Consider the following 70,311-nt stretch of genomic DNA (forward strand, 5'->3'; position numbering starts at 1 on the left):
GTCGGAAGCCTTCCCCGCCCGGTGGGAGAAGAGCAGCCTGGAGAAGTTGGCAGCGGGCCTGGGGAGGGGAGGCGGAGGAAGGGGCCCCGCGTTCCATGAGCAGCGGCGCCGGCGCCCCGGCACGTAGTTCACTCCTGCGAGCATGGGACGCGGTGGGCACGTCACCCGCGCTGCCAGGCTAACCACCAGCCTGGTGCCAGTCCGCCTCCGGTTGACCCAGGTTCAAGGGCAGTGCGGCCGGGCCCAGTTCCCGGCTGCCCGGGACGATCGGGAGCTCTGGGTCCCTCCCGTCAGTGCAGCCCCTGCCCCACCCGAGACCCTGCTGGGCCGCGCGGAGCACCGGGCTCGGCAGGAGAGGAGTTTGCAGCAGGCGAGCGGCCTGAGTCTCGGGGCGCTGCCGCCCAGGAACCCAGCTTCGGCGGGGTGCGGCGGGTTTGTTCCGAGCTGGCCGGAGCGGACACGCCTCCTCGCTGGGCACCTCGCTCGGGAGGGGAAAGGGAGAAGCGGAGGCGAGCCCCGCAGGGCGCGCCTACCCGGCGCACGGCAGAGGCGGAGCGGGAGGGACAAAGGGGCGCCCTCCTGAGCGCTCCGCGCCGGGGTTCAAGACTGTCACGGTACAAAAGCTCCAGCAGGAAAATACCCCGCGGGGTCCCAGCCGCGGAGGGGTGGGGGAGCGACCCGCGCGGCCACGCCCCGGCCTGCCGCCCTCGGACGTGGTGCGTCAGCGTGCCCGGCTCACGGCTCTAATTTCCGCCCCTCCTCCCGCCCTGCAAGGGGACACGCCCATTGGCACGCGCAGGCCCCAGGCCGAGTGGGAGTCTCTCACTGTGAGGATTGGCCGGGCCGCGTACCCGCGAACCAATGGCGCCTGTCTTTGCCCTCGGCCACGCCCCTTCCCCAGAGGCGGGCGCGCGACCGCTCCATCCCGCCGGTGCGCGCTCTGGGATCCCCGCCCCCTCCGCGTGCGCGGCTCCCCGCGGCCGCCGCCGCCGCCCGTAACCTGCGCCGCCAGGATGTGGCTGGGGGCTGACGTCGGGTCCAGATGTGGCCCCGGCCCCGCCCACCCCCGGGGCCGGGCCGCCCACACCGAGCCGCGGCGCGCACGGCTGCTGTCCCGCCTGCCACAATGCGCGGCGAGGCTGCGGCCGCGACTTGGCGCGGTCGTCCCTAACGTCGCCGCTCGGCATCCTTAGGACAGGCCGCCCCTGACGTCGCGCGGGGATCCCACTCGCCCGCGCCCCCCATGCGTTCACTCTTCGGAGCCCAGCCGGGCGGGCGCCTAGCAGACGCGGAGCCGCGCGGGTGACGGCAGAGGCGGCTGCGCGCCCAGCCCAGCCCGCGGAGAGGGCGCGCCTCGCCCCCGCCCCCCGCCCGCTCTCCGGAGGCCGTGGGTGCGGATGCGCCGCTGACGACTCGCAGCGACCAGCAGTGCCGCCCGTCCGCCGGCTGGATCCCGCAGCATGGCAGCCGCCGCCTATGTGGACCACTTCGCCGCCGAGTGCCTCGTGTCCATGTCGAACCGCGCGGTCGTGCACGGGCCGCGGGAGGGGCCGGAGCCCGGACCCGAGGGCGCGGCCGCTGTGGCCGCCACGCTGCCCCGCGTCGAAGAACGCCGCGACGGCAAGGACAGTGCCTCGCTCTTCGTAGTGGCGCGGATCCTAGCGGACCTTAACCAGCAAGCGCCGGCGCCCGCCCCAGCGGAGCGCAGAGAAGGCGCCGCGGCCCGGAAGGCGAGGACCCCCTGCCGCCTGCCGCCCGCGCCGCCACCCGCCCCCGAGCCCGCCTCCCCCGGCGCCAGTGGCGCGGCGGCCGCGCCCCTCAGCCCGGCGTGGAGCGAGCCCGAGCCCGAACCCGAGGCGGGGCTGGAGCCCGAGCGAGAGCCGGGGGCCGCGGGGAGCGGCGAGCCCGGCCTCAGACAAAGGGGCCGGCGGGGCCGAAGTCGCACCGACCTCGAGTCCCCGCAGAGAAAGCACAAGTGCCACTACGCGGGCTGCGAGAAAGTTTACGGGAAATCCTCGCACCTCAAGGCGCACCTGAGAACTCACACAGGTCAGTGGGGCGGCCCGGGAGCCCCGAGCAAGCGACCCGGGGCCAGTGCTAGTCTCCCGGCCACGCCCCCAGAGCCGCCAGCTGGGTGCGAGGGCGATCGGGCCGGGAACGGTCGGGGCCTCGCCCCTTTCCCCGCGGCTCCGGGCTGCGGGCTACCCTGCGCGCCGCGCGAGGCGGGTCTGTGCGCTGGGAGCCGGCGCCCGCCCGGCGACCGCGCCCCCGCCGGGCACGCCCCCTCCTCCGGCGCGCCCGGGCGGGGCCGCGGGGGCGAGTGTCGTCATCGGGCCCGGCGGCGGAGACCCCGCCCAGGCCCGGGGGCGCGCGGGCAGGTGCGGGCGAGCTGGGTGGGGGTCGCGGGTGGCACCCGGGGAGATTGGCGGCCCGGACGCCCGGGAGCCGTGGGGAACGAGTGTCCTCGCCCGGCCCCTCCCCCGCCGGTCGGGCGCGCGCTCAGCAGGGGCGGGCCCGGCCCGGGTGCGCGGCGGGCGAAGTTCACGCGGGGACAGGGCTTTCTCCAGCCACTCGGCACATTCTTCGCTCTCCTCTTCCTGTAATTTTTCCAGCGCTCTAAGGTTTAATTTGTCGAAACCGGAGCCAGCGGCTGCCGACGTGGGGGGGGGGGGGGTGGGCGGTCCCGGGTCCTCGCCCGGGGCTCTTTGTGGGAGCCCCGCCCATCCGGCCGGCGGGGGCGCGCCGGACCCGAGGGGCTCCTTGGGGCCTGAGCGCTTTCTCCTGAAAGGAGCGCCCTGCCTTCTGGCCGCGGATCTGCGCCGCCTTCCTCCCGGCCTCGCTCTCACCTGCCGGGGCCGGATGCGGGCGGGCAGCACCTGCACGGGGGCGGGCGGCGGGAGTCGACATTCTGGGAGCCCCGGACCGCCGCCCGCCCCCCACCCCAGGGCAGCATTTTCCTCTCGCGGGCCCAGGACTTTGTCGTAGATATCTCTGCGGTTGTTTTTTGTCTTTAAACACAAAAGTAGAAACAGTCTTTCAATGGATGGCATGCTTTCTCTCCCAGTTTGGTTAAAGAATTGTGTATTTCCTCCGAGCCCACGCGAACTCTTATGGACACAAGTCTTCCACTTTGGGGACCGGTTCAAAACTCTCATACCGTTAACTTTGTTTCAAAAGTTGAGGCGTCTCATTTGTCAAAGAGTTCACAAGCTGATTAAAGGACTGATTTAAAAGCCGCAGTTTTCAAGAACCTAGAACTGAAAAGCTTTTTATCCCGAAAAATTTGCAAATGAAACGCCCCACGGTCTGCAGGTGTCAGGAACTGCGGATCTCACGAACTGCACCCCCGACGCCGGCCCCGCATTTCTGGTCCCGCGCTGTGGCCGCTCAAACCGCTTGGCAGGTGGTGGGGTCGCGGGTGAAGGCGGGGCCATTTCTAGGCTGAGTCAGAATTCGGGCTGTGTGGACTGGGGGCGGGGGGGTGGGGGTGGGTGGGGACGTTGCTGCAAGAGTGGGTGTGGTCGTGGGGGAGGGGGCACGCTGGATTCTGAGCGAGGTGTACCCCGTCCCCCAATAGCGGGGCCGCGTTTGGTTTGTGGCTGGAGTTGAGCACTCGGTTGAGAGCCAGGCCAGTACCGAGCAGGGGACTGTATTGGAAAAGCTTTTTGAATCCTGTGTTACTGTGGCCTCCCAACCCGGTAAAGAGTCTGCCTGCAGTGCGGGAGACGCGGGTTCGATCCCTGGATCGGGAAGATCCCCTGGAGAAGGAAATGGCACCCCACTCCAGTATTCTTGTCTGGGAAATCCCATAGACGGAGGAGCCTGATCAGCTACAGTCCATGGGGTCGCAAACAATCGGATGCGACTGAGCGACTTCTCTTTCTTTCTTTCCTAACCCGGCAGCACCGGGTCGCAAGATTCTCGAATTGCGGAGGGACCAGCCCCGGGGCGGGGCTCGCCCGGGCCTCCGGCTGGGGCTGCCTTCCGGATTGCCTCAACTCCCCTGCTCCAGGCTGCCTGTGCCCTGAGCGGCACGGGGCAAGATGGCTAGATGTTTCGGGCAGGGGCGCTGGGAACCCGCGCCTTCGCAGTGGGGCGGAAGCCAGTCTCTCCCGGGTGCCTGGAAGCCAAAACAGGATGAATCCATTCTTTGGCCTGCAGTGTACTAGTCTGAGCAGGGAGCTGGCCCCGCCTTCCAAGTGTGTAGAAACTCGAATCTCTGCCTCCAGAGCAGATCTCCAAGTCTGGAGTGCACAGGGTCCCTTGGGGCCCTTGGAAATGTGGGTTCCAAGGTTCCAGAGGCTGACTGCAGTTTAAGGGGTCCCTTCAGGTGCATCTGCTTATGAAGTAAGGATCTACCTGTGGCCCAGGGCACCTTCAGGAAGCCTGAACCCAGGTGTGCAGAGCATAAGTAACTGGTGATCATAGAAGGTATAGGGGCAGCCCGCAGAAGGGAGAGGCTAGGCAAGCGCTGGCTGCAAGGGATGGCCCAGAGGCGATTTGCGAAGACCCCGGAGGCAGACCCTGTTTGTGGGCTCCCAGAGTGTTCTGGTGGGGAGGGTCTCTGCAGGCAGTGACTCAGGTCATGCCAGCCTTTCAAACTGTTAGGGACACCCCCCCGCCCCCCCCCCCCCCCCCCCGCATAGTGATTGTATGGTGGGGGGGCGTGAATACTAATATGATTTTAGCCAAGGAGGCAGTTGGAAGATTGCTTTGCCTAGCTCTGTGACCAGGGACTGATTCCCATGCCTCCCTTGACCACCTGGAAGGTCTGCAGGAAATGGGTGTGCATATGTGAAAATCCTTTGGGAGGTCCTGAGGTCAGCTTTGACTTCGATCTCCCACCACCGCCCCTCCCCCCACCCCCACCAACTGCATGCAAAGAGCCACCTGTCCTGGTTAGCTGTGTAGCAGTGTGGTCCCCTGTTACATCCCCCACTGGTCATCCTTGGGACTGATGACCCTCTGTCACCTTTAGGTAACTGATGTTAGAGCACGTGTATGATAGAATAAAACACACGGTCATGTTTGCAACTGAATCCCCTTACTGTTTGGTTGATCATAACTTCCCAGCCCAGACCTGGGAAGTTTGCTTAACCTCGCTCTGGGGACTCCCTAGACCAGGAGCAGATTTTCTTGGAGACTGAAGGGCTTTGATATGAAAATTCAAGGACTTGGAGGAGGGAAGCACTGGATCCCTCTGAGGACACTCCCAAGCCCCCCTACCTGGCAAAATCCCACATGTAAGGGTTCCTGCCTGCTGTGCTTGGTGGAGCTCTGGCAGAGTGGGCCCAGGCTTTCTTGGCAGACACATCCCGGATCCATTCTTCCCTGTGGGTTCTCACAAACAATTGTTTTCAGATCACCTTTGTACCCTATTCGCCCTCCAGCTCCAGCAGCCAGAGCCTCTCCTTGCACCCTGGGCTGGGCCGTCTCAGCAGGTCTGGGGGCCTGACTGGAAAGGTGGATCCAGCCCCGCCTCCTGTGGTCCCGGAGTTAATTGCTCCTGCGCACCTGCCCTGTGTGGGGTGGAAAATAGAGAAGGTTGCATTGTCTCAGCCATTTCCTGTGATCACTTGGGGCAGGGTTTGTTTAAAATTTATCTTGACCCCTGAACAAGGGATTTGATCCCCAGGGTGGTTATGGGGGCCAGGATTTATTCCTAACTCTCCCCCGACTCGAGCTCTGGCATTAGAACCTGATGTTCCAAGCACACTGCCCGCCTAGACCCCTGGCAGGTGCTCCCCAGGCAGCTGTGTTGGGAAGGCAGCCGTCAGTGTGGAGGGTGGCTGCCAGGATCTCCTTCACCCAGAGCAAGCCGTGCTGGCAGAGGGCCAGCACTTTGTCTGGGCCACAGCCAGGCCAGAGTCTCCCGCCCCTGCTCCCCCACAGTCCTAGCCTGCCAGTCGGCCTGGTTGTGAAACTCTTCAAACAATGCAGAAGTGTGCAGGCTGAATTCACGAGCCCTCCCCTCCCCCAGCTAGCCACTGTTACTCTATGTTATAGATACATCTCTTTCCAGACTCTTTTAATGCATTTTTGTGTGTATACACATGCATGTTTATCCACGGAGTAGGTGATTTAAAAACACACATGTAGGATCCACAGAACACATCCAGTCAAGGCTTTTGTCCTGTGTGTTTGCTTAGGGAGGTAGATTCATTCTTTTTCCTGGCTGCCTCATACTCCAGGGTGCAGCTCTGTGGCGGTACTGTCAGTCACCCAGCCTCTTACCTGTTGCAGGCTCAGCTGTGCTGCTTTTCTCATTTGTTTGCTGTTGGAAACCTTGTAGCAGGGGACTCCGGTGTGTGTCTTGGTGTCCACCTGGCATTTGTGGGGGATCGAGACCTAGTGGTATTAGTGATGGCATAGGTGGCGCATGTGTGGTGGAGCTACTCTGTTGACCTAAAGGACAGGTTGTGTCTTGAAAGGAAACAGACCAAAAGATATTGGTCTCCCCAGGGCTAAGGGTCCTGCTATATTGCTGACTGCCCTTTCTTTTTTTTCTAAAAACAAACTCCTTCCAGTTCTCCTTTTGTACGTGTGAAAGCATCACATCGAGAACATTTTTTGAAGCAACCTCAACAAAGTCATGTTAGCCATGCCTCACAGCCAGCCATCCTGCCATCCTGACATGGCTTACCCACTGGTGTTCAGCCCCCGCTGCAGTGAGGTATGCCCCGTGGGCCGCCTGGCACACAGCCTGCACTGGTGGGGGAGTGTCATGTGAGCTATTTGCTCCCCATTCCCCTGCCTGAAAGCAGACTGGAACCATACCCCCCGCCCCCCTGCCAACACACACACACCCACTTCCATGTGAGCGGCTGGTAGGACCAGGTTTCACTTAATCAGAGGCCCTGTCTGTGTGTGGCCTCTGGAACCAACAGGGTTGGGGGAGTTCCAACCCTGAGCAGGTGCTGTTGCCAGGTTCACTCATTGAAGGGGGCTCATGGGGACCCCTGGCTCTCAGGGCCTGTCTGCCCCAACATGACTTCGAATGCCGGTGGTTGTCTAACTCCTGGATGTAGTGCATCAGAAGGGCAAGGGTAGATGCACTGCTGGTGGCTAAAAGCCTGGGAGAGAGGAAACCAAAGGCTTATTCACATGTAGTAGTAATGTGTTTAAATGCATAACTTGAGAAACCCCACAAACCCCACAGCACTAGAGCAGACAGACCCGGGGTGTCTGCAGAAGCCATGCCATCCTCCCCACCATCCCCAGGGCCTGCGCCCCGTAACACCTGATCTTCCCAACAGAGGTCTGGAGCTTTCAGGTCATAGTTAAGGTGCGTCTGATTTGGGCTGAAAGAAGGCAACGAAAAGAGGTTTTAAAATAAAAAACCTGTAGAATGACACACTCAGCTCTGAGGTCGTGTCCAGCATATCCACACTGCTCGCCAGGGGCCAGGCCTTCCATTTGCAATAGGACCCTATGGAACAGGCACTGCCATTGCTACTCCTTTTTAAAGGACAGCCAGGCTCAGACTGGTTAAGAAATATGCTGGAGGGAATTCCCTGGTATTCCAGTGGCTAGGACTCTGTGCTTCTGATACAGGGGGGCTGGGTTCGATCCCTGGTCAGGGAACTAGATCCCACGTGTCACAACTAAGACTCTATGCAGCCAAATAAATACAAATAAATTAAAAAAAAGAAATATGCCGGAGGTTGCAGAGCAGGTGAGGGTAGAGCTGGGACCTATGCCAGGCAGCCCCGCTCTAGAGTGTGGGTGTGTCTGCATGTGTGACAGCTGCACCCATGTGAACCCGGGGATGGCGGGTGAGCAGGGCCTCAGGATGTCAGAAGCCCATGTGCCCCTTGCATACTGCTTCCCCCGAAAGTCCTTATTACTTCTGAAACATTAAGAGGTGGTACAGTGTACTTGCATATATTCTCCTAGTTGGTAGTTAATATTCTCTCCCAGTTTAAAAAAAAGTCTTTCTTCCCTCCTTCCCACCTCCTCTCTCTAAATATTATATTTTCTGCCTTCTTTGCCTCGCAAAATACTGTTTACTATGTAACATACAGTCCATATTCAGTTTCCCTGATAACTGGCCCCCCCCCCCCCCAGGTGGCCCACACAAGAGCCAGGATGTGGTTAATCACACATTGCATTTGGTTATCCTCATTGTTCAGCATCCCTCAGTCTGAAAGCACCCCGCCTCCCCGCATCATTGGGTCTTTAGTTCATTGGCATTTTAGGACCCAGGCCAGTTGCCTTGCAGAAAAATCCCTCCATCTGCACTTGTCTCATCGTTTTTCTCATGATCAGATCCCATGTAAACCATCTTTGGTCAAAACTATAGCACAGGTAGTGCTGGTGCCCCAGAGGGGGACATGCAGTGCTATATCGCGAATGAAGGGGTGTTTGCCAGGCTGCCCCACTCTACAGGAATGTCCTGCTCTCAACAATAAGTACCACTCTGAGACCGTGGCTTGCCAGAGGGTCCCGCTGGTCCTGCGTAGAGCCAGGTGCCATGCTGGGGCGCCATCTGCTCACCTGCACTCAGCCCCTGCTGCCCAGTCCACCTGCCTGGCTTCTGTGCATCCCCCAGCCTCCTTGCCTGGACCAGTGCTGGTTTTTCAGGTTTGTTTTTGGAAGTCTTTTTTAAAGTCAGAGGACAACTCAAGAGTCTTAGGAGCTCCCTTCCCCAAACAGACCAGATCCCTTAATGTTAGGTTGAATCAGATGTTCCTGGATAGTCTTCATCATGGTTTAGGAGGTGGTCATGGATGTGTTCTTCACGGTCGGCGCACCCACACCCAGCTGTGTGCCCACAGTGACCCGTCTCCCAGACCGGGGTGGGTGGGTCCTGCAGCCCGTGGTACCCTTAATGCCCTAGTAGATCTCGACATACTTTCCAGAAAAAAACCAAATCTGGATCTAAGTCCATACTCCTAAGCCTGCTTTCCGTTCCTTTCACAGCCCCAAGTTGGAAGTCAATGTCCTGTCAAGATGGGAATAAACTTGTTAGTTAAGTCAGGAGCACCTGCTCCTGTGTGACTGGAAGCCAGTGGAGAGGACAGAGTCCCCTGGAGCCAAGCACTGGGCTCAGAGGCCTCTGTCCCTGCCCTGGGCCAAGACAATGGAGGCTGGACCTCTGAGTTTTAACTCTGAGGGCAGTGATCTAACATGAGGCACTTAGGACAGGAGAACCCCTCACCCAACCCCGAGTTGTGCCATTTACAACATATTCTGTCCCTTGTAGCTGGCCTGAGTATTCCAGCCTGCAGCATGTTTCCATGGAACCTGTTTCTATGGAACCCATGACTTCTGGTCCTGGTCGTCTGTTTTATACGTTGGGGCCCACACCCGCCCCCAGCCCTTTTCCAGCAAGGAGGCTCTGCAGTGGGTGAGTGGGCCCTGGAGGGAAAACTGGTCCTCCAGTGGCCTGGCTGTCCCGTGTCCTCCACCTGCTCCCTGTCCCCACTGAGTCAGGTGGGGCAGGGCATCCTCCCCATTCACTGTGGGCCTTGTGTGTGCAGTGAGGGCAACCTGGCCCAGTGCGGCATCTGCATGACATCATTCTGAACCTGCAGCATGGATTGAGGAGCCATACTCCAGGTTTTTACTAAATGCAGAGGGGGTGGGTGTGGGAGTGATCTGTTGATTGTTCTCCTTTTCTCAAGTTCATCACGCAAAAACACTTGCTAACCAGGAACTTGGCCGCCCTCTGTGGCCATCGGCCAGTCTGTCCCAAGGTGACCTGTTTGGAAAAGTGCTGAGACTTGAGGCCTTGGATTAAACGTCCCTAAAAAAAAAAAAGTCCCTGTGCCATGGCCTGTCCTGCACAGGTGGGTGGCCCATGGTCCCTGAGCACAGGCCTGCCTCCTGGAGCCGGAGAAAGAGCTTTGCAAGAAATAGTTTGGGGCCCAAATTGGCGGTCACTCACCAGGGGGTAGGAGGCTTGGCCTGTGCCAGGTCCTGTCTCGGAAGGAGCTTCTGGCAAGGCCCGTGTCTTGCAGACGCAGCCAGCTGGAAGGAAGCACAGGTGTGGGAGAGGGAGGGGGCTTAGGAGTTCGGGGGGCTTTCTGGCCCCTACCTGGGGCCCCAGCAGGGTGACAGCTAGGCAGCTTGGCAGGGGATCTGGGGCCCAGGACAGGGCTCCTCACACCCTTGGGTTAAGTTGGAGGTCGTCCTCCTCCGATGGGAGCAGGACAGGAACTTCCTTCCCCTGTACATTCCTTCTCTGAGTTCTTCATTTGTTTTAACTCTTTTAGTATGTTAACACTCACTAAAAAATGGAGAAGGAAATGGAAGCCCACTCCAGTTATTCTAGCCTGGGAAATACCATGGACAGACAAGCCTGGTGGGCTACAGTCCATGGGGTTGCAGAGTTGGACACAACTGAGCAACTAACACACTTACACTAAATAAAAAAGGATAAAGGGTTTGGGGGCTAGAGGAAGAAGCTAAAATTAATGGCAGATCAAGAGTGGAGGTTTTTGCAAGAAAGTGTTGGGAAACAGAGAGGAACCATAAAAGGCGCACATAAACCTCAGTACTCAGCCGCCAGGAGGGGCCAGCCGGGGCCTGGGAGGCCCAGGCATGTCCTTGGCGGACAGTGGTGTTTTGCCTAGGCCTTTGGCTGGCTGAGCTGTTCGTCTGAGATGGGGGGAGGGTCTGGGAGCTGGGAGGTTAGTATCTCATAGTAACAAACCTTACAGGTTTTCACTAGGGGGAGAGATAATAAGTGTGGATTAATTACACAGTTGCCACTGATACTAATCTGAGCTGTATGGTGAGTGATAGGCAGTCTGGCCACTTAGGGGCCCTGCCTGCTTCCCTGACTTCTGCCGTTTGTCCTCCTTCCCGCTTTGGGCCACTCTGGTTTGTCCACTGTTCATGGGTAATCCTCTCCCACTGGGCATGAGCACGGTGGGGCAGGCAGGCGGGGCTCAGGCAGGTCTCCATCCATCACTGAGGTCTCACCCAATTCCCATTCTGGAAGGACTTCCCCATGTTTTTTCATCAGTTGTCATTTTTGTCCCCGAGGACAGGGAGTGGAGGGTCAGGAGGACCAGTTGGGACTCCCGCTCCTGCAGCCCTGGATGCTCAGGGCCGTTACCCCCGTTTCCTTGTCTTTTCTAGAGAACCCCTTTGGGCCGCTTGCCTGCAAATCCTGTGGCCTTTGGAATTCCCTGGCAGCCCAGTGGTTATGGCTGTGCACTTCCACTGCAGGGGTTGCAGGTTCAATCCCAGATCAGGGAACTAAGATCCCACAAGCCTCATGGAGCAGCTAAAAAATAAAAAATAATAATGTTGCTTTGTTGTTTGGCCTAACACACCAGGGTATTCCTTGGGATAGTCTGAGGGACTTTGCAGGATGCCACCTTTTATGATCATGAAATGTCATTCAGTGTTTTCTCTGAGCCCTCTTCCGTGTGGGGCCTGAGCATTCGCTGCATAGGCGTCGTGCTGTTGTGTTGGTGATCGCTGTTGTGTTGGTGATCGAGGTGGTTGCCCTGAGTTACCATCAGGCCTCTGGGGTTTGCAGGAAATTCAGCCTTGTCTTCTTCGTTGTTGTTCAGTTGCTAAGTCGTGTCTTACTCTCTGCGACCCCATGGACTGCAGCACGCCAGGCTTCCCTGTCCTTCACCATCTCCCAGAGTTTGCTTAAACTCATGTTCATTGAATCAATGATTCCATCCAGCCATCTCATCCTCTCGTCCCCTTCTCCTTCTGCCTTCAGTCTTTTCCAGCATCAGGGTCAACTCTTCACATCAGGTGGCCGAAGTATTAGAGCTTCAGCTTTCAGCATCAGTCCTTCCAATGAGTATCCGGGGTTGATTTCCTTGATATGCTCTCCTTCCTGAACACTGGACTGGGTGTTACCTGCTCACATCCTGCTTTGGACAGGTGACATCAACCTTCAGTTCACTCACTTGAGCCTTTGAGAAATGTCAGTCTTGATCTCCCTTCCCCTGATCATCTCCCTAACTTGTGACCTAGTTGTCTTAACTTCTTCCATGTTCAGCTCCTCCCATCATGTGTTCAGCTCTGCACAGGGCCTTGGGAGATAGACACTGACACGCATGTGTGCACGTGCTGTGCATGCTTATGTGTGTGAATGTGGTCAGCCTCCTGCCGAAGCTCAGGGCAGTTGTTTCTTTGGAAGGAAGCCTGTCAGGAGGCCTCTGGCCAGGTGGCTCCGGCTACAGCAGGTGTGTCATCACGCCCAGCATCACCCTGCAGGAGTCTGGGGAAGGCACAGTGTGTCCAGAGTGGCTGCAGGGGCAGCAGGGATCCTGGAGCTGTGCTGGAGGGTGTGACTCCCTGAGCGGCAGTAGGTCACTTGTTCTGGGCTGTTCTGCCCTGGTCTGGGCCAGCAGCCTGGTATGGGGGTCTGGCTGTGGCTGACCTGAGCTAAGCAGCAAGTCCAGCCTGGTCCTCACGTTTCCTCCTACTTTCTCTCCTCCCTTTCCTTCACCTCCTCCAGCCCTTCCTTTCCCCCAACCTGGGATCTATGCACACTACCAAGCATTCCAGTCCTGGGCAGAGGCGGGTGGGTGCACTGGGGAGCAGGCCCAGGACGCTGGAGAAGCCCTCCCTTTGTGCTGGGGCCTGGCTCAGCCTGGGAGAGTGGCAGAGGGCTGGGGTGGGGCTGTAGCTTCCTCCTCAGTCTTCTGGGCCCCTGGGGACACCCAGGCGGCCTTTCCTGTGAGGTGTTGGAGGTGGCAGCCTAGCTGTTCCCAGTCAATGGTCAGCATCCTCCTACACAGGGGAGGGAGAGGTAAACACTGGGTTGCCTTGGCAACCGGCTGAGCCAGGGCTCAGAGTGCTTGTGGTGAGAGAAGCTCTCATTGTCTCAAGTTTCTGGGATGGGCTTCTATTTTGATTTTTTTTTTTTTTCCCTTTAATTAGCTGGAGTGACTAAGATACCAAGATGCCTGACCTGGTTCCTAGAATTTCTTAATAAACATTTATATTCCTTTTATAGGAGGCATGTTTCTTCCCATGATTCATAGGCTTTTTGTTTTAAACCGTGGAGAGGCCCTGTCATGGCCAGGGAAGGGGCGGGGGTGTGCTATGGCCAGGTCCTGGCCCGCGAGTGCTTACTTCAGCACTGCCCAAGGACTGTGTTGACTTTGGGGTTGATGAAGCTCCCTGGGGAGATTCGGGGAGATACCTCTCTCATCTCAGGGTGTTCAGAGCCCCATAACATGCGTCCAGAAGTCTGTCTAAGCCCAAACAGTGCCTTCCCCCCCACCCCCCAGATGCCAGGCTCTCCTGGGAGGCCAAGATAGGAGCTCATGTACACCTTGACACAAGGTGTACTTTAGTGTTTGCTCTTAAACCTTGCTGCTCTCAGAGGTGGCTGGGCTGGGTATCCCTGGGCTCGAGAGAGTCTGGCCAGGAGGGGGCACCTCGCCGGTGACACTCAGTGACAGGCTCTCCTACGGGCCTCTCCCTTGACCTGGCACTGCCCTGCTCCATCCACCCCCACTGAGGAGGTGCCAGGTGAATCTGCAAGGAGCCTGACCTTGTTGGTTTTATCATGCATAGAGCAGACCCACGTGGCCGTCTACAGAGTCGGGCCAGGCCTGTGTCCAGGGCCAGTCTTTGTAGTGGGTATGCAGGCCTCTTGGCTCCCTTCCCTCAGCACAAGACAGGGCTGCCTCGTGGGCCCCCCACCCCTAGCTTTCCTGCATGAAAAGCAGCTCCCTACAGAGGCGGCTCTTGGGGTTGCAGGGACAGTGTTTTGGGGGTCCTGCCATCTGTAAGTCCTGACCATCTGGGCTGTGGACTTGGAGCCACGTTGTTGCTATATCTTTGGTTCCAGCCCCACAGAAGCGTCACTGCACATGCGTTGTGTCTTAGTAACCTTGGTCAAGAGCCTCTCAACGCTTTGTTTTCATCAGAGGAAAGGTTTTTTGTCTGATTACGTGCTGTCGTTTTAATGGACGCAAAGTGTGGTGCGGTGTTGGCCTGGGAGGGAGAACAGATGGAGCTTGGCTCCAGGTTCTCAACTGGGCAGCAGGTTGGGCCGTGCTGACCACTGACCCCTGAGAGCGTGCACAAGGCACGTGGTGTAGGGGGTGTGTGTGTGTGTCTGTGAGTGTGTGTGTCTATGAGCTCATGTGTGTGTGCAAGTGTGTGTATGAGTGCATGTATGTCTACAAGTGTCTGCTAGTGTGTGTGTGTCTATGAGTGTGTATGTGTCCACAAGTACATGTGTGTCTATAAGTGTGTGTGTGTGTCTACCCCATGAGAGCAGGATTCCCCTCACTGCTGCATTGCTTTTGGGTACCTGAATTAACAGACGTTTTTGCTAACTTCTCTTTTGAGGAGAGACGGATGACTTAGAATGACTTTTTGAAGTAGGTCCCAGCTCGTGTGTCACAGCCTCCCAGAACCACCCCAGGGCTCATCGTGTGGGTGAGCTGTGTCCCAACCTCAGCTTGGGTCTGTCAAGGGCCCCTCCATCCATTCCGGGCCACAGAAAGGCAGTGGAGATCCTGTTGCTATGGAGATGTGCTACCCAGAGTCTGTGCTCAGGCTGAGGAGTGGCACCCCCGCAGGTGAGCCTCACTGGTTACTGGTTACCAGGCACTCAGCCCTGACCACACACTGTAGGACAGGAGCCGCCGAACTGGAGCCTTGAGGTAGAAGCCCAGGTCCCCATCCCCAGAGCAGCTCTGAACACGCCTGGGCCAGGGGTGGGAGCAGGGGTGGCATCTTCCGCCTCCCTGCTGCTGGGTATCACTGGTCTTGACCATCTCAAGGTGATAAGTAGCAGTGCCAGTCCTGCCAGGGCACTCCACCTGGATGGACAGGCCCTCTGGGTGGGACTTCCAGAAGCTGGCCGTGTTGGGAGAGGGGCTCGCCTTGGGGAGGCCCCCTTGTAAACCGCAGCCTCTTCAGTTGGAAGGACAGAGGTCTCGTTGGCAGTGGCCGTGGCCCCTTCAGGTGGAGGGCTCTGTCCCCACGGCCAGGGGAGCCCCTCAGGACCACGGATTTCCTGAGCCCTGGGTCTGAGCAGCACCCGGGGTGTTTTCCGCAGTGACTGTTCTCATGGACTCCGGCAATCTGGGGATTTTCTCCACTTTCTTCTCTCTTTTGGGGCTGCAGTTCTCTGTTTGCAGATTCAAGAGTTGTGTCCTAGAGGGAAGTGTGGGAACTTGTTGAGGCCAGCTCATCAGCTGCAGAACCACAGTTCTGTCCTTCTCCTCGAGGCTCTCGCCCTCGCATCAGTGTGTTTGGCATCGAGGTGCTTCCTGTGCGGTCTGAGGGGCCACGTGGAAGGAGCACCTCTGTGCCGAGTGACACCTGGGCACCTGGGCACCTGTGTGTCCTCTAGGACGTCCTGCATCTAGTTGTTTCAGAGAACATTTGTGGGCGTCCAGGTGGGACAGGGGCTGTTCCATGGGGTCGCTGGACAGAGGAGGATGCTGAGTGACCAGGCTGTCGGTGTGTGAGGTCCCCGAGCCAGATGCCTCCAGCAGCCCTGTACCTGCACGGCCCCGCCCCTTCCTCCGCCCTCGGGATGCTCGCCTGCTTGGAGGTGGTAAGGAGGCCAAGTGGGGTCCAACCTTCTGCGGGCCCAAAGCGGGAAGCTCCTTGCGTCAGCAGCACCCTGGGCCACAGTGATGCCAACCGGGTTTCTTGTGTTAGGGTACGATTTCTCAGCACAGGAAACAACTGGGAACCATTTACTGCTCACACAGTTCAGAGCTTCTGGGAGCTGGCCAGCCAGGTCCTGGGACACACTCTGGTTTGCAGGCTCAGATGGTGGCCCCGTGAACCCCATGGAGGATGGAGTCTTGCAAACCCTGGGTCAGGTGGCCAGAGGGCGCCTTGGCTCCCAGGCTGGGTCTGCTGTCTCCTGGTCCCAGTTCCTGAATCACTTGGGGAGGGGAGAGGTGTCTGCTTCTCCATCTTCTTGGAGGCTGGAGTCATCCATCCCTCAGGGGCCCCCATCCACTGTGCCTGGAGCCTATCACTTCTGTCTGGAGGCTGGCCTCACCCCCTCCCTCCTCTGCATACGGGACCAGTCTGTGCTGACCTCTGGTCCCCCCTTTCTTTTTTTTTTTTTTTTTGGTCCCCCCTTTCATATGTGCGGCAGGGCTGGCGGGTCAGCAAAATGGTCTCCTGAGCGTCTTCATCACCACCCTCACCCCAGTTATCAGGCCAGGGTCAAAACGTGTCCCTGAGTCCAGCCAGGGGTGCTGGGGCGCTGGGAACTGGGAACAGCCGGGCGCTCGGCTGTTCGGGTGGCCTACCCCTGCCCCACCGACATGGGCCTAGCTTGTAGGGAGTCACCCCGCACTCGGGAGCCTAGGCTGGGGGGCCTGTTTCCAGAGGTCTACAGGGAGAGCTCAGGGAGGCCTGGGCTGTCCTTCCACCCCTCCCTGGGGCCAAACCCGGTCATCACAGGATCTGTCCTAAGAATGTGGAGAACGAATCCTGGTTTAGAGGCTTATGGATTTTTTTTTTCCCCTAAAAGCAGTAGAGTCTTTCTGTCAACAATATCTCAGTGGATTCCAGGACAGAAAAGAGCCTAAAGGACAGCTGTCAGGGCAGGGGTTGGGGGTGGTGAGAGGGGCTGTGGCCCAGAGCTCTCCATACCCCTGGAGGACAGTGCTAGCCTCCCCAAGGCTGGGCAGGCTCCCGCCTCCACACAGCAGACACCCAGATGACAGGCTTCAACCCCCGAGGCCATGAGTGGGGTTCACCGATCCTTGGGGCCAGGCCGGGGGGTTGGGGCCTGTGGTCTTGGGAAGATGCTTCTGGGCTGGGGATCTGCGTCCTCCCAGGCCTTCACAGACTTGGCTAGGGTGACGGGTCTGGAGGAGGCAGCGCTGAGAACCCAACTACACCGAGGGGCAGAGTGGGCCGGTCAGAAGTCATGTGAGGTCCCACGTCCTCAGGCAGTGGGGTCCCAGCCACACTGTAGCCAAGGTCAAGGCAACAGGGCTGAAGCTAGGGGCTGGCCTGGCCAGTGGCACACACGGATCCAAGTATAAAGCCACCTGTGTGGGGTGTGCCCCACAGGACGGTGCCAGGGCAGGGGGGTCTTTGCTGTCTTGAGTGCCGCAAAGGCCCGGGCTCCTGCTGGTGAGGGAGGCCTGCACCCCCCCAACATCCTCCCTCCCCGACCATGGGGCCCTGTGCACGTGCATGGTGACGGGACCCTTGGGGGTGAAAGGAGGCACTGGGGGAGGGTGAGGAGTGGATGGAGTCTGGAAAGTGGGGAAGCTGAGCGGGGCTGATGTCCCTGCTGGGCAGCACCTGCCTGGCTGGGGGTGTCACCGCCATGAGGCCATACTGAGACCCTGGGCGGGGATGGGTTGGCGCCTCCCGTCACGGACACTGCTGACCTGGGGCATCTGTGACAGGCTTCGTGCTCAGTAGGTATGATTACTTGGAGGCTGAGAAACTGGCCAGGGAGGCATGGAGCTGGGGTTTGGTGTCCCCCTCCCCCAGCATCACAGGCAACCCCCTGGAGCTCCGCTGGCGGCACCAAGGCTCCTGAGGAGAAGGCTCCTGCGGCCCACTCTGGGGTCCACCTGGGAGGCCAGGGTCATGGGCACTGGCCCCTGTGCCTAGACCTTGCTGGGCTGATGGCGGTTTGGGAAGTGCACTTCCTGGCACTTGTGGGTGGGGAGAGGGGAAAGGCGGGTCTTTCCAAAGCTGTGAACCAGTCTCCTGTAAGGCGGGGGTAGGGGGCTTGAGTTTGGACTGTGGGGTTGTGGGAGCAGAGAGGCACTGCCCCGTCCCTGGGGGGTAGTCCAGAGGCAAGTCTGGGCCGGAGGGGCGTTGCCTTGGTGATGAGAGCCAGGCTCAGGGTGTGGGCATCCAGGAGCCAAGAAGGGGTGGTGGGAAGGGGGAGTCTTGTGGGGGTCTTCATCAGCAGAGTGGATGGGGGCCCTGAGGGAAGGGCTGGGTGACTCTGGAGGCAAGGGAAGAAGAAAGGAGAAGCGGGTGTCACAATGCCCTTCATGTCCCCCAGGGCTGGGCCCCAGGGCTGAATGCATACCCCTCCCTTCCAAGGGTATCTTTGGAAGAATGCACAGGAGGAAGGAAGGCTCTGGCAGCTTCTTCCTACTCTTTCTGGGTGCCCCTCGTCTATTTCTGAAGACAGGACCCAAACCCTAGGTTTCCTGCTGATGGAGGAAAGTGGAAAATGCACAGGACGTGGCAGGATGGCAGGCTGCCCACGGAAGGGTCCAGTTGAGAAAAGAGACAAGGACACGATGGACATAAATGGGAGCAGCTGGCAGCCCCTTCTATCACCTCTGACTTGGCTTTGTGCTCAAGTGACAGCAGAGCCCAAGGTCTGGCTGTGTCAGCCCAGCCTGATGCTCTCTGAGAAGAGGAGGGCCACACGTGGCATGTGCACATGCGTGTGCACACACACGTTTTTATTGAAAATGATACATTAACTGCAAACAATTTTGGAAAATATAGAAAAACTCAAAAAAGAGATTATGTGATACCCAATTTTACGTCTTCAGAGCAGTTGTCTGGCTCTGTCCTCACCTTTAGGTCTCTTTTCCAAGACTGGGGATGGTGGACAGCCAAGCGGAGAAACTCCACAGCATCTCCCGGAAAGACGTGTCTTTTCAGATGACCCAGGCCCACCATCTGTGAACCCGAGGGCAGCTTCTGAGTCGGGTCCCATCGACAGTTGGAGAATGTGTGCTCCATCCACTTATGACTTGCTGCTGGTGCTCTGGGACTGGGTCAGATGTGTTCCTCTTTCTTGTAAGAAGTAGCTTTACTGGAAACTGTGATTTCAGCGCATTGCACTTGTTTTTATTTCTGATTATAAAAGCCAAGTGTGTTCATGAAAGAGGATTTGGGAAATGGAAAAGCATTAAGAGAAAAAAAGGAAAAGCAGTAACTTTAATCCCACCTCCCACGAGACACTGTGTTAACACGTCTGCCTGTATCTATTTTAACATGAAACGTGGGATCGTCCCATAAAGGCATTTTACGTTCGGCCCTTTCCCACTGTGACATTCTGTGGTGGTCACGTCTCCGAAGTGCCAGCAGGCCCCTGGACCTGGCTTCTCATGGTTGCCCTGCGCATCCTCGTCTCTTCGTCCCTCGTGTCCTTACTAGGCCCTGGGTTGCGGGCTGTGATACCTCCAGTGACTTGCTTTCCTGGAAAGCCTGTGACTGACTGTCACCCATGGTGGGCTTGTCCTTGTTATCATCCTGGGAGCAAGCACAGGAATGCGCACTTAGGGGCAGATTGCCTTCTAGAAAGGAAGAATGAGTGACCCTACCAGTGATGCATGAGAGCACCCAGCCCAGCACCCTGGCAGGAAGAAGGGTGCTCTTAGATGTCCAGGGACTTTGCAGTGAGCTAAGCTGGCTGGTAGGGAAGGCCCCAGACTTGCTCTTTGCCCCAGGCACCTCAGACTGCTCTGCTGTACACCCCACCTCTGGGCCCTCAGGGCTGGAGGGCATGTGGTTTGACCTCGGACGCCGAGATCTCCTGGCCCTGGGAAGCGGCCATGGAAGCTGTGTTCATCATTGACTCAGGCCACACCCACAACTCTCTATCTCTTCTCAGCACTGGTCTCCACAGGAGACCCTCCACCTGGACTCCAGTTCCACCCCTCGAATTACCCAGGCTCCCTGCTCTGTACATGTAGACCTGGTGGCCCAGGTGGCAGCCAGCCGAGCCCTGGTCAGTTTCCGGAGATGTAAATGGCACTGAGGTCAGTGCTGGGCGAGTGTGGGTCTAGGCCAGCCTGGCTAGGTGTGGGCCAGCACTCACCCTGTGGCGGCTTCAAGGACTGAAATGTGCACACGTGTGGTGGTGGAGTCACCTGTGGTGCCTCAAGCTCATGGCCCTGGGCTGGCCCCGGGGAAGTGCCTCCAGCAGCCACTCTGACTTGGGAATGGGCGCCCTATCCTTGGGGCCACAACCACCCCATGGCCTCTGTGTTCCAGGCCAAGCTGAGCACTGTTAGGAGCGAAGGGGGGCTTTACTTCCCCCTTCCTAGGAGCGCTGGGCATGACTTCTAGGGGAGCAGACCTCCCTGTCCACCAAGCGGCAACAAGGCCGGGCCCCCTCCCTTGTCTGTCTGCAGCCACTGTGCAGCCGGCCCCTCTCAGGGCAGTCAGGAGTCACAGCGCCCTCCTCCCAGCCATGCCTGTGTGCTGAGGGCCTCTGCCTGCCCAACCGTGTGACCCAGCATGTCACAGACCCTTGGGCCTGGTTTCCTCGTGTGTCACCGGCATTCCCCATGGAACCAGGGCAGGGGCTCGTAGGCCTGGCTTCAGGGCATAGTCACAGGGGTTTATGCCAGCCCTCCCTGGAGCAGAAGTCAGCCAGGCTAGTGCCAGGGAGGCCATCCCTGCGGCCGTGAGAGAAAAGGCCAGCTCACAGGGCGGCAGCAGCAGGAAGTCCCTGTGGGCGGGAGGAGGGGAGCCCCAGGAGGGGCCAGGCTGGGCACTGTCATCTGGCCGCCCACCCCCGGGTGCCCCCTGTCTGGCTGGTCCCAGCAGGGCTTGGGTGGCGTCCAGATTTGTTTTCATTTTCAATTCCCTTTATTGCTCAAACCACCTCAGGGCCACAGAAAACAAAACCGTTATCCTCAGCCGACCTCAGTTCCCTGGCCTCAATTGTTTGCCGTTTGCTAATTTTAGCTTCTGATCATTTCCACCCTCATCCTCCCCCCCAAAGGGAGACACACACCAAGAATAGCGCCTGGAAGGGGGGCGGTGTCTGCGGCCAGAGTTCCCACAGCCATCTGGCCGCAAGCGGGGGTGGCCGGGGCCTGCAGTAGGACCCCCAGGTCCTTTTGGTGGGGATCCTGCATCCACAGGGCTTGGATGTGAGGAAGAGGAGGAGGACTCTTCTGAGTCTGTTTCTCCTTTTAAACAGAAACCAGGCTCTTTCTGGGAAGTCCCCCTCCCCCATGACCTGACCTGGCTCTTGGACCCCTGGAGACAGCAACTCCATAGCACTCCCCACTTCCGGACCGAGGGGGCTCGTACAATCCAGGGGCCCATGTGGCGCTTGGCAGGGAAGGCTCAACCCCCGCCCCAGCGCCAGGGCTCCCGCCCAGCCTGTAGGCCGCCACCCTGGCCTCCATAGGGCGGAGCTGGAGCCGCTAACCAAAGCCCAAGCCTCGGGTGTGGCAAGTAGGCCTCAGGCACTGGAGGAAGGACGGGGTCCAGTGAGCAGGTTGGCCTCTGAGCCAGGCCTGCTGGAGGAGAGAGCAGAGCCTTCAGCCTTTGATTCTCTGCAGGGTCTCCAGGCACCCCTAACATGTCAGGGCCCCGACTTGGAGACCAGAGTCTGGCATGTCTTGGGCTAGAGTAGTGCTCAGTAAGATGGAATAAAGACACAGAAGCCCAAAGCCCCCCATCCTCCGGTGACCACAGAGCTGGGGAGTGGGGAGCCCCCCAACCCCACACCCACTGACAGAGCTGCATGGGGGGAGCAAGCAGCTCCCAAGACAAGCACACTGTCAGAGCTGCTCTGGACACAGAGTTTTACAGAAATCAGGAGCAATGACTGAAACAGCCGAGAGCTCGTGGGGTGATGCGGGCTGGCAGGGATATTTTCTGGTGGGGCGGGGCAGGCACCGCGTCCACCCACCTGGTGTCCTCTATGACTTTTGCAGACGGGTGATGAGGCCAGCACAGCAACTCTCCGAGGAAAGGCTGGGCTGCCAGGAATGCTGGACCTGTCCTTCCAGTATTATCAGAGTCACTCGGGGGGGCAGCAGGCAGGACCCGAGGCCTGCATCCATGTTCTGGCTGTGACCCATCCAGAGGCAGCCATGTGGCCTCTTTGGTGGTGACCACCTTGCCCCACTTCCAGGTCACAGTTTGGGGTGTTAACCCGCTCACCTTCAGAGGTGTTCAGGACTAAGAGATGCAGGCTGCAGGTATTGCTCACGTTTCTTTTCCTGAGAACTAAAGTTGCCCTTCTGAGAAAGAAGGTAAAAAAATAAAAAATAATAAAGTTGCCCTTCTGCCTGGTTTTCTCAGCGCTGCTATTACTGCTTCGTCCCCTTGCCCCCTCGTCCCCTCGTGGCTCTCCCCACAGGGTGGGACATGCAGCCTGTCCTCTGGGGGCCTCTTCAGCTCCTTGAGGCTCTGGACTGGTGGTGCTGCTGTCCTGGGACCTGCCGCCATCTAGGCCCTGTTTCTTGGAGCCTCTGCTCCTCAGTGGAGCCTAGAAAGGCTCAGGAGGCTGTTTCTGTAGACCTGTGTGTCTGCAGTGTTTTGCTCCTGGCCTCGCACCTGAGTCCTCTGGGCTGGATGTCTGGTCCTGGGTCTCCTAGTCAGCTTGGGATTTGAGGGGGCCTTGCTTTGCAGTCTTGGGCCTTTGCTGTGGTTTCTGGCAAGGTCGAGGCCACTCGACTCCTGGTACCTGACACGCTCCCCTGTCCTTGGAACTGTGGGTGTGGTTTTTGTCAGGGGTCTCTACTGGGGGGGAGAGTGCACCTGGTGCACCCCCCCCACCCCCATCCCCCCCAATAGGCTCTCTTCCTGAATTTGGCCTCACTCTTGCCCACCCCGGGTGACAGCCCACCCCTCTGTCCTGCAGCTGTCTGGGCTCCATAACTGGATCTTTCCTTTTCTTACCTTTGCCTTCTTGTCATCCATTTTCTCATCTTTTGCTCTTTGTCTGTGGTGCTGTCTCCATGTTCTCTGACAACTCTGAGATTGGATTTTAATCTCTGCCATATCCCCGTATTGTGTGTCTTTGCTTTCAGACTCAGTTTCTGGGTCTCTTCTCTTTAAGGAACATCCTGTTTTTGCTTCACAGATGTCATATCTTACCTCTGAGCACCAGTGACAGCTCTGGGAGTTGCTTCTCCTCACCTCTGCATCCACCAGGCTGCCTTTTTCCTCTGGCCTGCCTGCCCACGCACATCAGAGGTTCTTCTCATGTGTCTGTTGGCCAGTGGTGATTCTGCCCAGAGGCTGGGAGCTGCCTGGGGGTGTACCTGCCACACCACTGGGCAGCACAACCCCTTCCCCTCACAGGCGCCACTGCTGCCTTGGGCCGCAGTGTCCAGCTGGTCAGCTAGGGCCCTCCTTCTACTCTTGTCCAGAGATGTTATCCAGGAGGGACAGCTAGAGCCCCAGCCAGAAGTCTTCTCAGGGTGCATAAGGAGGCAGCCATTCAGGGAGAGGAGAGTGCTGCCCCTGAGGCCAGTGATGGTGTGACTCTGGTGGTCCTGCAATGTTGGAACCCACATTGTGGGTGGGGAGGACTCAGTCCATGTAGGGAGGACATGGTCCAGCCAAGTGTGAAAGGCAGAGTGCATATAGCCACCTCTGTCATGAAAATGCACCCAGTGGTTTAATTAGAACTCAATCACCAGAAATCAACCCTGAATATTCATTGAAAGGACTGATGCCAAAGCTGAAGCGCCAATACTTTGGCCACCTGATGCAAAGAGCCAACTCACTGGAAAAGACCCTGATGCTGGGAAAGATTGAGGGCAGGAGGAGAAGGGGGTGACAGAAAATGAAATGGTTGAATGGCATGACTAACTGAATGGACATGAGTTTGACCAAACTCAGGGAGATAGTGAAGGACAGGGAAGCCTGGCCTGCTGCAGTCCATGGGGTCACAAAGAGTGGGACATGACTTAAAGTGACTTAACAACTACAGCAAATTGGGCAGAATCAGTTCCCAAAGCCCATTGTAGCTGCAAGGGAGTCGGGCAGGAAGCATTTTCCCCTGGTGCATTGTTGCTACAGAAGCTAAAGTCATGTCATCTAGAAAAAAAAAGACCCAGGTGGCAGGTGCTGGGATATTGGGCACTTGGCTGTCTCTACCACAGTCACCACTGGACAGTTCCTGCACATTCATCCCTGGAATGGGCACGCATTCAGCAGGGAAGTATCTGGCTGGCAAAGGCAGCCACTGTGTGAGCCAGTCCTCCTCACACATCTGAGGAACCTTGGAAATCTCTCACTTTCACCAGCATTTATTTTTTTCCCCAACAAATGGGGCTGTGTTAGCCCTTTGCACTATCTAAGAAGAACTGACTGACTTCTCAGAAATAAGCCAGGTAGCCTGGATGAGAGGGGAATTTGGGTGAGAATGCATACATGTATATGTTACAGCTGAGTCCCTTTGTTGTCCACCTGAAACTATCACAATGTTGTTAATCAGCCATAGTCTAATACAGAATAAAAGTTAGAAAGAAGCCGCATGGTCAGTGCTGTCATGATCCCACAATGTGACTGCAGAGTTTTCTGTAATTCGCTGTCTGACTACTATAGTAGTCAGCTCTCCTGGGCTTCTCTCGACTGGGACAGGTTCCCAGACTTTCCTTGTTTCCCTTGACCTTGACCATTGTGAGGGGTGGTGGCCAGGGATTGTGTAGAATGTCCCTCAGTTTGCATTTGTCTGATGTTTTTCTTGGAGTGAGACTGGGTTTATGGCTTTGGGGGAAAAACCCCATAGAGGAGAAGTGCCCTTCTGTGCTTAGTCACTCATGTCTGACTCTTTGCAACCCCATGGACTGTAGCCCTCCAGGCTCAGACTCTGTCCATGGGATTTCCCAGGCAAGAATACCGGAGTGGGCTGCCGTTTCCTAGAAGGGTTCTTCTAGTCACTTTAATCAGTAGGAGAGCGACAGCTGGTATATACTTTGTTACTCAAACATTCCAGCCTTGGCCAGGGCCAGGTCAGGTTGGTTTCTGGGTCCCTTGCCCCTGTCATGCTGACTTCTGTGCACTTCTTCACTGTCTGGCATTACAAGCTGCTTCTGGCTCATCTTGTATGTTTACCACTCCAGTCCCAGAGTGAGCCATGTCTCCAAGGATCCCCATTTATGTTTGTTGTAAAGTGGTATTTAGAGACCAAGATCTAGGTGCTGCAGGTGTTCCTTGTTCTTGGGGGTGTCACTGCTTCTTGCTCTTCCTGGTGGACAGAGCCAGGATGTGTCCTCGCCCACAGTCTTCACTCACTTAGCTCTCTGTGTGAACACAGGACTGAGCATGAGTTCACACCATCTCAGATTTGGAGGCATCCCTCCCCCACCCCCACCCCCAGGAAGGACTCACTGCCTCCCCTGGTCCAGAGGCTGTTGCCTCTCTGACAGCAAGACCTAGGCTCCCTCCCCTGCCTTGCATCCACTTGTTTGTTCAGCCCTAGAGCACATGTGAAGCACTTTGGGATGGTCTGCCCTGGATTCTCCTCTAAGAAGCTGGAGATCTGTTGAGGTCCAGGCTTCTTCCCTCTTCCCTGTCCCTGTCTCCCCACCCACCCAGATACCATGTCATGTGTTTGTAATATGGCTGGTGTCTACTGTCCCAGCCAGTCCCCATCCTGGGATCTGCAGCCTTCTCTCCAGGCTAAGCATTTGCAAACATTCCAGTACATTTCTTGGTGAAGTCCAGTCTATAGGTTTTGGCAAAGCAGAGAGTCTGTAACCACCCTCCCAGTACCAGGCAGAAGAGTTTCATCACCCTAAAAATTAAGCTCTGTGGTCAGCCACAGCCCTCCAACCCCTGGTGCATTTTCTGTCCTTACAGTTTTGCCTTTGACAGAATGTCACATGAGTAGTCATACAATGTATAGACTTAGGGGTCTAGCTTCTTCTTTGTAGCAAGATGTATTTCAGATGCATTCACTTGGGTGTGCGGGAACCAGTAGTTCCTTCTGTTTTGTGGCTGAATTGTGCTCCACTGTGTGGACGTAGCTCATGTTCACCCCCTCACCCACAGAAAGTGCTGACTGCCAGTGTTGGCTGATGGTGAATTCCCTTATGAATGCCTAGGAGTGGGACTGCTGCCTTGTCTAGTGAGTCTGTGTTTAACTTCTTAAGAAACTTCCCAGCCATCTTGTAAAATGACCATCCCACGTTGCATTGTCACCAGCAGCAAACAAGAGTTTCAGCTGCTCCACCAGCAGGGTCAGTTTTTTTGGATTTTAGCTGCTCTCACTTGTGTATGGGCTTCCCAGATGGGGCTAGTGGTCAAGAACCCACCTGCCAATGCAGAAGACATAAGATATGCAGGAAGATCCCCTGGAGAAGGGCATGGCAACCCACTCCAGTATTCTTGCCTGGAGAATTGCCATGGACAGAGGAGCCTGGAGGGCTACGGTCCGTGGGGGTTGCAAAGAGTCGGACACGACTAAACACACACACACTTGTGTAGGGTGCCATCCTCTTGTTTTACTTTTGTTTCCTTGATGACAAATGATATTGAGCACTTTTCACATAGCATTTGCCATCTGTGCATCTTTGATAGTTGAGTTTGGGTCTGTCATCGGTATTATTATACAATCAAGTGTTTGCTTATTGTTGAGATTTTAAAATTCTTTATATATTTTGGATATGAGTTCCCTTTACTCACGTTTAATTTTTATTTACTTTCGGGGGTGCACTAGGGTCTTCATTGCTGTGAGTGGGTTTTCTCTAGTTGCGGCAAGCGGAGGCTTCTCTTGTTATGGAGCACAGGCTCTAGGCACACAGGCTCAGTAACTGTGAGTCACGGGCTTAGGTGCGCCACAGCATGTGGGATCTTCCTGGACCTGGGATTGAGCACGTGTCCCTTGTATTGGCAGGCGGACTCGTAACCACTGGACCACCAGGGAAGCCCCAGTCCCACTTTGTTTTTGATTAGTCTTACATGAAGAATATTTTTATCAAATGAGTAAAGCTGGGTCTTTACTTGTGGATCCTAAACTCGTATCCTCACCTTTCTGGAGTGTTTGAGAAGATCTCCAATGAAACTGACTGAAATGTGATTCCCGGGCTGTCTGGATTGGGGTGCCACCAATCACAGACTCCCAGACAGGCTGTTGACGGCACAGTGCTCCTGAGGTGGGAGGATTCTCCTGAGATGGCCGGGAGAGGGCCGGGCCTTAACGGGGCTGCTCCCCTCAGCTCAGGGAAGACACTGGTGGGTTCCCTTTGGAGGCAGTTAGTGATGTGACCACCAGAACAGACAGCAAAGAGATGGAATCATCTGTTCTTGGGGTTCAGCTCACATGAGTTGTTCATGGCATTACGTCCCCTGGAGGAGATCCCCTGTGTGGAGCAGTCTGGGGTCTGGAAGCATTTGGGGGAGCGGGGGAGGCGACACACATCACCTTGCCTGTCCCTTCAGGAAAAGTAGGGGGATGTGAGTCGACTGTGTGTGTGTGACAGAGATGGCCTCAAACCCTTGTTTGGAGTGGCTGCTGGCCGCCTGCTGGCAGGAACCATTGGTATTTTATTCTCGCTGTTAGAAAGGGGACCTTGGGTACAGAAGTTTTCAAATGTGTTTTGAAACCCTTAGCAAAAGCAGGAAAAAGACCTTTCCGAAATGCTTGGTGTGTAGTCCTTCTGACCGCCACAGGCATGTGCACCCATGCGTGTCAGTGAGCACTGCTCCCTCAGCAGAGGCCTGGATGCTGGCTTCCACGGAGACAGGCCCAAGTCTGAAATATCTCTGTTAAGTTTGTTGATCCCCTGTGGTTCAGTGGGTTAAGAATCTGCCTGCAATACTGGAAATGGAGAAGACCTGGGTTGGATCTCTGGGTTACGAAGATCCCCTGGAGGAGGAAATGGCAACCCACTCCAGTATTCTAGCCTGGAGAATTTCATGGACAGAGGAGCCTGGCTGGCTACAGTCCATACAGTGGCAAAGAGTCAGACACGACTGAGCGGCTGAGCACGCAAACACATGTAGATAAGTGTAAATGTGTGTGTACATCACCATTGTGTTGCGTTCTGACTGTAGAAAGCAATGCAGCTGAAAACAGTAGGGATGGCAGGATGAGGTCACCCCAGATAGCTGTGGGTCCTCCCTGCAATGGCAGCTCTGGGGCACATGCGTCTCCCCCACACACGGGACAGTGGGGCTGACTGCTCAGGGGTCTGTGTTCCTGGTTGGCCAGTGGGGACAAAAGTGTGTGAGTGGATCACCTCTGTGGTTTGTGAGAGCATCAGAGAGACAGCCAGGCTTGCCCCACACCTACCTGCCCCACCCAACACATGAATCCTGCTTGTGGTGACCTTGGGGGGTGACTCCAAGGAGTGCCACCTTGAGGCAGTTCTCACTGGCCATCCTCAGCGTCAGTCCCCTGCTAAGCCATAGAGGAAGGGGGCACCCCAGCCCAAGGCTTCTGGGGACAGTGCCGGGAGTGGGGGCTGCAGCGTGGCTTCTGCCCTCCTTCCTGGCCCAGGTCCCTTGGAAACCTGCTCCAGGCTGGGCCAGAGAAAGGCAGAGGGCCAGGCAGGGTGTGTGGAGAAGGGCCAGCCTTTGTCCCTGGATCTGGAAGGCTCCCAGGAGGGCACTTCTCCCCAGACAGCATGGATATCTTCAGGGAGGGAGAAGGCCAGGGGAGTTGGGGCGGGGGGGGGGGGGGGGGCAGCGGGTGGCCTCCCACTCCGTGTGTGCAGCCTGATGTGCTGACTAGCACCCAGGCTTGTGGCAGGGCGATGCTAGAGTCTGCTCCAACAAACAGAATCGGGTGTAACTACCCCATGTGGCCCAGGCCAGCCAGACACTGGCGAGTCTGGTGACCTGGGCTCCTTCCTGAGCATCTTGGGTAGGTCCTCTGTGTCTCCCAACTGTTGTAGCAGAAGTAGGTCAGTGACAGGATTTTTTTTTTTTGCTCCCTCAAAAACCAAAAGCATTTTCAGACGATAGTGAAATAAATGGCTTACTTGTTTTTATTCTGATTTACTTGTTTTATGAAATCAGCTCTGAAAAGTCCACCGTTTGGCTTTGTTCTGTTCGAGCCTCATGACTTTTTTTCTCTAAGGGAAATGGCCTACTTCTTGTCCCTGGAATAGGCCGGCTGTAGGCACCAGGCCTAGAGGCAGAGCCCAGGCTCAGGTTTTGAGGGTGCAGCCTCTGGGTGCTCAGGCCTTGAAGACAGGCAGGCCAGCCTCTCAGGGAAGAGAGCGGCCTGGCTCCTTTGGCATGGTGGGTGCTGACAGGGACGCCCTTGCCGGGGGTTGGGGGTCTGCCAGCCCTACCCTGAGGAGCCGAGGGGGGCCTTGTGACTCTGTACTGGGGCAGGTGTGGCTCCCCAGGCTGTCTGGATGATGGGCGGTAGCTTCCAGGGTTCCTCTCCTGCTGTCACCCCAGATGTTAGTGGCCAAGGTCAGCATGGGTGGCTGGCCATAGTCGAGCCTGATCCATAGTAGGGAGGGAGGAATTCCTGACACGCCATCCCCTCGTGTGAGCTGGGTGAGGCCATTCTGACATTTGACCTCGGGTCCCATCTTACAGATGGTTCATACTGCACCCACCTGCCTCTTGGAGTGGGTGCAGTCCTGAATAGCGCACCCACGCCCATGCACCATAGGGACTGGTTCCCTGCCTTCGAGGCCCACCCTGGAGGCACAGGGGGAGGAACCTGAGGGCTGGGGGAGGGGACACAGGAAGAGGAAGTAGGGCCAGAGTGCTTGCATAGCCTCTGCCTGAGAGGAGGGGGTGGCGTGCCCCGCCCCCTGGGCCAGGCCCTCTCCCCGGGGCCCTGGTGGCCCTGCTGACCACATAGAGCTGGCTTTTTGGGGGCGGGGGTAGTGTGGGGCCCCAGCTTGGCCAAGGACTCATCTGTATCAAGGAGCAGTCTGGCCCCCATGGGAGTCTGCAAGGACCTCTTTGCAGCTACTGGTGACTATCGTCACCCCAAGGTCTCCCCCACCTAGCCTCAGAGGCTTTTCCATGCCATTCCTGCTCCCCCATCCCACATATGCCCTGCCCTCATCCTGTCTTTTTTGGTCCAGGAGGAAAGCCTTTCCCAGGAGCCTGCACAGGACACCCAGTCCCTCCCTCTTTCCTGGCCCTGGCAGAGGACTCCTGTTCTCCTGCCTTGAACTTGGGGTTTTCATCCTTGCAGTGGGATGAACTCTCCTGGGTTGCAAGAGGAGGATGGGTGGCAGCCGGTGCTTGCCGCATCCACCCAGGCTGGTGCTAAATGGTCCATCGTAGGAGAGTGGACAGAGAGACTTTTATGGCAGGAACCTGGGGGGCCTCCAGGCATGATTACAGCCCCAGGTCTGCTGCTGTTGGAATGCGTCTCTGCTGTCTTTTAAGCCATACCAGGTCTGTCACACTGTTTATCAGGGAGAGGCCTCCATCCAGTCATTTGCAGTGTGAGTGGGGTTGTGGAGTCTGGGTAGAGTCCCAGTCCTGCCCTGAAACTTGTAGAAAGGTAGAATTTGTGGCTGCCATTTCCGAGTTTGCTTCGGATTTGTGTTTTTAATTTTTAGGTAAACACATTGTATGTTTCAAAATCCAGGGCATTTAAGTCCCTTTCCAAGGAAGGTTCTCCGAGTCCTTGTCCTCCAGGGGCCTAGCTCTCTGCCCCCAGGTTCTCCGAGTCCTTGTCCTCCAGGGGCCTAGCTCTCTGCCCCCACCGACTACTGGTCCTGTGTCCTCAGGTGCCCACCCGGAGCATCTCAGATCCAGGCAGATCTGCACGCACATGAAACTTGGCCTCCAGACTGAGCGTCCTGCTTGGGAGCTCGCTTTTCTCTCAGTGCCATCCCCCAGAGATCTTTCCATCTCAGTTCAGAAAGAAACTGTTCAGCTCCTTCTTCATAGGAGTCTGTGGTGTGAGGGTCTGTTAAGTGTATGTAACAAAGCCTAGAAGAGCATGAGTTGTTTTGAGGCATTTGCCACACTGCCACTCACATCCCATTTTGTAGGTGTGCGGGTATAGTCTGCAGGATAGCTCCCCCAGGTTGCATTGTGAGTTCAAAGGATTCACAGGTCTGTCATTTGAGTAGTCATTGCCAGGCTGTCCTCTGCAGAGCTGGTGGCAGTATGTACTTCCATCAGTAAAGAGTGGGCGTGCCAGCTCTCAGCATCTCAGCTCCCTGATAGGTAAGAAGGGGAGTGTCTGTGGGGTTTTGCTTCTGTCTGTTTCCTGATGGGCAGTATTGAGCATCTTTTTGGATGTTCAAGAGTCACTGTACCTCCCGTTTATGAACTGTCAGTTAGAGCCCTCGCCCATTTTTCTAATGGGTGTTATGTTTTCCTTTTAATTTCTGTCATCTCTTCCGGTATTGGAAATTAGTCCTTTGTAACAAGAGCTACGGATATATTTTCCTCAGTTTGTTACTTATTTTTTGCCTTTCCTTGTGACTTTGTTTATGGGGATGTATTTTATACATTTGTAATCAAATTTATCAGTCTTTTATGGCATCTAGATTTTGATTCATAGAAAGAACTTCTAGCATTTAAAAGGAATGTTCTCTTATGTTTTCCCCTAAAACATCTGTGGTTTTACTTTTCCCATTTAAATCTTTGACCCTTTCTGAGTTTATCCTGGTTTACGGTATGAAGCTAGAGGCAATTGTTAGTTAGTTGTCCTGACATTTTTGGACCCTATCCCTTGAACCCGTCCTTTTCTGCTTCATAATTTCCATGGTCCTAGAATCTGGTCCAGGCATTTCTGCTGTGCTCAACTGCCAGTCAGCAGCCTGTGCAATGAATGGCATGGTAGACCTGGTGGTCAGTCCCCCCACTTCAATATTATTTTTCAGAGGGTTTTTTTTTTTTTTTTTTGCTATTTCTATTTATTTTTCTACATGAATTTTAGGACCAAATTACCCTATTCCAAAACAAAGCAAGGCAAAGCAACAACCCAGAACGCCTACTTTAAAAATACACCTGCATCGGGAGTTCCTTGGGAGTCTAGTGGTTAAGAATCCACTGTCCAATGCAGGGGGGACAGGTTCAATCCCTGGTCTGGGAACTAAGATCCCACATGCCAAGCCCTCGGGCTGCAGCTAAGACCCAACACAGCCAAATACATATTTTTTAAAAAATACACCTGCACCCACTGTACAAACATGGAGGTGCACGGGTCTCCAGAAGGCAGATTTGCTTATTTAACTCGAGCCCCCAGGCTGTGTGTAGCAGTCTCCAGCCAGGTACCTCCTCCCTTCATGTGCTGCCAGCCCTGGCATGTGCAAGAGTGCACAGGAACTTGTGATGAGCCACATGCATGCACCACAGCACTGCTGAAGGAGAGCACCCCGGGCAGGGCCAGGCAGTTTCAGCAGAAATGAACACTGGCTGGTGTCTAGCCAGGGACGCTCCCAGGAGCTCCGCCCGTGATAACCACCTATCTCCTCTGAACACCTGTGTGTTCTCACACTAAACCTTCACAGTTACTGTGAGATGCAGCCAAGACAAATGAGCAGGAGTGCAGGTGCGGGAGAGGGGCAGGCTGTGACCTCTGCAGGGGCGGCTTCCAGGCAGAAATCACTGCTTCTGCCCGCTGAGTCCCAGGGCAAGGGGGATCCCACCGGGTGGCAGGTCTCTCTCCAGGGCCTCACCTCCCTCACCTGTACAGTGGTGGGTAAGAGCTTCCAGCCTGGACTCCCCAGGACACAGGCATCCAAGTGTCAGCTCCATGTGGGTTTGTAAGTCACCAGCAGAGGAGCCGAATGGTCTCCTAAAAAAAATAGAAAAGTCAGCTTCCCCCTCAGAGAACAGGCGTTTCTGTTGACCCTGAGGCTGCCGGTCTGGCTTTCTTCGGAGGCTAGCAATTGATCGGCCTCAGTGGTCAGCCATCTGCCGAGATGCGCGGAGTGGGAGGGAAAGCAGGCCTCCAGGGAGTGAAGAACGTGGCCGTTTTGAGGTTAGGAACTGGAAGCGGACGCATGCCGGAGACCACAGATTGGAGCGATCTATTGATGAATGGCAGGCTGCTTGCTGGCAGCCAGTAACTGGAGCCTAGGAGCAGCTGTTTCTCTATGAAGGCCTCTGCCTGTGCCTCCCTCTGACTGGACCAGCCTTGCCCCTCCCCCATCATCCTCCACACACCCGCACGGATGCCGTGTGCTCACCGAGGTGTGCTCTTGTGGTTCTGGGCACCCCTGGACCACTGCTTTTCTGTCCCTGGGCCCCAGGTCAGACTTCTCCCTTCTCCCTTCCCCAGGCTTCCCGGAGCTGGGGCCGGTAGAGCCCAGCACTCACTGCCCAGGTCTGCAGGCGCGGCGCCAGTCCTGGCTCAGGGCACTACCACTGCCTCAACTGCCCACCAGGGGCTCACACACAGAAAAGAACCACGACGTAGTTGCTCTTGGAGCCAGTACCTCCCTCACGCTGCGGAGGCTGGCAAGTTTGGCGGAGGCTGGATGGGCCGAGTCAGGTCACACGGAGCACACGCCCTTGACGGAGGGCAAACGAGAGGCGGTCTCTGGACCGGTCCAAGCGGAGCATGCGCACTAGTGAGCGCGGCTGCACCTGCGCGAGGCGGGCCCCGGGCGGGGCGCCGTTGCGGGGGTTGGGCGAGGAGAGCCCTGGGCTCCCGCCCGGTCTCTTGTGGCTTCTCAGAAAGAACACGCTGTCCCCGCCCAGGCCTGCGGCTTGGGCAAGAGTGTGGGACGCCCTGTTCCCTGATAAGATGAGGCAACCGCTCTCGGCTGCCTCGCAGGGCGCCAGGGAACATTTATGTAACCCCCGCCCCGCGTGCCCCTACCCCACCCCCACGGCCCACTCCCTGCGGGACCGTGTTCCCCGCAACTGTACACCGCCAGGCCCGGCCCCCCACCTCGTCCCCACACTACATCCCCAAGGATCAGCACCCGTAGGTCCTCAACCTGCCTCCACCGTTAACCTCATCCCTCAGTCCTGGCTCCTTGGGGCCTAGCATTCACTGGCAGGTACCCACTCCTCCAGCGTGGCAGGCCCCTACCCCAGTCCTTGGGTCTCCAAGGCCCGTCACTGTGACCCTGGCCCTCCTCCAGTTTACCTCCCTCCCCCCTGAGCATCCAGTCCCTTTGCTGTCACCCTGCATCTCTTCACAAGGTCTCATCATCCTGTCCTATGGCCCCCCTCGGCCCACACACCTGCCGCCCTCCTGGCTTCTGAAGTTTGGGGCGGTGGGCAGGGAGGCTGTAGGAGACCTGGACTCCCTTCAGGGGTCTGGGGTCTGAGTCCTTTCTGCGCTGGGCCGAGCGCCCTCCGGTGGTAGCTCGTGGTACCGCTCCTGTGTCTTGATTACATTCTACGAAGAGGCAGGTGCAGAACTTGAGCTTGGTTTCCTCTTGGCTTTACTTAGTGCATGGGTGGACCCCTCCCGCCCGACCTAGGCCTGCTGGCCTCCCGCCCGACTCTGGGTACACCACACACACACACACACACACCCCCACCCACCCCTCTGGCCTCCCGCCCGACTCTGGGTACACCACACACACACACACACACACACACACACACACACACACACCCCTCTCTCAGCCACCATGCCACCTGGGGCCAGTCTCCGGAGCCCCACCCTCCAGAGGTTTTCAAAGTGAGGCCCGGAGACACCTGCAGGTACGGCTGGCCCTTCCAGGGAGCCGTAAGGTCAGAACTATTTTCCTAACAGTAACATTATTTGTTCTTTATTCTCTCAAAAGAATACAGTGGAATATCCCAGAGGCTGTGTGATGTATGGTGACATCACCCCTCTGACAGCTACTGGAATGTGTGCTTGAGTTTAAATTTTTTGTTTTAATTTCTGTGATAAATGTTGATGGACATAACTCAGGTGAACAAAAGCTCCCTCCCACCCTTCCTAAAAGGGTGAGCAGCGCTGTTGGGGAGGACAACCCTGTTGGGGAGGACTCCCGTCCACGCTGCCTTTGCCCCATGCTTCTGGTTCACCTCCTGGGTGCCACTTGAATGTCACCACTCAGAGGCCAGCTGAGCCAGACCCAGTGCCGCTCATTGCCAGCATGAATCATAACTTCTGAATGGTTTATCCGTCTGTCTATGGACCGACCGGCTTATTGGCCACTGGGAACAGGCTGCTGGAGGAATAGAGAAGGGAGCAGGGAGAGCTCTGTCTGCCGGCATCACACCCACGTCCCCAGAGCCAAGCATTATGTTTGTACCCCATAAAAGAGTCATGCTGCTGATGCCTGGGCAGGCTGAGGGCTGCTGGCTGGCTGAGTGGTGATGCTGGACCCTCCCACCTGCTGCCACCAAGCTGCCAGGCACCAGCACTCTGTCCTGTTGAATGTCACCCCTCCCTGCTGCCCTGGGATCATGCAACCCTCTCTAATTATATCCACCTAAGGAGCCTCCCAGAGTTGCAAGCGGAAGGACCCTGAAAAGGACAAGCTCCCAGTGACGACACGGGCTTATTAGGAAACAAGGCTGAGTGTGACTTTGGATTGGTTCTGTGCCCCCCACCCCTGGCTCCTCCAAGCAGGCCAAATATGAGAAGATTAGTTGATAAGAATAATAGATAAAAGTGACAACAGCATCTCAGGAGTCATCACTGGGCATGAACCAGGCCCAGTGCCAAAGGCTGCTTGAGTGCAGTCCTATAGAATCACCACCTCACTATGAAGATGGGGCGCTGTGTTCATTTCCTGTGGCTGTTGTAACCAGTTACCACAAACTGGGTAGCTTGAACACCCATAACAGAAGTGTACTCTCTCACTGTGGAGAGCAGCAGCCTGAAATCAAGGTGTCGGCAATGTCAGTTCTCTCCCTCTGTGTCTGGTGGCCACCCCAGATACCGACTCCCTTGGCTTATGGGCCCATCATTCTCTGGAGTCCTTTTCCTTCTCTTCTAGTCTTTGTGATCTCTTCCCATGATCTGTACCTTATCGTATCTGGAAAGACATTTTTCCAAAATAAGGTCACATTGCCATCTTCCAGGGGTAAGGACTTGGATATATCTTTGGTGGGGCCACTCTTTACCCCATGGCGGGCAGTGAGGCACTTGTCTGAGGCCTTAAGTCAGTACACAGTGGAAAGAGGGGCTGAGCCTCACTTTGAGGCTCAGCACTGGTCCTGTGAAAGGACACCACCATATCCTGTTCTGGACCTTTCCAAGTACTTTATAACAACTGTGTGCTGTAATTCTGCTAGAATGAAATTTGAACTTTTTTTTTTTTTAAGTTAAAAACGTTTTCGCTATGTGTCATGTGGGATTTTAGTTTCCTGACCAGGGATCAAACCTGCATTCCCTGCAGTGGAAGCACTGAGTCTTAACCACTAGACCACCAGGGAAGTCCCCTTGTTTGGCATTTTAGTTTACTTCTAATTTAGACAATTTTCTTGCATGCCTTCTGTTTTTCCTGGAGTTTCTAATTGCCTCTTTTTTCTTTTAACCAAAGAATACTATGTGCTTTCACTGCATCCTGAAATTCATTCAGCCTCTTGACTATACTCTGGTGTATGGAACTCCCTTTCTTGTAAACCTCCCTGTGTGATTCCTGGTCCACAGCTCCAGTGCCCCATCAGGTCTCTTCCCTCACTCCTGTCCAGAGATGACCCTTCATTGTTCACTCACTTCCCTGGCTTCTCCTTTTCTTCTTATTTCTGCTAGTGTGTGAGAGGTACTCTTGGGAGGATCTGTTGCTCTGTCATCTAGTGTGGCTTAGAAGACGGCTGCTGTCAGTTCCAGACTCTTTCCCTCTTGGATGACCTGCTTCTCCCCTTTCTCTCAAGTAAGTTCTGCAGTCTCTTCTGGTGTTCTAACATTGCAGATACTCTTGGCAGGAGCCTTTATTCACTACTCCGCCCACCTCTATGCTAACCCTTTCCATGTTAGTTTCCTGTCTCCTTTTTTTACTGTAAGAGATTGCTGTGGTTATTCAGTCGCTCATTAGTGCCCGACACTTTACAACCCCATGAACTGCAGCACAGTAGGCTTCCCTGTCCTTCACCATCTCCCGGAGTTTGCTCAAACTCACATCTGTTGAGTTGATGATGCCATCCAACCATCTCATCCTCTGTTGCCCTGTTTTCCTCCTGCCCTCAGTCTTTCCCAGCATCAGGGTCTTTTCCAGTGAGTTGGCTCTTCGCATCAGCTGACAGATCCTACTCTGTTGTTTCTTTGGTAATTTCCTCTCCTCCATTTTTTTCTGTTCTTTTACTCAGTAGTGTCTTCTGTTAGATGTTGCACCCACAGGATCAATTCCCTGTGACTCTGAACTGTGACCTCCTGCTGTTTGTAACTATCAGATGGGAAGTGGTTTGCTTGCCTGCTTGATTGTGAACCCCCCTTCTACCCAAAACAAAGTCAGTAAGCAGAGCATACAGAGCCATACAGAGCTCTTAACTTCAGCATTGCTAGGAGACAGAGAACAGAACAACATTCACATATTTTTTAGAGCTGTTTCTGTTTTTCTGTTTTCCTGGGATATTTCCTTGAGTATGTTTTTAGTTTTTCTATGGGAGTTTTGTTTGGGCAACAATACTCTCAATTTTTAAACACTTATTCTCTGTACTCTGAACTTCCTTTTTATGGTATCCTGTTTACACATAAAATTTTGTCTGAAATTTCTTGAGAATGCTAGTCAGAATTTTTAGGTTAATATTTTCTTCTGTTTCCTGGCTTCACTCTTTTTCCTCTGGAGTCAGTGGTTTTGTTGCTCTTGGCCTTGCCCTTTTGTGCCACTGGTTTTCCTTGGCTGCCTGACCATCTTTGGGTGTCTGTTTGTATTTAAGGTTGATGGCCTCATTGGGGGTGGGCAGCATCGATTTCCTCTGCTGGGCCCTGAAGGACAGGCTTCAAAGACCAGCTCTCAGCTTGAGGGCCAGAGTCTGGGAGGGAGGGGGAGAAATGCGGCAGGAAGGGGAACTCTGGCCACCCCCAGTGCCAGAGGCTGCCCTCTAGGGTGCAGGAATTCCCTGCTGGTTCTCCCCGTGCAGCTAATGTCTTTTTGTGTATGGTTCAGAGTTTGCCTGGGTGAAGGCTGGCCTGCCTCTTGCTCTAAGCTGTCCTCACCTTCCTCTCTTGGGTGTCACCCCCAGTCTTCTCTGCTGTTAGCCATGTTGGAACTTCTCAGAGAGGAACAGCAGCAGACGCTAGTTGGAGCTGCAGTCAAACAGACTCTTGGCCAGTGCCTGCATGCTCAGCCATGTCCGACTCTTTGCAGCCTCATGGACTGTAGCCTACCAGGCTCCTCTGTCCATGGAATGTTCCAGGCAAGAGTACTGGAGTGGGTTGTCATTTCCTCCTTCAAGGGATCTTCCTGACCCAGGGATCTAACCTGCATCTCTTGCATCTCCTGCATTGGCAGGCAGACTCTTTACCACTGCACCACCTGGGAAGCCCATAAACAGACTCTTAGTCCCAGAAAATTGTCTGTCCTGACCTGTTCATAATACAGATGAGGAGACTGCAGAGGGTCTGAATGGCTGGGTGCTGGGGTCGGCAAACTGTCTGCAGATCCTGCAGGATTTGAGGCTCTGGAGTTAGGGCTTCCTTGGGGTTAGGGTTATCTGTGGGGTCAGGGTGATGTGGCCAAACTTGCTGGCTTGCGAGCTCTTCCGGCGCCTTCCCCGATCCCATCTCCCATTCTTAGAGCCCAGGGACCAGCCTGTGCTTCCCGCCGCTCAGGCACAGCTGACCCAACACAGGCTGCTGGGTGGCACGCACTTGAGGGGGCCGCAGCACCTGGGATCTTGTCATTTCCTCCCGGGAGGGGTCGGATGGAAGCAGATGGGAAGTGACAGGAGGGTGCTGGCGCCCACCCGGAGGTTGGCGGAGATGGGGCGCCAACGAAGGGGCACAGGGAGGGCGGGGCAGCCTAGGGTGTGCGCTGAGACTGACCCTAAGCCCTCTCGCCCACAGGAGAGCGCCCCTTCGCCTGCAGCTGGCAGGACTGCAACAAGAAGTTCGCGCGCTCTGACGAGTTGGCGCGGCACTACCGCACACACACGGGGGAAAAGAAGTTCAGCTGCCCCATCTGCGACAAGCGCTTCATGCGCAGCGACCACCTGACCAAGCACGCGCGCCGCCACGCCAATTTCCACCCCGGGATGCTGCAGCGGCGCGGCGGGGGTTCGCGAACCGGCTCGCTTAGCGACTACAGCCGCTCGGACGCCAGCAGCCCCACCATCAGCCCAGCCAGCTCGCCCTGAGCGCCTGCGCGCGGGGCGGGGTCTGTGGCAAGCCACGCCCCACCCAGGCCATGCCACGCCCTGATGCCCCGCCTCCTTACCACAGCCATGAGCAGATGCTCTCACTTCTCGTGATTCTGTGTCTTTACCTTTTGTAATAAGAAGAGAGAAGAAAAAAAGAGAGAGAACTTTATGAAGTCGACGACAACAACAACAAAAAAAAAACCAATTTTATTCACCTCAGGTGTCAAATTTGTAAAAAACAAAAAAAACCACAATGAAAAAAAATTCCAAAAAACACCATCCACAATTGCACAAGAGACATACCCACGCAGGTGAGATTCAGTGGTGTTGAGCCTCCCCCCCTTTCTCAGGGATGGACATGTTCCATGAGGTCAGTGAGGACACCCCCTTCCTGCCGCCTTATTCTGTACATAGATTTCCACTCTGGAGTTTCCTTTAAGGTTTGGGCATACACTGGGGGCGGAGCAGTGCAGGTGGAGCTCCCCGCGGGCGGCAGATGGAGCGGTAGTCACCAGCCTTGTGCTTTTAGGGCAGACCCCTGAGCAGGGCCCATGGCTCCCTCTTCCTGCCCCCCTGCCCAGCCTCAGGCTCGCCCCAGTGGCAGTGGGCTAAGAATGCAGAGGGCTATGAGGGACACCTCAAGCCGTGATGGGCAAGGGGAACAGTCCTCACCTCGGGGACCCTGCCCAGGTCCCTCTCAAGCGCTGGAAGCAGAGATGCAATCCTGGGTTGGGCAGACCGATGCACCATCTGATGTCCACACGGCTGTGCGATGCTGTGTCCCCGCAGAAGGCGCCAGGACCTTCCACTATTATACCACATCCTCTGACTGGCCTCCTACAAGGATGTCCAAAGGTGTCACCGGTGCATCCAGTTCCTACATTTTCCCCGACTGACCCTGCTCGTGAGACGCCTTTGTTTGAAACGGTGGGTAAAGCGGGGCTCTGTGCGTGTGGCCTGCAGTGGCCGTGCGTAGCACTCCATGGAGACTGTTCGGTAGCAAGAGACCGGAACATTGTGACTTGGAACTTTGGGGGGTAGCAAGGCGGATGCTATGGGAAATGCAGTTGGAGAACATACATTCTCTTTCCTCCCTGGGGAGCACTGGACAGAAGTTGTGGGAAGTGATTTTTTTCAGACCCACCATGTCCCCAGCTGAGACTCAGCGAACGCTCAGCTTCTCCGTGAGCTGTGTCCCCTGGACTCCTCCCTCCCTGGTCTCCCCCTCCCACCTGGGAGGCCCCAGCCCACCCCCAGCCTTGGGGCACTGGGGTGTAGGGTCCCCATTGCCAGCCTTCCCGAGCAGAGAGCTGGGGACATCTCTTCGGGAGCCCCGACCCGGGCAGGTGGGTCAGGCAGGCTCCAGCATGCTCCGCTGTGGAGAGCTGGGGCAGCCCCCGCCCAGGCACCTCCCTGGCCTTCCTCCAGGGAGTCAGGGCCTGTAAATACAAGTCCCCAGGACAGTGTGTGTATGTGTGTGTGTGTGTGTATGTGTGTGTGTGTTGGGGCAGGGGTGTGGGTTTGGGAAGGACTTGGGGTATCTTGCAGAGACCTCTGTTCATTTCGATGAGGAGGAATGACCCTTGGGACCTCAGAGGGCCGTAGAGGGGCTTCCCTGAGCCCAGAGTGCCTTGGTTGTGGCCATCTTGCTTCTGCCCCCACCCGATCACAATGAGGGGTACAGTACGGAGGAGGTCTGGAGACCCAGCCCCAGCTGGTGCTCATGGGCCTTGGGCGGCTCCAGAGCACATGGGCGCCCCCATGTCCTTAGCAACTGCCATCCTCTGTGCTCCGGGTGCCCATTTCTAACTCTGCTGTGTCAGCTGGGGTCAGCCAGTGGTGTGATGGTGGCTTCTGAGAGCATGGCAGGTACGAGGTGGGCAGGTGCATTGCTCTTGCTGTGCATGGGAACCGGGCAGAAGCGGCATGGGGGTGAGGCCTCGCCCTGGCCTCTGTTGGGGCTCGGTGGCAGCCCTGCTCGCATTTGGTCCAGGACAGAGAACAGAATGTGCTGGACACCTGAACAGAGCAGTGCCGTGAGCACCAGGGGTGAGAGCTTTTCATGCCCAGTCCCCAAGTGAGGCCGGCAGGGCCCTCGGAGGTCCCTCCCAAGGCCGTTTCTGTGTGGGGCCGAGAAAGCCACACTCCGAATACATTTCATGTCTCAGGAACTCACATTCCAGGTTCAGGAATTTTATTCCAAAGTCCTTTGGTGCGCTCACTGCCTACGTGGTCCCCAAAGTCAGGGAGGGGGGCCACGTGCCCCGCGGGAGCCTGGTGTCTCCTTGCGACCTGGCTGTGGCATTGCCGAGGAAAGAGGGTTTCAGAGCCCACGTCTCTCTGCACATAGGAAGAGGGGAAAGGACTCTAAACCCAGTCATCTTGGAATAAAAGAAGAGCTGGTTTGTTTTTTTTGGGGGGGGGGTGGGGGAGGGAGGGAAAGCGGGCGTTTGCTGTTCCCAAAGAGAGCACTTAATTTAATTTTTCCTCTAAGTGACCCAGGGCTGTTCCGTCTGCTAGATGGAAGGGTAACATTGCCTTAAAACAGAAATATGCAGGCGCGGGCTATTTTTGGCAGATGAGTGTGTCCTCGTTCCCAAAGCAGTTTTGGTCTAATGGCAGGGTGCGGACCTTCCGAAGTGGGCCTGGCCCAGGACACAGGCTTCTCCTTCTCTGCCTTTGGGCATCTGGAGAGAACTGGCTGGCACCCGGAGCACTCGGCCTGGAGCTCCAGCCAGCAGGCCATCCTGGCTCATCTGAGGCTAAAATTCATCTCACTTGAAGGGTGGGGGAAATCCATGCATCTCAGGCTAGGTTCAAGTGGGCTTTTGCTAGCATCTCATCATCACGACATATGGAAGGAGGGAGTGCAGGCCCTCCCTCGCTCAGACCCCCATGGGAAGTGGTTGCATGATGGTGGGGGTGGGCGGAGGACCCTACTGAACAGCCTGCATTTTTTTTTCTAAGTAGAATGTCTTCCCGGCCCAGGTCTGTTTCAGGGTCTTTCATTTTTCTGGTTTATGGCCATGCTTGCTGGCTTCAGTGTGACAACTCCTAGAAACAGTAGTGAAAACTCCAACCTTTATTGTGTGCTGACTAGTTCTTGTAGGCCAAGGGGGCAGAGATCTCAAAATGAAGGTTGCCTGAGTGAAGGGAGAGGTTCCCCTCCAAGAAGGCCTACAGGTGACCCTGGGCTCAACCTGGGGGCTGGTGTTTGGCCCTTGTCCCAAACAAGGAAGCCCTCAGTGTCAGCCATATTAGGGTTGTCAGCACCCCAAACGCCTACCCTGTTCTATAGCTATGAGGAAAGATGAGCCCCTTCCACAGCAGGCCATGGGGTGCGGTGTGGGGATGGGCAGTGATGCCCTTGATGGGGATGTGACCCTGCGGGTGCCCGCCTTGCACCCTGCTGTAGCCCATGCACCGCACTGAAGGTGCAGGGTGACCGCTTTACTGAGGCCAGGCATCCCGGCAGGTGCAGGATTTGCCAGGGTGCAGCCTCCAGGTGCACACTTCAGCAGCTGCACAGGGCTCCCCAGACCTCCCCATGCTCTTGGTCACAGCTTAGACCAGGGTGGCGGGGTGGGAGGCAACTTAGAGGCAGGGACAGACAGCAGGCCATCAGTGCCCCCCAGCCCATTTGTTGGGACATAAGGACAGGGCTGGCGGCTTTCTGGGGTCCAAGTGAAGTGCGGCAGGAGCGGGGTCTCCATTCAAGTCTCCTGCCCTCCAGCCCACTGTCCCCAGAAAATATGGCCGCTTTTCTTGCCAGAAGCAGGGCTAAGGTGGCTGCAGGGTCAGAGCGCCCCAAGGGACTCTCTCCTTGAGCTCAGCGAGCGAAGGACCACCCAGCAGGGAAGCATGACCTGAGCAATAGCGTCCCCTTGATGCTCATCTCCTGGTTTCAGCTATGTTTACAAGGCTACCTGATATTTTTTTTCTTCTAACAGCTGTCACTTTCTTTTTTTTTTTTAATTTTCTTAACCCGTTTACAAAGTCATTCAAAGACTCAGTGCTGAAGGGTTTGAAGACTGATGGGTTGGTCACACTGCAGCCAGTAAGAAATGCTCTACAGGTCACCCACATCTTTGCTGTCCAAAGATCCCACATTCAATTCTGGTGACCGTTTATCTTCCAAAGCTAAAACCAAGGGTGTGGGCCGAGACGTTTCTTGAATTCAGGATTGCCCTGCGGAAAGCCAGGTCCTGTAACTGATTCTCCTGACTCCAAGACTTGAGCTTCAAAGGTTTGTCCCAGACACATTCCAGAGAATTTTGTATCAGAACTCAGATGCACCGTCCAGCTTACTACTGATAAATGCCTGAACACCGTTCAGGGAGAAGCCCTTCCTCCCGCCCGCTACTCTGTCTCATCAGTTAGAAGAGTTGGATGTGGTGGGAGGCAGTAGCCCAGGGCTGTACATGGTTTCTACTGAACCCTTCTTGCCATTTGGGACTTGGAGTGTGCCCCCTGGCCCCGCCCAGCCTCTCCCCTTCTCGTGCAGCTTTAAATTTACTTTTATTTAAAGAGGAACGGATGAGAGCAAGTTGCTTCCCCTGCCCTGAACACCTTGCATTCCCTGTGGGGGACACAGAAGACATGGGAGGCAGGGGAGGGGTGCATGAGCAGCCTTCTCCCAGGGCTCCAGGATGTCTTCCTGGTGATATGATGACAGGCTGCTGCACATGTTTGTTTGGAAACCAAGCCAAATGCCTGCCAGGCAACCAGAGGTCTGGGTGAAGGTTGTCTCCCCTACTCAGCCCAGGAGCGCCTGTCCCAGGCCAGCCTGCCATCCCTGGAGCAGGGGGCCACCTCCCAGGGTCCATTCCTGGGTCAGGGTGCCTGGCTCTGGGCATGTGGGCAGGAGGCTCACCTTGGAACATCCCTGTGGCAAGCACCAAGGACCCTGAGGGCTGGAGGGTAGCTGAGCAGCTGTGCATTGTTGGGGGCAGGGCCATTATGGCTCCCACAGGCCAGGAATCTGCCCAGGAATCTCTGTGCTGGGTGCACTAGGGGTCTCAGCCACCCTGGACTTCACAGACTGCCCCTCTTCCCAAAGCCATTGATGGAGCTTCTCTGGGATTGTTTGCCAAACCCCACGGTAGACTCCAAGGGTCCAAGACCATTTCCATCGAGCACACTTTTCTTTTCTGTAGGAACTTTTGGTTTTGTTTTGTTTTGTTTTTTTTAACCAGCACCACACCATGCTTCCGAAGGCCACGTCTCGTCTTTCCCGGATCACTACAGTGAAGTATTACAGTTGTACAGTTCCCAATCTGGCCTTGGCTTGCTCGGATAAAACTTTGTATGTATTTTGTAAGGCATAGATTCTATATTGTAATGATGTCCTATGCAAAAAGAAAAAAAAATTAACGAAACTGTAAATTTTATTGTTTTAACGTGTATGCATGTTTAGTGACGTTTACATTTTGAAATAAAATTTATGATTCATTATTTGCCAGAACTGCTTCTTTGATGGGCGAAGCCCTGGAAGGGGAGGGAACCGAAATGGCCCAGTTTAAGAAGTTGGATATAACTGGCCCAAGGGGTAGACACCAGCTCAGAACTGGCAGGCTTTACATGGGGGAGGGGGAGACAGCTTTGCAGGGGATGAGTACTTTGGCTACCTGATGTGAAGAGCCAACTCATTGGGAAAGACTCTAACACTAGGAAAGATTGAAACTAAGAGGAGAAGGGGGCAACAGAGGATGAGATGGTTGAATGGCATCATCAACTCAATGGACATTAATTTGAGCAAACTCCGGGAGATGGTCAAAGACAGGGAAGGCTGGTGTGCTGCAATCCATGGTGTCACAGAGTCAGACACAACTGAGTGACTGAACAACAAGCACAGATTGTTCTGGTGGCCCACTGCCCTGATGCCCTTGGCTCATCACCTTCCTCACACCCCAGAAAGCTCAGCCTCACCAATTCAGTCCCCAGGAGCTCTGAGAAGGCAGGTTCCTGTTGCAGGGTGTAGTGCTTGTTCCAGAAAATGCTCTGTATGCAGCCAGCTCAGCCCCTAGGTCAGCCTGGAAGCCGACCCTGAAGTACACAGAGGGGGCCAGCCTAGGACCATGGGGACAGGGCCAGGGATCCTGGAATATGGGGTGCAGGGTGATGTCTGTTGATGCCAGTGAAAGTCGCTTAGTCGTGTCCAATTCTTGGCGACCCCAGGGAATTCTCCATGCCAGAATACTGGAGGGAGTAGCCTATCCCTTCTCCAGGGGATCTTCCTGACCCAGGAATCGAACCAGGGTCCCCTGCATTGCAAGTGAATTCTTCACTAACTGAGCTATCAGGGAAGCCCTGATGCCCAGTTGATGCCAGAGCCCACTTGAATCTGCAGTCATGAACTGCCCAGCTGCTCCCTGCAGCAGGGCTGGTCTGTGCCAGGCAGGAGCGGGGTAGGGTCCTGGACCACAGTTGTGCTTCCAACCCACGGTCACAGCCCACCAGGCGCAGACCCAGAACTGGGGCTCTTCCGTGATCACCTCTTGTTCTCCATAGGCTACATGCAAACCATGAACAAACGTAAAGTAGCAATAACAAAAGAAGGCCTTGGAGGTGACCAAAGATGCCTTTTCCTAAAGCTCCATCCACACTCGCCAGGCGTTTCCTGATGACAGCTTGTTTGCTGTGTCATAGAGGAGGAGGAGGGGTGGGGAGGGAAGTCCCCCCCCACCCACCCACCCCGCCATACACTGAACTGTTAGGAAAACATGTACACATTTTCAGACAAAAGTCTTTCTGGAGCCCAGTCTCTGTGGGAGGGAACATGTTCCCTGGATGGCTGTGGTTGTGCCTTACGGAGACAGTTCCTGGTTGCTCACAACTCCCCAGACAGCAGCAAGCAAGATGGAGCCACTTCCATAAATAATCGTGTGCTAAGAGCCTGAAAGCTTCAAAAATATCGATGGGAAAAAAGCAGCCATAGGTTGTGACATCGGTCCTTTCCAAACAGGGCCTGGCATTCAGATAACCCCCATCTCAGGAACCTGGGATCCCTGCAGACCCCCAAGATGTCTCCAGTGGTGAAGAAGGGGGAAAAAAAGAAAAACCAATAGGTTTTCCCAGTTGCTTGAAAAGCAAATGTAGTAGTAGCCTGTGGCCACAAACACAGCACATCAACCATCAGGGAAGGGGCTGTACAGATGGGACCTCAGCACTGGGTCCCGCTCCCTCTGCATTTTTATCAGGTGAAAAGATCAAACTGAAGGCAGTCAGCTGCAGTGCTGAGGGTGTGGGGGAAGTGTGCACATCGGTGTGCACTGGGCAATGACTTGGTTACCAGAGTGAGAATTCTAGCACCAGCAGGCCAACAGGATGTCAGCGAGAATGTGACCGCAGCTGAGCCTACTGCATGTGCCACTCCGGACTGGGACAGACCCATCTCACCCAGCCAAATACTGGGGGAACCCAGCCTGGCCTGCAGCGGATCTCTGGTGCAGGGGGTTGACCAGAGAGCTGTCTTTGAGCAGGTGGGGGGGGGGGTGTGTCTGGTGGAGGGAGTGTTGACGGGGAGAACAGAGGCTGGCCAAGCATTTCCCATCTCCTGGCACTGGCCTGCAGTAGCACCCCACTGGCAGGGGGAAGGGGTTTCCCACCATAGGCAGAGCCTGCCAGGACTGCCAGGTAGGGATCTGCATTCTGCAGGGGAGTCTGATCGGGAGGCAAAATGAGGACACAGTGTGTTTCGGGGAAAATCTGAAACTATCTCCTTGTGGCCTTGGCAATCCTGATCGGGTGTGGACTGGCCTTTGCTGAGTTGGGCTCAAGGCAGAGGGCCTTGAGGTGCAGGCTAGACTGTGCAACTTATTCCAGGCACATGGGTAGCTCAAGCAGCCCCCCAAGTCAAGCCTCTTCTGTCCTCTGGGGAACTTTCTGCCATTAGCACCACTCCTAAGGCCTTCCAGGAGGAAAGCATATTGACCTGGTAACAGCTAGGATTGGAGATCCTGCAGTAGCAGCCCCCGATCAGCAGGTGTTGACCGAGGAGCATGGGGACCACTGTAGTTTCACATCATGGTCACCCTCATTTAGGAACGCAGCTCCATAGGAGTGAGTGGCCCCTGGGGTGAGTCCTCTACCCCTGTCCCCATCAGGGTGTCTTCCATTCCCAACATCTATTAATACAATGGGGCAACGAGCTATCTGTGAATTCCACAGAAGTCCTGCATGAGTACCAGCAATAATTATCAATATGGTTTACACAGTCAATAGACGTCTCCTTGGACCTCCCAGGAAGAGTCATCAGCACACACACCAGCCACACAAGGGCTGCTGCTTGGTGATCCATTATTGCTCTGGGAAAATGAGTACCAAACTCTGGCCCTGATGAATGTAAGCCACTCCCCTCTCTCTGTCTCCTGCTCTTCCTTTCTTTCCTTTATACTAACTTTTTATTGGTGTATAGTTATTTTACAATGTTGTTAGTTTCTGCTGTACCGCAAAGTGATTCAATTTTACATACACGTATATCCACTCTTTTTTAGATTCTTTTCCATGTAGGTCATTACAGAGTATTGAGTATAGTTCCCTGTGCTATGCAGTATGTCCTTGTTGGTTATCTGTTTTAAAAAAATACATGGGTCCTCAGTCGTGTCCGACTCTTTGCAACCCCATGGACTGTAGCCCTCCAGGCTCTTCTGTCCATGGAATTCTGCAGGCCAGAATAGTAGAGTGGGTTGTCATTTCCTATTCCAGGGTATCTTCCCCGCCCAGGGATCAAACCCAAGTGTCCTACATCTTCTGCATTGGCAGGCGTATTCTTTACCTGCTGAACCACCTGGGATGCCCCATCTTATGTATAGTACTGTATATATGTCAATCCCAATCTCCTAATTTATCCCTCCCCCCTTTGATAACCATGTTTGTTCTTTACATCTGTGACTCTATTTCTGTTTTATAAATAGGTTCGTTTGATCTACTTAAACATCTACGCATGTTTAAGATTCCACATACAAATGATAGCATATATTTGTCTTTCTCTGTCTGACTTACTGAACACTTGATGACAATCTCTAGGTCCATCCATGATGCCGCGAATGGCATTATTTAATTATTTTTTATGGCTGAGTAATATTCCATGGTATATGTACCACACCTTCTTTATCCATTCCTCTATTAATGGACATTTAGGTTGCTTCCATGTCCTGGGCTATTATAAATAATGCTGCAATAAACATTGGGGTATGTGTATCTTTTTGAATTATGGTTTTCTCCAGTTATATACCCACGAGTGGGATTCCTGAGACATAGGGGCTCTATTTCTAGTTTTTTGAGGAACCTCCATACTTCTCTACATAGTGGCTATACCAATTTACATTCCCACCAACAGTGTAGGAGGGTTCCCTTTCCTCCACACAGCCTCCAGCATTTATTATTTGTAGATTTTTTAGCTGGCCATTCATCTCCTGCTCTTTGCAACTGTAAGCACATTCCAGAGGGTTAACTGCCTGGACCCAGAGCTGGGAGGGTGGCTCATCCAGGACTCCACTGCTCTCTCCCAGCCACAGTCTGGGGGATTTCTTCTGTGAACTTTCCATTCGGGAACACAGCTGCTAGTGTTCCACTTTGACTGCAGTGGAAGCGCACACCCCAAATCCTCTGTGGTGGGGGACATGGGGTAGGGAGGAGCACACAGCAAGTGTCAGAGATGAGATCTCGCTGGGGTGGGGGTCGAAACTTCCATTATATATATATTCCTTTTTTTTTTTTTTTGGCTGTGATAAGTCTTCATTGCTACATGGGCTTTCTCTAGTTGTGGTGAGCAGGAGCTACCCTCTAGCTGTGATGCTCAGGCTTCTCATTGCCGTGACTTCGATTCTCTTGTTGTGGAGGATGGGCTCTAGAGCACAGGCTCAGTAGTTGTGGCACACAGGCTTAGTTGCTCCAAGACGTGTAGGATCTTCCCGGACTAGGGATCAAACCGATATCCCTTGCATTGGTGGGCAGATTCTTAACCACTGGACTGCCAGGAAAGTCCCCTCTATTACACATACTTTTATGAATGCAGCAAATGTTAAATAATAAAAAAGTTTAAGTTATTTGTTAAAATCACCAAAATGTTTTAAATAGCATAAATAGGAATGGGGGTTAGTTAAACGAACCATGTAACATCCAGTATGTTCCATATCTTATATTATTATTAAGTGAAAAGGCAGGTTATAAAGCAACATGCAAAGTATAATCACATTTTTCTTTTTGGCCATGCCATGTAGCTTGTGGGATCTTAGTTCCCCAACCAGGGACTGAACCTAGACCCCAGCAGTGAAAGTATAATTTTAGCTCCTGGACCACCAGGGAAGTCCCCACATTTTATTTTTTAAAAATGTTCTCTATAGCTATGTAATTGTGATTATATATTTATAAGCACAGGAAAAAATACTGGTAAAAGACAAAGCTCAAGCACTTGCTATCTTTAAGTAGTGGAAAGCATAGGTTACTTTTGCTTACTTATTTTGGCTAATTCTCTAAATTTCAAAACTACTCAGGTATAATGTTTGAAATGAAAGACATATAAATACCAATGGCTGATTCATGTTGATGTATGGCAGAAACTAACAGGATATTATAAAGCAATTATCCTCCAATTAAAATCATAATTAAAAATATTTCAATAGCAGTTTTGTGAGGCTAAAAACTTGCCCAAGCTAACTTGGGGGCACCTACCCCATCCCCAGGAGATGTCCACCAGCTTTCATTTGCTCTGCCTTCTAGGAGAGCAAAACCTGGACACACCCAAAGGCCCCCTCATGCATCCACATAAGGAGGGACACGTCCAGTGGCTGTCTGTGCATCTGTGCAGTGACCAATGCAGAATCGAGGACATTAACCTTACGATATCCAAAAGCACTGCTGCACAAAGAAGGCGAGCTGCAAACAGGAAGACTGCTTGTGAAATCGGAAAGCACCTGAAGCCATGATCCTGTTCCTCGAGCATCAGCATTGGTACCCATATCCTGGAGTCCAGAGGACATGGGGAGGGCAGGCTCAGGTGGCTTAGAAGGGCCCAAGGGGCTTTCATAGATACCTTCAACACAGCATTTATTTAGGATTCGAGCTGGGTGGTGAGAGTTTTGGGGTTGTCTCCTTCTCCATATTTGCTTCAGGTGTGAAATGTTGGACAATTTTGCATTGTCCATAGATGGGGCCCGTGTGTGTCATTTGGGCTCCTGCAGCAGGTCAGCAGGCTATGCCTGTCCCAGGAGGAGCTCTGCTCCTGAAATACGGGTGCTGCCAGGGGGTCTGGCACCCGGAGCACAATCACTGGCTGGGACACAAGCCATATGCAGTGACCAAAAATAAAAATAGAACCATGAGGAGAGGAGGCAAGCACTGGGATCCTCAGAAACAAGAGAAAGATTCATTGATATGAAACTATGGAGGATGCGGCCCAAGGGCAGGAAGGGGTCCTGTTACCTGCTCTGGTACCTTGAAGCATCCACCTGGGGGATGGGGGGAGCTGTTATACCTATCATTATTCTTATTCTTCACCCCCCCCACCCCCAGCCCCACTGTGTCCTTAGGTAAATATTTGAAACTGGTCTTTTTTCCCCTTCTCGTATACAATAGGGTATACAGGATGCATGCTCCTTACACACAGGCTGTAAAACTAATTGCAAAAGTGCCAGTGAAAATGCTTTACAAAGTAAAACAGCAAACTTGTATTTACTCTATGGATAGTGGCGTGGTGAACTTTGGAAGTCATGTGATCATAACTTTCCTGTTTAACAGTTATGAATTTTAATAAAAGTAATACATATGAACAAGATTAAACATCCAAATGTGCATGTGTGTGTGTGTGCGTGCGTGTGCATGCATGATGTCATGTCTGACACTTGGTGAGCCCATGGACTCTAGCCCTCCAGGTTCCTCTGTCCATGCGATTTCCCAGGCAAGAATACTGGAGTGGGTTGCCATTCCCTTTTCTAGGGGATTTTCTCAACCAATCAAATCTAACATCTCCTGTGTCTCCTGCATTGGCAGGAGGATTCTTTACCACTGAGCCACCTAAGCAACGAAATAATACCCTCCCAAAGCAGTGATAAAATGTTTCTCTCTTCCCCACTCACCCCTGACCCTCCCCCCGAAAGTTCCACCACTCCAGGGATAAGCCTTTTATATCATTTCTGTTTTTAAATATCTTGTTGGTTATTCCCTAAAGCCTCAGGGGAACACTTATCTGTCCTCGGGTTTTGTGATTAACGGGCTTCCTGATATGAAGGCAGAGTCTTCTCTGTGAACCTACGGTCATCCTCATCTTGGACCATTCCAGGAAGATATTTTTAGCATCCAGGGCAAATTGGGTGAGCACATTTTACACACCAACAGTGGTTAAAAATCATATGTCATTTTAGTTTGTCTTGTATCTGGAACTTAATTTTGTAGTTTACCTGTTTTTCTCTGTAGTTTTTTTTTTTAATTAACTTATTTACTTAATTTTTGGCTGTGCTGGGTCTTTGTTGCTCATGCAGTCTCACTCTCTGTTGCTGAAAGCGGGAGCTACTGTTTGTGGCAGAGCTCAGGCTCTAGAGCTCGGGCTCAGTAATCATGGTGCACAGGCTTCGTCGCTCTGTGGCTTGTGGAATCTTCCTGAACCAGGGATCAAACCCGTATCCCCTGCATTGACAGGCAGGTGCTTAACCACTGGACCACCAGGGAAGTCCCTCTCTGTAGTGTTTAATGCCTTTCTTCCTTCTTGTTAGCAAACTAATAAGGTGCCTCGGCCTGAGCCTCGGTTTCTTTCCTGCCCCAGAACAGTAATTTTGGAGTCCAAATACCATGTGTTTCTGTTTTCTTTATCACTTTGCTGAAAAACATCCTCTAGTAACTGTCTAAGAAAGGATGTGTGGGAGGCTTGTTTTTGAATCCTCGAAGGTGTGACAATACTGACGTTCTGCCGCATATGTGACTGGTAATTTGGCCGAGTACAAGCAGACCTCGTTTTATTGCATCTCAAAGACATTTTGATTTTCACAAGTTGAAGGTCTGTGGCAATGCTGCATTGTCAGATGACAGCATTTTTTTTAGCAATAAAGTATTTTTAATTATGGAAGAGGAAATGTCAACCCACTGCAGTATTCTTATTGGGAAAATCCCATGGACAGAGGATCCTGGCTGGCTACAGTCTGTTCATAGGGTTGCACAGAGTTGGACACGATTGAGCAACTAAACAACAAACAATTTTTAATTAATGTGTGTACAATTTTAGACAATGCTACTGCACACTTACTAAAGTATAAACATAAATTTTATATACACTGGGAAATCCCCAAATTCATGTGACTCATTTAATTGCAGTATTTACTGTGGTGGTTGGGTCTGAACGCTCAGCCTTTCCGAGGTCTGCCTATATGGAAAACTGGGTTCAAAATACTTACTATCTTCTTACACCCAGTGCTTCTGATGGGAAGTCTGGTCCCTCTGTGATTCTTGCTCCTTTGCAGCCAACATTTTACTTTTACCCTCTGGAATCCCACTCAAATCATGTTCATTATGTCCCAGACACTGTTCTACACCCCTGACCTGTGCTGACAAGCTTGATTCCCACAATAGCCGGTTTACAGATGAGAAGATAGAGTTGTCTTTGAACAGTCAAACACCATCTGTGATGCTAAAAGGAGAGCAAGCCTGTTCCGTGGCCACAGTGGAGAGAGCACACTCAGATCAGGGCACCTTCCCTGGGGAATCAAGTTACAGGCAGGCCTGGGTGTTCACCCCCACCAGGGAGTACTGTACACCCATCAAAAAGCAGGGCACAGGGACTTCCCCAGTGGTCCAGTGGTTAAGATGCTGCCTTCCAATGCAGGGGGGCGAAGGTTCAATCCCTGGTCAGGGAACTAAGATCCCATATGCCTTGCGATGCAGCCAAAAAAATAAACAATTAAAAAAAAAAAAAAAAAAAGCAGGGCACAGATGGGAACAGCCAGCATTAGAGGGTCCTAAGTTTTGTTTTTTTTTTTTTTTAAAGGTAAAATGTCAAATAGTACCTATAAGATACTACCACTTGTGTAAGAAAGTAGGGGATATTAAAAATTGTTTTGTATATCAGTTTTTGCAAAAAGAAGTCATGTGGCTGTGGGCAGAGGAGATTCGAGTGGTAGCAAGATTTCTCTAGGTGTACTTTTTTTCCTATAACAACTTTATTGAAATATAATCTATATATCATACAATTCACCTATTTGATATACACAATTCACTGGATTTTAGTATATTCCCAGACACATGCAACCATCACTACAAGGTTAGATCATTTTCATTCAGTCAGAAGGTGCCCCCTGAATCTACTTTTCCTTCTCTCCTCACTGCCATTGCCCTTCTCTTTTCTCTCTTTAATGTTCCCTGCCTCCACCATTGGGCTTCCCTGGTAGCTCAGCTGGTAAAGAATCTGCCTGCAATGCAGGAGACCCTGGTTCAATTCCTGGGTCGGGAAGATTCAGGAAGGGATAGGATACCCACTCCAGTATTCCTGGGCTTCCCTCTGGCTCAGACAGTAAAGAATCCTCCCACAATCCAGGAGACCTGGGTTTGATCTCTGGGTTGGGAAGATCCCCTGGAGGAGGGCATGGCAACCCACTCCAGTATTCTTGACTTAAAAACCCCATGGACAGAGGAGCTTGGTGTGCTACAGTCCATGGGGTCTGTAGCACAGACACAAAGGAGTGACTAAGCGCAGCCCAGCCTCCTGCCGAGTGTATGCAGATGGCTTCTGGGTGTCTGGGGCAGCGTCTGATACAGGAGTAAGTTGTTATTGTTGCTCAGTCGCTAAGTCGAGTTCGACTCTTTGCAACCCCATGGATTGCAGAACGCCAGGCTTCCCTGTCCTCCACTATCTCCCAGAGTTTGCTGAAACTGTGGGAGTAAGTGCCTAATACAAATTCACCCAAGTTCACCGACTGCACGTATGAATTAAGGACAGTGTTGGAAGCATCGTTTGACACGTGAGAAAACAGGCTCCTGAGCTCACTTGGCCAGTGTCACCCTCCCCCCACCCCCCACCCCTACCTTGTGAACCCACTGCGCCTCCTCCTTCCTCCAGTCCATGTCTTGCCTTTGACCCTGCCGCCCAGACAGCCCGGGGTCATTTCCCACGGAGTCGAAATTGAGAAGTTGCCTGGGGTGGGGGAAGGTGTTGAGGGAGGCCAGGGCCTGGAGGTCAGGTTAGGGCAGTGGTGTGCTTGGCGGACAGGTAGGTCACCTGGCGCTGGGCCCAGGCCACGCCCGGCGTAATTACGTAATTACCGTAATTACCAGACAGGAGCCAAGCGAGCTGCTGGACCACGCCCACGGGGACTCGATGAGAAAGGCCTGGGGCGCGGCGCCTCCGCTCCCCCCCGGGACGCCGCGTTGGCTTCGGGGCTGAGAAGTCCAGCAGGCCGGAAGCCTGGCAGCCCGGCCCTCCAGGGAGGGGCACTGGGGCGGCCCCAAGGCCACATCCCACATCCCACTCGCTTGTCTGTTCTGGTTCTGGCAGGTTCTTGGGCCTGGCTCCCCTTCCCGGCAGGCGCTGCTTCTGGGTTCCCGGCTCTGACAGCTAACTAGGCAGTCACTCGACCTCCCCAGGGCTCGGACTCCTCATCTTTATGGGTTCGTTGCCAGGTTTAAATGAACTGATCTGTGTGCAGCTGGAAGCCAGTTTTCTTAGTAACATTATTAGGGACCAAACTCGGTTCTTTTGGCACCTCATACACGCAGAGGGATGAACTTGATAGATGAGGAAGGGGGGGCAGAATTTGGGGATCAGTGTGGGGTCTGCAGACTCCTCGACTCTTCCTGGGGTCCCCACCCCCTCTTCCGTCTGTCTCCCTCCTGCCTTTGGCAAGACTCCTCCCAAGGCAAACACCACCTTAGATCTGCCATCCTGGCTAGCACCGAGATTGTCTTCGTTTCGTGCCGTAGGGGGCCGCATAGCCGTAATTAGCCTAATAAGGAGCCTGCTGCACGCACGTCTGCGCTTGGGCTCCGCTCCGACAGCTACCCGGTAATTTGCCAGACCGCTCGACCAAGGCCTTTGCCTGGACAGGTCCCGCCACTAACCAGGCCAGGTTCGGGCGGGGCGGTAATGATGTTATTTTCCAGGCTTCCCGCCCTCACCCGTGTGAGAGCCCAGCCCCAGGTGCAGGGCCGTTTCCGCCAGGGCATAAGCTTCAGGGCACGCGGCTGCAAGGACCTATGACAAGCTGAGGGGAGAAACCGCCCCCCTAACGCAGAGCCAGCTGCTGGCTTTGGTCTGCTTAGGTAGGGAGGTGGGATGGATAGTGGGGAGGCGCCCGGTGTGGGGGCCAGCCCTTCAGCCAGCACCCGGACTCCCATCCAGTGCTTGTTCTGGGCACGTGCTCAGGGTGGCTTCCCCTCTTCCCACAATGGTGCAGGAATGGCCTTGGAGGAAGTGGCCAGTGCCTCTGGGGGCTGCTCACATCCCCACGGCCCACCCAGGACCCTCTGAGTCACCTTTGCCCTGGGGTCACAGTGTCAGGTACGTTGCCCGCAGTCTCCAGACACTGGAGAGACCAAGCAGAAAGCCCAAGTTTTAGAAGCCACGAGTCAGGAGGTAGAGAACTCACATGGCACCCATCTCCCCACCTGCCCAGGGCAGCCACACATGCCCCCGTGGGCAGAAGGACCCTGTAGCCAAGCCTGGGAAGCACAGGGCGAGCCCAGACGCCTACAAAATGCTCCCTCTCTGGGCTCTCTGATCCGCCCCACTGGGCGGGCCTGCATCAGCAGAGAGGTTTCCATGGAGACGGTGCTGAGGGAGACAGCCCCACTCTCACCCCTAGCCCTACCCAGAGCATCCTATCTGTCCCGGGCAGAGCCCTGCTCCCTCCCCTGCGCAGCCTTCCTGGAGGAGGTGGCAGCACACCCCCACCTCCCTCACCCCGGCCTGGCTTACCCAATCCCCCTCCAACGGGGCAGGGCTCCCTTTGGAAATGGAAGGGGTCCCTCAGCCCAGCCCCTCCAGCGAAGGAAAGCACACCAGGCTGGGTATCTGTTCTCTGCATTTTCTGGAGTCCATGTGCCAAACCTTCAGAGAAGCGGGCCCACGCAGGTGCCGGGCTGGCCCCAGGAGGTCCTGGACGCCTGCTGCTCCAGGTCCAGGCCCAGACCTGCTGCCTTTATACCCAGACCTGGCCCAAGGTGCTGAAGACTAACTGCCGTCCACGGGCTGGGTGCCAGACAGGGGTGAGCTCTGAGTCAGAGTGGCTCGCCTGTGTGTATGTGCGGGGTGTGCCTGCTGCATGGCCCAGGGGCACCGGCCACTGGAAGGGGAGGGTTCTGTGGCCGAGGCAATCGTCGGGCCTCAGGCCTGGCCTGTCCCAGCACACCAGGCAGGGAGGAGCTGAGAGCCTGGCTCTGAGCCCCGTACCTCCCTGCCTGGTCCTCTCAAGGGGACTTTTCCTGGAAGACCTTCACAGCTTTCATGATCCCTTTGTTCTACTGTGCTACCGAGCATCCATCAGTGTGGCCTGGACCCACAGGCCACTCAAGTGGTTCTCAGTACCTACCAGGGGTGGTCCTACTCCCAGGCCACCCTCCCCTCCCTCTGCCTGCGGTTTCTCACTGGGAAAGGGATGTCTTCACAGTCATTCTCTTCCAGCATCGCTGGAGTGAGGGCCACCTTCACTTTTTTAAAAATTGTTCCCATTACTTTTTTTCTTAAGATTTTTAAAAAAAATATGAAACTTTTTAAAGGTTTTATTGAATTCATTACAGTATTGCTTCTGTTTTATGGTTTTTGTTTGTTTTGTTTTTGGTCACAAGGCATGTAGGATCTTTGCTCCCACCAGGGATTGAAACCCCACCCCCTGCCTTGGAAGGTAAAAAGTTTTTAACCACTAGACCACTGGGAAAGTCCCCCACCTCCACTTTCATGCTTGTATTTTAATTGGGGAAGGGGCAGTAAGCCTCTAAGCCCGCATGTCAGGTGGTGATTAGGATGAAAAGAAAACAATAATGAAGAGAAGGGGACCTGAGTGGAGGGGGCTCAGCAGCCATAAAGGGGTTGATCAGGAAGGCCTCCATCAACAGGTGATGTTTAAATAAGGACCTGGACCAGGTGAGCTAAGGAGCCTAGCAGATACCTGGGCAGAGTTTCCAAATAGAGAAGGGCAAAGGCAAGCTGCAGAGGTTGATGAGGCTGGTAAGAGGAGGGCAGAGGGTGACAAGGCCCATGGGCTAAGAAGAAATGTATCTGGTCTTAGGGTTAGGGAATGGATAAAGAAGATGTGGTGCATACATACAATGGACTGTTACTTAACCATAAAAAAGGATCAAAACTGGGTCATTTGTAGATACTTGTGACTTAGTCTCTGTGGATGGACCTAGAGACTATCATACGGAGTGAAGTTTAGTCAGAAAGAGAAAAACAAATAATGTATATTTAACCCATATATGTGGAATCTGGAAAAATGGTACTGATGAACCTATTTGTAAAACAGAAATAGAGATGCAGACATAGAAAATAGACATGTGAACATTGGCAGAGAGGTGACTGTCGGATAAACTGGGAGAATAGCATTGACATATATACATCACCATGTGTAAAATTAGTAGTGGGAAGCTGCTATATAACACAGAGAGCTCAGCTCAGTGCTCTCCAATGACCTAGAGGGATGGGATGATGGGGGGTGGGGAGTAGGAAGAAGGTTGGAAACAACATTATCATCTATATGTGTTGTTGTTATTTAGTTACTAAGTCGTATCCAACTCTTTTGTGACCCTGTGGACAAAGGCATGCCAGGCTCCTCTGTCCATGGGATTTCCCAGGTAAGAATACTGGAGTGGGTTGCCATTTCCTTCTCCAGGGGATCTTCCTGACTCAGATATAGAACCCACGTCTCCTGCATTGGCAGGTGGTTTCTTTACCACTGGGCCACCAGGGGAGTGGGAGGGAGGCTCAGGAGGGAGGGCATGTATGTATACATATAGCTGACTCATGTTGTACAGAAACTAACACCACATGGTAAAGCAATTTTACTCCAATGATAGTAATCATAAGAATAATGAAAAAAGGAGAAGACATGTATGTAATCTCGCCCAGGGCCCGGCAGAGCTCCTAAACCTCTGGAAAGTCCTGAGTGGTGAGTATCTTCCATTCTTCATCATAAGCCCTTGGAGTCCAGCTGAATTTATGCTAATGGGGTGACTGAAGATGGGGTCAGCATCAAAACCAAAAATAACCTCTTGGTTACTTGGAACTTGCAGCCCCACCCGCTGACCCCTGGGAAGGGGTTTAGTGAAAGTCACTCAGTAGTGTCTGACTCTTTGCGACCCCATAGACTATACATACAGTCCATGTAATTGTCCAGGCCAGAATACTGGGGTGGGTAGCCGTTCCCTTCTCCAGGGGATCTTCCCACCAGGGATCAAACCCAGGTCTCCCTTATTGCATGCAGATTCTTTATGCGCTGAGCCACAAGGAAAGCCCAAGGATACTGGAGTGGGTAGCCTGTTCCTTCTCCACAGGCTCTTCCCAACCCAGGAATCGAATCAAGGTCTCCTGCATTGCAGGTGGATTCTTTACCAACTGAGCTATCAGGAAAGCCTGGGAAGGGGGTTTGGGCTACAGATTAAGCTCTATAAAAACTCTTTAATGAGGAGATGGGATGAGCTTCAGGGTGAGTAAGCATGTCCACCTGTCGGGGTGTGACACAGCTCAGCTCCACAGGGACAGAAACACTGGCTCTTGGACCCCTCCAGACCTCTCCCAATGTACCTCCTCACCTGTGTCCTTTAAACACCATTTACATTAAACTGGTGCTTGTAAGTCAGTGTTCCTCTGAATTCTGTGAGCAGCTGTAGCAAATTAATTGAACCTGAAGAACAGGTTTCGAGACCCTTCAATTTATAGCTAGTTGGTCAGAAGCACAGGTGACAACCTGGGCTTGGGACTGTCTGAAGTAGGGGCTGTCTTGCAGGACTGAACCCCTAACCTGTGGCATCTGGTGCTCTCTCCTGGTAGATGATGTCAGGAGGGAATTAAATTTGTTGTGAGAAGGGGGACCCCTTCCAGGGTCCAAGAGTAGGCTGTTGTCTAACACTCGGAAATGAATTGTCTGAGGAGATACACATGCTGACAACGCAAGAGACTTTATTGGGAAGAGGTTCCTGGGCAGAAAGAAGGAGGTTAAGAGAACCCAGGAGGACTGCTCTGCCATATGGCTCCCAGTCTTAAGTTTTATGGTGATGGGATTAGGGTCTGGGTTGTCTCTGGCTAATCATCTTACCTGGCACATGGGAGGGGACCTTGGGCTTGGGACTGAGTCTTCTGAAGAGTTGACTGCCTCACATGCCTCTGGGACAGTCCTGTGCATGCATGCTAAGTCGTTTCAGTCGTGTCCAACTGTTTGTGACCCCGTGAACTGTAGCCCGTCAGGCTCCCCTGTCTATGGGATTCTCCAGGCGAGAATACTGGAGTGGGCTGCCATTTCCTTCCCCAGGGGATCTTCCCAACCCAGGGATCAAGACTGGGTCTCCTGCATTGCAGGTAGATTCTTTACTGTCTGAGCCACCAGGGAAGTGGAACAGACAGAGATGCTGGGCAGACAATGTGGGCCCAGGTTCCCCAGGTAGCCACAGATAACAAAGGCCCTGGAAAGGCAGCTTCAGTCAGGGGAGGCGGAAAGGCTCAATGGGGGGTGAGGGGTAGTGCGGGATGGAGAGGGCTGAGCACAAAGCCAGCAGGACCCAGTGCTTCCCTCCCCCAGCCAGCAAACACTTGTTCCAGAAAACCAGCCTGGGATGGGAGCTGTACCCCCCACGGCAGGAAGCCCAGGGTGGAGCTGGGGAAGCAGATACCAGACAGCTTGTTATCTGGAATTCTCTGCAGGGCAGGCCTCCCAGGGAAGGAAGAAATGCTCTGGCCCAGCCCACAGCACTGACAGGGCCTCATCCAAACAGGGGACGGGAAGTGTGGGGAAGTTGCTGTGGAAAAAGCCTGGACTAGGGGGTCAGGCCAGTGTCCCCGTGACCCATCCCTCCTTTCTTGGGGGCCCTTGCAAGCCCAGCTCCTTCCACCAGAACCAATGCACAGGGCCCAGGACCCAAGGACGGGAGGAAGGGTGGCTGTGTGTGGTTTTCTGTTTACTTTCTCTGCATAGCACTGTCGTCAGCTCCAGGGGACAGCCTCCCCCAGCCACCGTGATGTCTGGGGACACAGAAGTCCCTGATTCTCTTAGGGCTTCTTCTGCTGGGAAACACCCTGGAGAGCCTCCACTCCAGGCTTGGTAATGTCTTCAAAGCTTCAAAGGCTGCTATGAAACCTGGTGCCTGGCAAGTGATGGCTCATTAACTCTGGCCCCATAATAATTATTATTTTTTAATTAACCTATTTATTTTGGTTGGACTGGGTCTTCATTGCTGTGCAGGCTTTTTTCTAATTGCTGAGATCTAGGGCTACTCTTTGGTTGTGGTGCGTGGGCTTCTCATTGTGGTGGCTTCTCTTGTTGCAGAGCATGGGTTCTAGGTCACACCGGCCTCAGTAGTTGTGGTTCCTGGGCTCTAGAGCACAGGCTCAGCAGCTATGGCACCCGGGCTTACTTGCTCTTCATCGTGTGTGATCTTCCTGGATCCAGGATTGAACACACCCATGTCTCCTGAACTGGCAGGTGGATTCTTTACCACTGAGCCACCAGGGAAGACCCTGGCCCCAGAATTCTTGTCTCCAGACAGAGAATGACAGGCCCAGAAAGGGTGTCATCATGCTTTCCAACTGCTATAACAAAGCAGCACAGACGGGATGGTTTATGAACAATAGAAATATACTTCTCACTGTCTGGAGGCTGGAAGTCTGAGATTGAGATGCCTATAGAGTTGGGTGAGGGCCCTCTTCTGGGTGGCAGACTTCTCATGTGTCCTCACAAAGGAAGAAGGGACAGTCTAAGGAGCTCCACATCTCTTATAATCTCTAATGAATAATCTCTAAACCCATTGATAAGGTCTTCACGACCCACCAATAAACCATCACACTGAGTGTATAGATTCCAACATGTGAATTTGAGGGGGGGACACGATGCTCAGACCATAGCAAAGGAGGTGGGGAGTGACTGGGCCACCTGAGCTACGGACAGTGAACTGGCTGTCTTCCCAAGTGCCTGGGGCATGCAGGCCACTGGGAGAGTAAACTCAGGGTGGTGATGTGTTGCCCGCCTGGGTTCCCTCAGTGGGCCCCACTATATCTACTCTTTCCTTAATAATGGAACCCTTGATTTTGATAGTGGCACATGGCTATCTGAACCAATTCTGACCAATGGGGTATGAGTGGCATCACCAAGAATAACTTCCATTCCAGGAATTAGGTGTTTTTTCTTTTAAATTTAATTCAATTTTATTTTCCAGGAAATAGTTTTAAAAGGATAGGGCAAGTCCTTCCTCCCTTTTTATCCTTCTGCTGCTAGCATGTCAACATGATGGCTGGAGCTGAAGCAGTCACCTTGGGCCATGAGGTAATCCTAGGAATGGAACCTGCACATAGGTGAGCATGGGAGGTGTGGAGCCAGAGCCTCAATATGCTGCAGCCTCCTTAACAGACCTTCCTCCTCACACATGGAGAAACTGGTGTCTTGTTTAAGTCACTGTTGTTTTAGGATATCTTTCACTCACAGCTGAAGACAGTCCTAGCTGCTATACCACTCTCAGAGGTTTTAGAGTGAATTACATTTCTCGTGAAAAAAGTCAGCCAGTGATTACAAGTGGTCTCACTGCACAGGAGCACCATAGCTAAGCTCAGGCAATTTACTTAGGGATGACCCTGGTCTTGTCAGGGACGAGGCCTCCTACATGTGGCCATGTTACCATGACTGTGGTGACAATGGTGTGTGTCTGTGACTTGTTCAGTCACTCAGTCGTATCTGACTCTTTGTGACCCCGTGGACTGCAGCACCCCCAGGCTTCCCTGTCCTTCACTATCTCCCAGAGTTTGTTCAAACTCTTGTCCATGGAATTGATGATGCCATCCAACCCTCTTGTCCTCTGTCACCTGCTTCTCCTCCTGCCCTCAATCTTTGTCAGCATCAGGGTCTTTTCCAATGAGTTGGCTCTTCGCATCAGGTGGCCAAAGTATTGGAGCTTCAGCTTCAGCATCAGTCTTTCCAATGAATATTCAAGACTGATTTCTTTTAGGATTGACTGGTTTGATCTCCTTGCAGTCCAAGGGACTCTCAAGAGTATTCTCCAGCACCACAGTTCAAAAGCATCGATTCTTTGGCACCCAGCCTTCTTTACGGTCCAACTCTGGGACTTACAGGCGTGCAAGAGAAGGAAACCAGCTCAGGTGTCCAGGGGCAGATGGAACATCCTTTTACTCTCTTCCCTGATCTAACCCCCCTGGAAATGGCAACTGAGCACCATCCCAAGCAGACCTGAGGGATGGACGAGGGGCACAGGTGAGTAACAGTGGGCTCCTGCCTGACATACTTCCAGAAAATAAAAACAGGCATGACTGTATAGATTTGTAAGCCAAGGTAGAGGAGGCTGCAGCTCAGCCTGTGTGCAGGAGACAGCCTGGGTAGAGGTGCTAGGCTCCCCAGCACCCGGGGAGGCTGCAAGCTCAGAGTCTGCAGTTGACGAACAGGACCGTCTGGGAGCTTTCCTGCAGGGAAGGGGAGTGATGGTGGAGGGACTGTCTGCAGAGCCTTGGGGTGAGCACTCTGCTTGCTTAGAAGCTCCACCAGAAGGCTGGCATTGTCCGGTTTGGGCTTGGAAGTGACCCTGGGAGTATCACTGGCCAGGTCTCTGGGGTGAAGAGGCCCCGCCCCTTCCACTGAAGGCTATGGATAACGTATTACCAATGAGTCACTCTTTGGACGGAGCTGGAGTCAGCCTTCTTGGGAAGGTGCGAGGCCTGCTGAGGAAACAGCCCCAGACCACAGAGGGAGCCTTGCTGGTTGTCCAATGCCTCAGTTTCAGATGTGCAAACTGGCAACTGAGAGAAATAGTCACCACAAGAGAGAAGGACCCGGATTAACCAAGTAAGAGCCATCCCAGGAAGACAGATAATAAAGGTGATGAGCAGAACTTAGAAATCATAGTTAACATCTCAGAGGTGTTTGAGGAGGTACTGCATTCACAAAACAAGAACAGGTAGCCAGAAAAAGGAAAAGTCAGGGAACAAGAAAAAGTTCAGAGAGATTAAAAATGTGTTTGTCATACAAAAAAATCAGGAAAAGGACTGGAAAACAGAGTCAAGGAAACTTCCCAGGGCAAAAAGATGAAAAATATGAGAGACAGTTAAGAGTTGTGTGGTGTCAGTCCAGGATGTCCAAAATATATCTAATAGACATTCAGAAACTAATAAGATTCAGCTTAAGCAGTGCTTAGGGAGAAATTTATAGCTTTAAATGCCTACATTAAGAAAGAGAGGGATTTCCCTGGTGGTACAGTGGTTAAGATTTTGTGCTTCCAATGCAGGAGGCACAGGTTCTGTCCCTGGTTGGAGAATTAGATCCCACATGCCATGAGGCCAAAAAAAAAAAAAAAAGAAAGAAAGAAAGAGGAAAACCCTCCAAATCAACAATCTAACATCTAATCTTCCAGCTAAAAACACTGGGGGAAGAAAGGAGCAAAATAAATCTTAACAAGGAGGAAAAAAAAAATAAAAATTACAACAGAAATTAGTGAAACAGAGAATCTAAAAACAATAGAAAATTCAGTGAAACCAAAAGCTGGTTCTTTGAAAAGTTCAACAAAATGATAAAACTTTAACTAGATTGACTAAAAGAAGAAGAGAAGATTCAAATTACTAGAATCAGAAAGGAAAGAGAGGACATTACTACCAACTTTATGGAAATAAAAAGGATCATAAAGGAATACTATGAACAGCACTATGTCAGCAAGTTAGAAAACGTAGATGAAATCAGCCAACTCCTAGAAAGATACCAATTACCAAAACTGACTTAAAAAGAAATAGATGGGGCTTCCCTGAGGGCTCAGCGGTTAAGAATCTGCCTGTCAATGCAGGGTACACAGGTCCGATCACTGGTCTGGGAAGATCCCATATGCCTCAGGGCAAGTAAGGTGCCCACAACTACTGATCCTGTGCTCTGAAACAAGAGAAGCCACCATAATGAGCAGCCCCAGCACAGCAACAAAGAGTAGTCCTGGCTCGCCACAACTAGAGAAAAGCCCTCACAGCAACGAAAACCTAGCACAGCCAAAAAATAAACAAATAAAATTATTAAAAAATCATTTGCCAAAATCCAACACCCCTTCATGATAAAAATTACTCAAAAAGCTAAGAAACAGAAGGAAACATCCTCCACCCAATTAAGGCATCTGTGAATCACCCACAGGTAGCATTGTACTTGGTGAAAGACTGGACCCTTCCTCCTCAGATCAGGACCAAGACTGCTTTTGCCATGTTTATTCAAAGTGTGCTGGAGACTAAGCTGTCATCACTGGATGTGAGAATGCCTGGTCAACCATAAAACCACTTCAGGAAGTGCTTCCTGGGAATGCCAGGGGCAGAAATCCAGGGAGGGAGGAGGGACTGCTGGGATGCATCTGACTGGTGTTGAAAGCTAATTGTTTTTTGTTTGTTTTGTTATGGGGTTATTTTTTGGCCATGTGGCATGTGGGATCTTAGTTAGCCAACCAGAGATTGAATATGTGCCCCCTGCAGTGGAAGCCTTTAGTCTTAATCACTGGATCACCAGGGAAGTCCTTGAGCACTTAAGTTTTAAGCGTTTTTCTGGATGTTATATTATATTCACAATAAAGAGGGAAAATAGGAGGAGAGAGATGAGAGCAAGTGTGAAACCCTTCCTTGCCATGCTATTGGAGGCAGATGTGGAGTTGAGACTTTTTTCCCTGGTTCATCGTCATATTTGAAGACCTCTTCCCCACCCTGCCCCCTTCATCATCCCCCAGGAGAGGGGACCCTCTTGAGCATTGCTCCTACATCGCTGCTACCCAGGCAGACACAGCCCCTGACCCAAACATGACGTTCTGTGCTGGCCAGCCAACCACGCCCAGCTGTCCTCCTTAGACATATGTCTTCCTGCCTCTTCTCAGGCAAAGTCATCCTATTTTTTGTTTGTTTGTTTGTTTTTAACTTTTTTCCCTTGGTTTTTAAAATTGAAAAAAAATTTTCTGCAAGTTCATCTTAATTGGATGTTAGGTAGTGTGGATTTTACCAGATTGGAGGCTTGATATTTTTGTATTTTGGGAAATATTCTTGAGGTTTTTATTCTAAGATGCAATTAAGTTACTCAGAAACTTTTTGATCTTTTGTGGTCTTGCTTTTGTGATTTGTCAGGTGAGTTTGGACCTGAGCTCAGTCTAGACCGGAGAGTCTGGTTTAACCCTGAGTACCCCCCACGCCCGCTACTCAGTGAATCCGTTACTCAGTGAATGTGAGGTTCCAGTCTGGCTGGTGGAGGTGGAGCCCCATGTGAACACCCGGCACTGGTCTCTTCTCCCTACAGTGCTCTTCACAGGCATGTGAGAGTGCCCTCAGGGAGCCCTCTGCACACCCCCACAACTCTGTCTCAGCAGCAGTCCCCTTGGGGTCCTCTGTCCTAAAAACTCTAGCTGCCTTTATCTCCTTGGACGTCCAGCTCCATCTTCTGAATTTGGGGAGCCCTCTCTATTCATCCAGGAGGCCCCTTGTGTGCTCCGCAGCCCATAAACCTCTCAGGCAGTGAGTGGGGCCACCACGGGGCTCACCCATTCATTTCCCATCTCCCAGGGACCACCGTCCTTCCTTGACCAATGTCCTGTTGTTCATGAGCTTGTCTAGTTGTGTTGGTAGTTTTGGGAGGGAGGGTAAATCTGGCCCCTGCAACTCCATCCTAGGTGCATCTGTGGGGGGTGGGCTGTACCACCAGTGGGACAGGAGAGAAGGTTCTGAGCACAGGGCAGGCAGGGGTCTCAGAGTTTCTCTCTGCTGCCTTTTTTCACAGGCAGGAGCTGGGGAGGGAGAAGGCCTGAGGAGAGAAGAGAGTGCAGGGGAGAGAGGAGAGCCAGAGGACCAGGGGACCCTACGTGATGTCAGCAGCACAGAGGCCCAGAAGCCCCTTGACCAGAGGGCCAGGTGAGCCCCAGCACAGCTCTCGCATTCAGGCTGTGGTTCATGCCTAGGTGGGGTGACCAGGTCCTCGCTTTAGATGGCCAGGGAAACATGATTCCCTCGGTCCACCCCACTGAGATTTCCCTCCATAACCCTTCTTTCAAAGGCACCCCTCTTCTCAGGCCCCAGTGCTGGGTCAATCCATCCAAGGCCAACCTCTCAGCCTTGGTCCTGCCGGCCTCTCTAGTTCACAAGCCTGAGAACAGTCCGTTTGTTTGGGTAAAGCCAGGAACCCTCAACAATTCTCTGTCCTGAAATTCTCAAGAACAACTTGTTTGTTTTTAACTTGAGCCTCTGCCTGGAAAATCTGAGTGACTTCAGCAATGAAACCCTCGACACCAGTGCGTGTATGCATGCTAAGTCACTTCAGTTGTGTCCAACTCTTTGTGATCCCATGGACTGTAGCCTGCCAGGCTCTTCTGTCCCTGGGATTCTCCAGGCAAGGATACTGGAGTGGGCAACCGTTCCCTTCTCTGGAGGAATCTTTCCTACCCAGGGATCAAACTCGGGTCTCTTACGTCTCCTGCATTGCAGGTAGGTTCTTTACCACTAGGGAAGCCCCCCAGCACCACTAGGATATTCAAATGAACCACACAGACTACTGGCCCTCATGTTTCTCTGAACTTCATCAGGACATGCAGGGCTGTCTGTGCTGAGGCAGAAGACTGGTCCACAGGGAAGTCCAGCCTCTGCTGGTGGTGGCCTGGCTTCTTGTCCTAGTGCTTCCACAACATGGGACAGGGCCCAGCCCCTATTCTCCCTGGATGGGTGTGTCTGGCTGTTGGTCTCCTTAGACCACATGGCAGGCCCAGTCACCCCACGCCAGGCCGAGACTGCCTCCCTCTTGGGGTCTCCCTCGGCTTGAGCATACTGCAGGGCCCAGGAATGCCGGCCTTCCATCCTCCTTCCTTTGCTGGCCTCCAGAGGATGAAGACAAGCATCCAGGCTCCTCTGCCAATGGTGGCCACCCCGTGTTCATTGGACTGTGACAGCCCCGTGCCCCGTTTAGCACTGGCCTCTGCAGGTGAATGTGCTCGGTTTCTCCCTGCTGGTGGGGATGCTTGGATTCCAGAGTCCTTGAGGGCCCCAGGGATCATCAACTAAGACACACCCACACTGGACGCTCAGCCTTCGAGGTCTTCCCAAGCCCTCAGTCTGGACGCAGGCTGGCCTGGCTGGAGGAGGGCCGACACTGATTGCCATCTTTGGCCCTGAGCCAGTCTCTCAAGGACACAGCCACCCCAGCTGCTCCTGCCCATTCTGTAGGGGGCTGCTGTTCACCATGATCTGTCTCTCAGCTGCCCTCCACCCTGCAAGGTCCCCAGGCCCCAGACAGCTGGGAGACACAGCTCCTCTCCTTTCTCTTTTGAGTGGCTGCTGCATGCAAGGAAGATGCTATAGGCACTAAGGGAAGATGGAATGAGGATCAATGAGTCCTACTGCAGGAGATTATGCCTGTCAGAAGATGGAAGGCCAGCATCCTCCTGATGGCTGGTACTGGAGCATGTACCATGCATCGGCTCAGTGCCTTGCAGCCATGATCTTGTCCCAGCTGGCATTTTGATCATCCCCGTTCTGCAGATGGGGAAGGAGGCTCAGAGGGTTTGTCTGCTTGCTCAGACTCACACAGCCAGACAGGTGCTGGCCGACACGGTAAAATGCCAGATCAGTCCCAGCAAGAGACAGGCAGAGTACACAGAGGAGGTGGCCTTGACCTAGGCTCCGGGGATGGGCTTGCGGACAGAGAATAGAGAGGAAGGGCAGAGAACAAAGGGCATAGACAAATTAGGGTGCTGGCCATCCACTGAGCCTGGCCCTGGGGTGTGTGGCAGCAGTAGGACAGGCTCAGATCTGGGTATCCCCCCCACCCCAGGTCACAGGGCTGTGGAAGGTATTCTGCTAGGTAGTGACTCCCTCCATAGTGCTAGACCTGCCGGGGCCTGAAGCTGGATATGAAGAGAAATCAAAAACAGGTTTGTGGGTGAGTCAGTAGCTGGGAGCACACAGAGAAACAAGCCTCTTGGAGGTCTTCCCTCAGCCTCTGCAGACCGGGTGGCTGCCCACGCCTGCTTGCTGGATGGCCAGGACCACAGTGACCCAAGGACCAGCAGGAACAGGTTTGCTGGGCTGCAGGGTGCCTTCCTGCAGGACCTGGCCTCACTGTTTTGTCTACAGTGCTGGAGGGGGTGGGGGAAGGAACGCTGGCCAAGGCTACATCTGAGACCTTGTTCCCAACCACAGACGGGGCGGGTTGGTCGGAAAATATTCCTTTCCTGAGACATCGAAGCTCAGCCACTTTGAATCACTCGGCCACTTCCTTCCTGTGTGTGTCTTACGCATACTGGCTGGGGGACCAGGCGGGTTCAGGGTGTGTTGTTGTTGCTTGTTTTTAAGTTTATGTCTACCGTCTTGTTCCTTTTCGAGTTGCACGCGAGAGGGGTGGGGTTGGCCTAAGAGGCCTTTGTCACTGAAGCGGATGTCGGAGATGACTTGGGTTTTCTCTGCAAGTGAAAAACCTCTGCTTGTGAGAATGAAAAGGAAAGAGGGTCTCCTCAGGGCCACAGGTAAGGACCTTCACAGGTGACATCATGCTTAGTCTCAAATCGGCTTCAAGATGCAGGTAAGACAGGTAAAGAATGTGAGAACCAGGGAAGCTGTGGCCGCATCTTGGAGCCACTGTTTCCTGCATCTTAAGTCCAAGCTGTTCCTGGACATCCATGGGCCATGTCAACATTCCCTCCAGTGTCTGGGCTGCCGGGCACCCAGTCTTCTCCCACCCCTTGGCCCCGCTCCGCTAAATGTGTCTGCTAATGGTTTCCTGAGATCAAGGGAACTTTGGCTTGCTAGTGTTCCTTTCTCTTTAGATAAACAGAATACAAAGGAGTTTCTCCAATATCCTTGGCTGTGACTCACAGGAGATGACCCAATTCACGTGGCAACTCCATACACGCACATACACACACACACGATTGTACACATGTACATATGCATGTGTGTATAAATGTGTGTACATGTGTAGACAAATGTTTATCTATAACAGAGACAATTTTCACAAGAAACACTGGCTGTATGTGCCCCGCACTCACCCTGTCTGTGATACATGCACATTTTCTATATAGTTGCACACACACAAACATAAATGTGAATCTGTAACTGATGCAAAATTTAGGCAACATCAACTCGCCCTGTGTGTGAACCACTTGATGTGCGATCCACCCCATTTTCTGCCAGCTGTCTCCCACTGAACTGTGTCCATGCATCAGTGATCACAATTGATGTGTCGATGATTGGCAAGCATTGAAAGGGAAGGGGTAGTGTTGGGGGGCCTCAGAGTCCCGCACCCGATCCCCTGGCACCTGCACTCCATGCAGTCAGGCATACCTCCTTGCCAACACTTGTGTAATTTGATTTTTATTCTAGTTGGCTCTAGTTTAGTGAGTGTGAACTAATATCCAATTGTGGATTTGATTTGTACTTCCCTGTCAGTTAATGATGTTGAACATCTTATGACTTCTTTGTTGAAATATCTATTCAGATCCTTTGCCCATTTTAAATTGGGTTATTTGAGTTTTTGTTGTTGAGATGTCATGGTTCTTTGTACATTCTGAATGCAAATTCTTTATCAGACACACGATTTGCAGTTTTTTCCCTCCCATTCTGTGGGTTGTCTTCTTACTCTTGTGGCCTTTGCTTTTAGTGCTGTATCTAGTCTAACCCAAGGTAATGAAGATTTATTTCTGTTTCCTTCTAAGAGTTTTATAGTCTTAGGTATTTCATTTGGATTTATGTTTCATTTGGAGTTAATTTTTGTATACCCTGTGACACTTCAACAACCAAAGGGCCTTCAACTGATTGGGTGAGCCCCACCTGTTTTCCAGAGGATAATCTGCTTTACTCAAAGTGTCCTGATTCAAATGTTAATCACATCTAAACAATATATTCACATATATATCCATATATACATGTGTGTGTGCTTAGTCGCTCAGTAGTGTCCAGCTCTTTGCAACCCTTTGGACTGTAGCCTGCCGGGCTCCTCTATCCATGGGACTCTCCAGGCAAGAATAATGGAATCAGTTGCCATGTCCTTCCTCCAGGGGATCTTCACAACCCAGGGATCAAACCATGTCTGCTGTGTCTGTTGCCTTGCAGGTGGATTTTTTACCCATTGAGCCATCAGGGAAGCCTATATATATATATATATATATATATATATATATATATATATCAAGCCCCCATACATATATATATATATATATATATATACACACACACATATGCATCAGTTCAGTTCAGTCGCTCAGTCGTGTCTGACTCTTTGCGACCCCATGAATCGCAGCACGCCAGGCCTCCCTGTCCCATCACCAGCTCCTGGAGTTTATTCAAACTCATGCCCATAGAGTCGGCGATGCCATCCAGCCACCTCATCCTCTGTCCTCCCCTTCTCCTCCTGCCCCCAATCCCTCCCAGCATCA

At 53.6% G+C, this 70,311-nt stretch overlaps 1 protein-coding gene and 1 long non-coding RNA gene across 2 annotated transcripts; one reads left to right on the plus strand and one right to left on the minus strand.

Moving 5' to 3' along the window:
• Positions 1-1,087: 1,087 nt before the first annotated feature.
• Positions 1,088-44,231, plus strand: KLF13 (KLF transcription factor 13). The gene is made up of 2 exons (XM_061158873.1): positions 1,088-2,049; positions 38,477-44,231. Exons 1-2 carry the CDS (start codon positions 1,461-1,463, stop codon positions 38,764-38,766), a joined length of 879 nt encoding a protein of 292 aa, XP_061014856.1. The 5' UTR covers positions 1,088-1,460; the 3' UTR covers positions 38,767-44,231.
• Positions 28,579-33,086, minus strand: LOC133067871 (uncharacterized). Its single transcript, XR_009695423.1, has 2 exons — positions 32,742-33,086; positions 28,579-32,347 (listed from the first exon to the last, which is right to left on the minus strand). It is a non-coding gene; the product is annotated as an uncharacterized LOC133067871 (long non-coding RNA).
• Positions 44,232-70,311: the final 26,080 nt, after the last annotated feature.

Source organism: Dama dama, chromosome 13 (assembly GCF_033118175.1).
Source record: "Dama dama isolate Ldn47 chromosome 13, ASM3311817v1, whole genome shotgun sequence".
In the NCBI taxonomy this organism is placed as follows: domain Eukaryota; kingdom Metazoa; phylum Chordata; class Mammalia; order Artiodactyla; family Cervidae; genus Dama; species Dama dama.

Excerpts from the sequence above, each read along its gene's own strand:
- KLF13 (XM_061158873.1), top strand. The coding sequence starts at position 1,461 with ATGGCAGCCGCCGCCTATGTGGACCACTTCGCCGCCGAGTGCCTCGTG. Across the intron at positions 2,050-38,476 it reads GCACCTGAGAACTCACACAG|GAGAGCGCCCCTTCGCCTGC; the intron begins GTCAGTGGGGCG and ends TCTCGCCCACAG.